The following is a 60,948-nucleotide window of genomic DNA, read 5'->3' as shown; positions in this document are numbered from 1 at the left end:
CTCTTCCGCCGAGGTCGGTCGAATGAAAACTGTCCACCGGACCTTCCGAGGCAGAGTGGCAGCTGAGAGGCAAGTCAGTCAGCGGAAAGGGGAAGAGAAGTGTTCGAAATTAGAAGTGATAAGAAGTTTTAGGACGCTTCTTGATCTAGTGACCACATTGATCTTGTGACTTGCCTTGTCGGCTGCTTACAACCCGTACGAACAGTACGCGGTGCCGGCACCCGCAGCAGGAATTTCCGGTAAGAGTTTAGTTAGAACTTCACTGAGAACGATTCATTTAGAAAGTGTTGGCCGACATCAATGTGGGCTTGAAAATTTATAGGCTCACTAATGAAACGACGACAGCTTTATTTCACGAAATTCCCATTTTATTCCAACTTTCCAGCTCCTCGCAGTACATCCATGGACATGCAGAAAAAGGGCGCGACTGAAGGGAAAACGCTGTGTACAGTTTAATGAGTCAGGAAAATGCAATCAAAATGATCTAGCCAAATGGTTCGCTTTCATCGTCCCTGGCGCCGAAGCGTTTGGCGCTTGTTGAAAGGGTCCTCCTGTGCACCGTAGTAGTTCTCACTGAAAAACAAAAAAAAAAAAAAAAACGGAAAAAACAACAACAGCGGTTATCGCTTAGACATGAAGACCCCGTTATGTTTTATAAGCTGTTTTGTATTAGGCCCACTGTTCGGTAAGAATAATTCTGATGTCATTATGTGGCTAGAGTATTGGTTATATTTCGCTTATCCTTACCGTTGACCGATTTGCAAGTTGGAGGGAGAAAATCAGAACACGCGGCATTGCAGTGTTGGTACATACGTAATTCCAAAGTAATCGTGCTGGGTATAGAAATGAGTTTCATATCTGTATGTGCAGAAAACAGTTGCTTTCCGCAGTAAAACTGCTTGCACGAAGTGCGGTCTCTTTTGTGGATGACCGTTTTAGATAAGTACCTCTGAAGTTGATCAGCGAGAGTGCTGGCTGTAGTGGAGGTCAGTCTGATGCGCCACACAGCTCATAAGATTCCTTCGAGCGTCCAAGTCACCCAGTGCATTCTGTTGTCGCCACTGTCATTTTACTCTTTAACTATAGCTGTACTAAGTGCCTCTGTAATAGTGTTCTAAAACAAGCAGTAAGGAGCCATGCCCTAATTTGAAAATGTTCACAAAAACAGGTAAGTGGCTGAAGCAAAGCTATTCTAATGTCCTATTTAGGACAGAGCAGTGACTGCTGTGAATTATACTACCTGAATCCCCTGCAAAGGTAATATCATCTATTTACCGCTTTAAGGGCGTAGTTTGCTAACGTTGATGTAGTCTCCAATCTTTTAGGCACTGGGAGAACTTCTCTGTTGCCTCTTTCTTTAGAGGAAACAAAAGTCGTGAGGTATACCCAAAGGCGCCGACTACGGGGGAGCTCTGGGGCCCGCGCCACCTCCGGAGTTTTCCGAGGTGGGCAGGGGGGGGGGAAGTGCTGAGCCCCCCTAACCCTAACGTGTCATTGCCAAAGCTTTGTCACCCACATCATTTGAGGTTTCTTTTGACTTGCCTCGGCCTTTTCACTTAAAATGTTATTGTGGCTGATAGCTTATATATACTGCATCATTGTTGGCGCTGACGTGCCTGGATTTTAATTCATACTTTGCTTTATTTCTGCAAATCCTGACAATAGGAGAACAAGCGCATTAGAAGTACCAGCGGCGGCTGTCTCATCCGTATTTTCTCACTTCAAGAATGTTTTACAATTCCACAAAACGCCATGCACATATACAATATACTTAAATATATACACAGGACAAAGTTGATTATATTTTTAAAGTGAAGGAGGTAGCCAATTAACAATTATTTTTAAAGGTATGAATAGCTTATGTCTAGAGAATGAATATGTTGCTGTATGTTCACGTCGCTTCAAAATGCTTTGCGTGATTTTTTGATCCAGAAAAAAAAAAACCTGTAGACTTTAGTGACCCCTTCGGCAGAGTCTTTTGTCAACAGCGTGTGAAATGCACGTCAATGATGTGTGTCTCAGTACCGCTTCTCTTTCCAGTAAGCTAAGCTAACGACTCATTAAAAAACACTTCTAATAATTTACAACATTTATTAGGAATGGAAACATCGTTACTTGCATGCAGAGGTCATAAATACATACAGGGTGTCCCAATTAACCATCATGCACCAAGATTAAAAACGTAAGGCAATGCGTTACTTGAAGAAAACCTAGTGCATATTGTTTCCTGTATAGTGGAGTAGCTGTCTGTAATGTTTTCGGTACTGATATTTAATAAGATAATTGTACTTAATTATCTAACTCGAGACGTACTGTCATCATTATCAAAGTGTCAATGAGACATTTGTAAGCATAGTGAAGGGACACCTAACTGCGGTGTATTCAGCGACGTACTAATTGTGTAGAAATTTTTTCGGACTGATAAATACATCCTGCGAAATATGGCGAATACCACGTGACTGCGCTCCCATCCGCATCATAAAGCAGCGCCAGCGAAAACGAAATGAAGGAAATAAAGAAAAAAGATCACCACCCAAGCACTCCGTACAGATGGTTAACCAGCAAAGCTGAAACGTGCGGCCCCGGTGTTTATCACTGGGTTAATCCCGATGGTTCATTAAATGACGGCTTGGTGGGCTGCCGGATCCTCGGTACGCAGTTGCTGCTTGCGCTCGGATGCACGAGCCTGTTCTTGTGCCCGGGCTGCAGCATCGGTACGCCGTAGACGAGCTCGCTTCCGGTTCTGCTCGCGGCATTGCTGATCGAAAGCTGCCTGTTCCTCAAGAGTACGTATGACGCGTGGCCTACCCTTTTCGGAGCCGGAGAGAAACTGTAGCGCGCCCGCTAGGCTGCGACGGAGAGCAGTGACGTCACTACTGGCGCAGCCAATCGCGCGCCTCTCTTTTTCTTTTTTTTTCTTTCGTGCATTCGCATCGGGTTGCGCCGGAGGAGTTTTCGGTGTACAGGCAATGGACGAATCGGCTAGCCATGTACAGCTTTGCTGTAAAACATCGTGTTCCAGCTAGTGCCTTATCTGCCGCGCTTCTGCCGAAGTAACACATCGCGTTTGGTGTTAGCTGGAAACAAGCTGTGATAGCTGTTGTCTTAGCGCAGATAAAGTGCATGGATGCTTCTTTTTTTTTTTAGCCAGGAAACCTATCACCACAGAAGCGAATAGACAACATCAGTGCAAATGTTTAAATGTGCGTCTTGTTTAGTCCCAGTCGCATGTCTTTCTCTGATGAGCAGAAGCTAAAAATGATCCTTGCCTTGGGAGCTGCAAATGACAACAAGAGGAAGGCTGCAAATACATATCAGTCATGGAAGTGTGGAGGTAGACCAAACGCATCGATTATCATCAGATATTATGAAAACCTGAGACAAACCGGCAGTTTCCAAAAACAGCGGGGGAGGACTCCATCTTTGAGTTCTAACCTACGCACGGATGTTCTAGGATTTATTGCCTCAAACTCTCGTGCTAGCCTGCGGGACGTTGCTGCCCAGGTACCAATTTCCAAGTCATCAATTTGGGAGATTCTAAACGACGGCACTTCACCCGTACCACCTTAACCCGTACCAATGCTAGGAAGATAGGGACCTGTAGAATCGTCTAGACTTCTCGAATTGGGTTCTCACAAAAGCCGATGAGTCACTGAACTTTTTGAGCAACATTATGTGCACAGATGAAGCAAATTTTCATAGAAACGCCCAGATAAATTTGTATAATGCATACTGGGTAAAGCGCAATCGGCACCAGTACCAATGTTCGTTCAGTGTGTGGTTCGGAATTTATGCCGGTGCTATAATCGGTCTCATCTTGACCACACACTGACTGGACAGCGTTACGTGGATGAAAGAAATCCTTGAAGTGGTGGATGAGTTTCTCAGCGAAGTCTCGCATTCACGTCTTCGACGTCTGTGGTGTCGGCAAGATGGTATGGTATCAGCCAGCAGACACCAGCAGCCGAGCCCGAAACTGGCTGGATGTGACTCATGCGCACTAGGTTGGAAGGCACGGGCCTGTAAATTGGCCGGCTAGGTCACCTGACTTCTCTCCACTCGGTTTCTCACTTTGTAATTATGTGAAAGGTCGTGTTTACGTGATCGAGACGGACGTCAGATGAGCTCAAGGCAATGATAACGGATGTCTGCCGTAGAATTCCAGCGTCGGTCATCAAGAAAGGCACAGATGTGATAACGCGGACTCAGTACTGCGTAGCTGCGGAAGGAGACCTATTCGAAAACGTCCTCTAGGCAGCAGCTGGTGTTCAACGGCGCTTAGAATTCATTGATAATAAGGACAAACTGAAAGCTGATGTTTCTTTTTTATTTTTTTCCGTACAGACGTCTCGATTGCCAATCCGGGTCATTTGTAAGTGGTACATTTACTTGAACGCATCGGTTTTGCCTTTTGTCTACACGTGGGTCGCTTCCCGGTCTGTTTATTTCAGTTTTATGTTTTTGCGACGAACCTGTTTTTGCAGCAGGTATACACTCTCATTAAAAATAAAACCGTCACTTCAATTTAGCTGTGGTTCGAAGCAAGTTTCTGGCACGAAATATAGCCATATAGCTGATGCGATGCGCGCAGAGCCGGGATTTTGAAACATTATATGCCCATTACTGCTTTTCGCGTTTCGTGCTTGGTCAGAGTGGCGCTTTGGCCGCGTTATCAAGGGGATTTTGTTATCAATGTGATCGGTCGGCCTTAGGAGACGAATAATAAGTGTGACGTAGAAATGAGAGGAAGAAATAGCTGCGAAGCCGAGAACGCTGTTGTTGGTGCCCCTTCTGTACCATTATCAAGGTGATGCGCTGTCCCTTCGGCTTTGCGACAGGCAAAGCAGTTGCTTTGCCAGTCGCAAAGCTTATTTGGGGGCGTTGCTTTATGATGCGGTTGGCCCATTGCAGTCACGTGACATTTTTCATATTTCGTGAGGTTTGTTTGGCAGTCGGAAAAAATTGCACGCAATTAGTACGACGTTGGAAACACAGCAGTTAGATGTCAGATGCCTTATTGACAGGTTGATCATTCTCAAATTAGATCATTGTAATTGTCGAATTAAATTTTAGGAACGGGAGAATTACTGGTGGCTACTCCCCTGTACTGCAAACAATATGAACTAGGTTTTCTTCGAGTAACGCAACTGCTCTTTCTTTAAGTCTTGGTGCTTGATAGTTGGGACACCCTGTATAATTCACTCAGTAACCGAAATGAGGCCAAGCCGGATTCACTCGAAATCAGAATCAACAGCAGTCATGCGCAGGAGTGCTTATACAAGAACTCACAGAAAAAAAAAAAAGACAGAGAGAGGCTGCAGTTTCGCCGGAAAGGCGAAGTAGCATTAGTGATAGCGAAGTATACGGCAATTACACGAAGGAATATAATATAATAATATTTGGGGTTTTACGTGCCAAAACCACTTTCTGATTATGAGGCACGCCGTAGTGGAGGACTCCGGAAATTTTGACCACCTGGGGTTCTTTAACGTGCACCTAAATCTAAGCACACGGGTGTTTTCGCATTTCGCCCCCATCGAAATGCGGCCGCCGTGGCCGGGATTCGATCCCGCGACCTCGTGCTCAGCAGCCCAACACCATAGCCACTGAGCAACCACGGCGGGTACACGAAGGAAGAGAGACACCATATTCTTGGTGGTGGGAGAGGACTCAGGCTGTGAAATCGAACTGTCTGCTACTATGAGCTAGGTCTCATAAATTCTCATATAAGGCCGTCACTTCAATGAACAATTCTTCGAAGTCACACGAAGTTTCTGCAAGTGCTAGAAATTATATATATATATATATATATATATATATATATATATATATATATATATATATATATATATATATATAATGTGTGGGGTTCGGTAAGCTGGTCGGATCCCGGAAAAATGAAAACTTTCCGCCTATGGGTATACCTGTGAACATATTCCAGTTTTCCCAATAAAATACTGTTAAATGTTTTCTTTTTTTTTCATAAAGACCACTTCTGGACAAACCAAGGTAGGGCGAACGCCAATTACGCTATTCAACAGAATAACGTCCCAAATTTGGGTTATGTGCGAGGTTTGAATAGGAATGCAATGTTTCTGAAATTTCTGAAGGCGTGAAAAAAAAATTAAGTAAGCGCGAAAAAGCTACTTTATAAAGCTGTCAAGAGGTCGGAAACAATATTCTAAAATATTGTATAGCACAGCAATCTAGAAGTAACTAATATTATATAGCACAGCAATCTCAAAGTAACTGTAGGTGATGGCCATGAAAGGAGGTGTTTCCCCTGGTTGACGCAAAACGTTGCCATGTGCAATATTTACCTCAGCTTTTTCACTCGTTCAGATATACTTTGTGCTTTGGAATTCCCATCTGTCAAACCTTAAAGTGCTCTTTCACTCCTTTAGTGAAGAGAGGCTGGTGCGTTGCCTGCGCACTTGCAACTTCTCTCCTTCCTTTTTTTTAAAAGCAGCTTCTGTGGACGACGCGTTCGTTGTTACGTCGTCAATTTTATGTTGCGAGTTGCCCATGGTGATACCGAGGTCCAACGTCACGGTGTATTAAAATGTATTGAACGGTTGCTAAGGACCAGCTATGAGGACAGTCCGTTCTGGCACCTGCTAGCGGTTTGCGTACTACATAAGAGGTACACCCTAACTTGGGCAATTTAACGTCTCAAAATAACTCGAGGGCCATGAGAGACGCCGTAATGTGGGGCACCGGATTAATTTTGACCACCTGAGCGCTCTTGGACGGGCACCCAAACTACGGTAAAAGAACGTGTTTTTTTTTTTTTTTTTCGTTTCCACGCGGCTTCCGCGTTTCGCGGCAGAGAATCCATTGCGCGATCTCGCGTTCAGCCTTGTATCAGGTACGTACCCAGGATTTTTTTTTCGGGGGGGGGGGCACCCCCAGGCAACCTTTCTATGGAAATAAAGGGGGGAGGGGCTTTTACTAGTACAAATGTAAATAATGTCCACCATACGCCATAAAGACGCGTAAACCTGCAAAAGAGAGTTGAAATAAGGTGTACCTCACAGGTACGCCTGTGAGATACATCTCTCCTTTGCTTGGCAAGAAAGCAACCACATCAAACAGATTCGCGCATGAAAGAAGCGCAGGAAGAACACTGCCAAGAACTAGTAAACAAGCGAAAGTGTAAAATAAAGATTTCGAGTAGCGTTTTTTAAATTAGCTCTGGAAGAATTATATATATTATATATATATATTTATATTTGCGGAACAATCACAGTTCTTTTGGATCCCTCGTTTACTGCTCTACCAATTTAAGTGCCAAAACCGACTCGTGTTGTTATTCGGGAAGTTGCGTAACGATGCGTGGTCACCAGTCCCGTACAACCGCGTAGAGCACAGGACACTGCGGTTCTATACGTACTGCGCCCACCGCGGAAGGTTAAAAAAAAAACCCACATAAGCATATATTAAAATGGCTACATCAGACGGCTTCACTGATAACTGTGGAAACGTCATTCAAAACACACGGAATTATTCTCCACTTCCGGCCGCGTTTCCTCTACTTCCTTTTTAAATAAAAAGATGTTGATCCATAAACATTTTCACAAACTACAGTTAAATTTGTTAATTTTCGCTTTTCCTTCCTGTTTGGCTGTTGCCTTGGCTCTTTCCCTTAGTAGATCGCTTAATTTCTAAACTCCTTGCGACTCTTGTTTCCATTTGCCAATTTTGCACGAAAAGTGCTGTACAATTGGGGAAAAGCTACACGAGCTAGCGCGTGACAGTCATATTGCTTCTGGGTTTAACGGTTATTGCAGGGTCTGATGATGGACGCTGTTTCGCATTATTTTATTTGCCACCTTATCTAACCCATATCACGGGTATGTGGTTCCGAAGATATGCCAGCGTCGCGGCGAGCCGTCACTCGAGGAACTAATGAAGTAAAAGGAAAAGTTAAACGCAACTGGCGTTTTTTCCGGCCGCAACTCGTTCCACGAGCATACAGATCAGCTAACTACGAACCGAACCCCTTTCCTGTTCCCTGGATCAGGCTAAACAAAGAAGCTTGAACTAACTAAGCAACAGCGATGTACGTGATCGTTGACTAGATGGTGGCAACTGAACTCCTCTCGAGTTAATCGCGCGGGCATCGAATCGATGAGAAAACTGGCCTTCACACCCCAGGAGTGGCGATAACTACCTCCATCCAAAAGGAGGGAAGAAATTGACAACCATTGTACTCTTGTGAAGATGAAATGGCAGCGAGAGCTGATGACAGTCAAAGCTCTCAAACGAAAAGCAAAGTGCTTCACCTCCGCCGCGGGTCGGCCCCAAGTTAGTGCAGTGCCGGGCCGACCCGCGGCAAAGGTGAAGCAGGCATGAGGCACTCCCCATACGTGGGCCGATCCCGAAGATAGTGCAATTCCGGGCCCATCCGCGTTGGTGGTGAAGCAGGCGTTGAGTGCTCCGCATACGTGGGTCCATCCCGAAGGTAGTGCAATGCCGGGCCGAGCCCCGGCGGAGGTGAAGCAGGCGTTAAGCACTCCCCATACGTGGGCCCGTTCCGAAGATTTCTATGGGCGCGTTACAGGTTTCCGGGCTCATAGGGGTATGTGCCATTGAGCTTGGACCATTTCTGCACTATCACCAGGATCGGCCCACATGATAATGTTTTCTGTTGACGGATGCCGAAAAAACTACGGAAGGTTAGTCACATACAGCTTTTGCTGTAAAAGGCAGCAAAATATTGACTGCGGAATAGATTGATTTGTCGGTGCTTTAGGAATATGTGTGAGGAGTGGTGGCATGGGCGGGGAGGGAGGGTATGTCGCGTAATTGCGAGGGGGGGGGGCGGCCCTCCCCTTTTGGGTACGTGCCTGCCTTGTACGTTACATGGAACAGCTACTGGCGATATTTTTCCTAGCTATGCAATGGTCCCATTTTTGTGCCACTGGTGTAAAAGCTAAAATGAAACTATGGGATGAAGCGCTTAGTTGGCACCTGGAAAAGAAACTACGGCGTACCTATTGAAGACTGCTGCTGCACACATTTGCCTGTCTCGTAAATAACGCGTACCTTCGTGATTCCTGAAAGTAAGGGCTAATTTTGTTCATCGGGCTGGCACAAATGTTCACGAAGATAGTATACAGAACGTCTGACTCACCTTTGGAAGCTAGCTAGCTTTTGCTGAATCGCGGTGAATTAGAGGATTACATACCGAGACTGACCTTTCTGTCGTTTTTCATCCGTAAACGTCGGATCTTTCGTCTAACGATAAGCGATGAATGTCAAACTTGCTGCCAAGGAAAGTTATGAACTTTGACGATATCGCACACCACTTGACATCATAAATATTACAGGTAAAATGATAGTTGACATGCACGTCTATTCTGAAAAAGTGACGCATACCAGCGTAACACGATTTACCTCCACACCGCCTCATTTTATTGGGTAAATTTTTTACTCTGTTTCTTTTTCCGCTTTTTATGCTCAGGAAGGGAAAGAAAGCGAGAGAAAAAAAGCCTTTTCCCCAAGAATTCACTTTTTTCCCCTTGGCCAATGCATCGCTTGACTTGGAATGAAACAAATCGGGAATAAACGTGGCGTAAAAGCCTTCGCGTCATCCATAGACTTTACGCAGAGGAGTTGTAATTGCCAAGAAGGTCATTGCTTCAGCAGATAGACGGCAACCTACCAGCCGGGCACGTTGACGGGGTCGTCACAAGTTTTGGTGGAAGGGTTGAAGACGGTGCCGGCATCGCAGGAGAGGAGACGAGGAAGTCGCTTGCCGTAGTACGTGGCCACGCACACGAAGTGCTTGGCGCAGTCGCGCGGGTGCGCGTACGGAGGGTTCACGAAGTCCTGTAGCTCGTATGCTGTCGGCTCAGGACACTGGAAGCCCAGGTACGCTGCAGGAACATTAATGGCACATGAATTTCGCTCACAGTTCGCAAGCAGCGCTACTCCCTCATTCGCGACTGGAGTGCGACACATTCATGGATCTGATATTCTGTTTCTAGTGGTATAGAGCGACTAGGGGGGGGGGGGGGGAGGAACGTAGTCGCTTTCTAGAGCTACAACTAAGTTTCAGAAAACTTTCAGAAAATTTCACACTAGATCGCTGATGAAGTTCTGAATAGTGAATTACAGGGCCCCTCTATAGTAAGAAGAACGTGAAGCTGGAGATTTAAAGGATCCTCCAGCGTTAACAAAATTGAACGAACACTGAAACTGCAATCTGACTTTCCTGCAGGGTCTCTGTGTAACGCACCAAAGCTAACCAATGAACGCAGACTCGAGCACTAAACCTGCAAGCTGAATGTGACACCAAACAATACACGGGGCACCAAACCACTCAAGTAACTTTCATACAGCATTAAATTCCATAATTATTAAACGCCACAACAGCAGCGCTGGAATGTCAGGAAGTGTAAAGCGTACTTCCAGCGCCACGAAGCCCGCTGTTACACGTAACGGCCAGCTTCTTTATTATTACTTTTTTTTTTCGATACTCTTTTGTGATGGGCCGGATACTTGTACAGACATGTGTTTGTGACTATATATACTAAATCGCCCCTTTGGAACCTATCCAAATCGCTATATAACCACACCCATAGATAACCTTGGGCTCATCAAAAAGATATATGACACTTCAGGCGACTCTCTTAGGAGGTGCATAATCGTAAGAGAAGATTGTCTGCATCACTACTGCGTATGGTAACACTTCTAAATTCTAGTTTCTGCGACGCGTTCACGCGTTCAAGTCGTGTAGCAGGCTTACAGTCGGAAGATCGGGTCGAAGGTTTCGTTGTCTGCCCCCCTCCCCGCCGCCCCTGCAGTAGCAAACTTGAAACTGTGGACGTGCTTACGCTTCATTATCTTAAATAACTTGCCATATGAAACAGAGTTATGTTGCGCAGCTTTTGGATGTGATACAACGCTGTCAGAGCGTAGTAATTATTAATAGAAATAATAGATAAAAGATGAATGAACATAATTGTAACACAGAAGGGAAAGCTCTATCAAGGACTGGAATACAACTTTTCTTCTTTTTTTTTTTTTTTTTGCAAGAGCAGCAAAAGCCGTTTCCAATGCAGTTTGATGCAGAGGCTGCTCATAACATATGCTTTCTTTTTTCCTAACTAAGCCAACTGCGAAAACTGCCAATATGATTGCGGCTAAGGCAGCCTAAAAAAGGCGACAAAAAGGCGGCACAACGGAAAAAAATTCCTGGCGTGGCGATAAGGTCGCCAGGAAATTTAAATAAATTCCGTGACTTCCGTGCTCCGAAAGCTTTTGCAGTCGGCTGCACATGTGCAGCCCTGTTTCTGCGCTGTACATCAGAAGGGCGTGATGGTGGGAATCCTACTGCCAGGAATTTTAATCCGGTGGCTTCGTGATATAGAGGCACACTGATTTGAGGTGGCAACGTCGAACACTTATTAGGCCAGGTGCCGCATTTTGTAAAATATTTTTGCGTTCTCCAAAATGTTTTTGCCCTTCGCCACTGGTTCACACTAAGCCGTGCCCTCGCTACTGCCGGGATCAGCCACTCGGTGGAACGGTTGATAAGAAGTGAATAGAATCGGAGGGAAATAGTCCTTACAACATATGGCACCTGGCACCACAACAGACCCGGTATAACGTAAGGATTCCTTCCGGTCGATTCTATTACTTTCTTATCCACCGTTCACGGCTGGCCGATCCCGTTGATAAAGTGGGTGGAATGGCGCTCGGACCATTGACGAAGCGCGAAAAGCAATAGCATCGGAATACAATCGTTACTTTATCCCGGCCCTCAGTTGTTTAACGGTGACACTTGATTCAGGAGCTGTGTAGTACGGACAGGTTCGATCAAATGGTCTATGGAGGCATCGTAGCCAAGCGTACGGCCCCACGCGGAGCCTCCGCATCGCCTCACCCACCTAACGGCCTGGGAGGTCTAAACCACGCCGCAGAATGAGATCTCGTGCTGCTTGGCGGGATAGTCTCCCCGTGAATGAGAATATCGTCCTGAGACTCCCTTGAGACGCCATTTTATAGGTCAACTCCTTCTCTGGTGAATTGCAGAAAAGTGCGGCTTGCTTGCACCAATTATGTGAAATATTTTTATTTTCTTCTTTTTTGTCAAGGTGGTTGTGTTATCCAACCGTCCTGTCAATCACCTCCCGCATTCGGGCGGCCCCTAATCATGATTACACGCGTCATTGATTTTCGAAGCTATCTTTTTTTTCCCTCAGTAACTTTTAATCGATCGATTGACTGATTGATTAATTCTGGATAGGAAATGTTGCCAACGAGTACAGTATGTCGCCGACTCCTCCACAACGTTAAACTGTTAAATGAACCAACTTTTGATTTGAGTGTCCAGATTTGTTCGCTTTCGCTTCATTTTTAGACCGCCAAGCAGCGTAAACGAAAACTTCTATGTGAATTTTCGTTTTTTTTTTTGTAATAAAACTTTAACTGAGAATCAGTTCTGCGTCATGTGTTTTTTTCCTTGCCTCTTGTCTTCATACCTCGCATTGTTTTAAATATGTCACCACACAAGCTCGGCCAGCTGTTCGTATACTTTTGTGGGATTGTTGCATGCGCGGTATGCTGTACGGACCCCACGATGAACGAATGCTCTTGGTGTAGTAGAGGAAGTCTCGCACAATTAACAGCTTTCCTTTTAGCCTAATTCACCGCCACCAATCCCCGCGGACAAGTTAATCAGCTGTGCGTTGAAAGTGATGCACTTGGATGTAAATGCGACGAGCGCGTCTGTGCATAATTTGAAAGAGAATGCTTAACAGGTCACCTTCGGCGTCGCAGCGCTCCACCAGGTCGGGCCAGTCGCAGATGCCGCGGCGCTCGTTGAAGGCCAGTCCCTCGGGGCAGTCGAAGGGGAAACCGTGACCGTCCACGCAGTTGTAGAACTTGCCGCAGTTGGTCTCGTCCGCGTACATGCCCCAGCGACGGGGGCAGTTGCCCACGCCCTGCGCCGGTTCTGCAACAGCGGCACACGCGCGACTCCAAGCTCAGGGCGAGCCACGCGAGCACAACCATGCATGCACGCCCACCAGAACTCGACCGCCGTGGGCAACCCACATGTGTTCGCTACGCACTGAAAAGGGGGAGTCCTTTCTCCCTTCCTACTTGAAGCAGAATTCCTTCGCAGCTACAAAACAAAGGGAGGACACGCAGCGCGGTCAAGGCCACAGAATTCATTGCCTGCTCGCTGCTTGCTTCCACCCCAAACAATGACCTCATTGATTCAAACACGACCGTACCATCCGTTTCTCCCTCGCGCACCTTGCCCTTTCACCAGCGCGAGCCGGCAAACAAGAAGCGAGCTAAGTAGCATTGCTTTTCTAATAATTTAGTACGCTTTAGACCGGATGCTTCTGGTTTCTTCGTGTAGCCGATGCGTGACCACTATCGTGTCCTTTTGTTTCTTCTTCTCCGTTCACCCTAAACATGCAGGGGGAGATCATATTTTGGCTTGGACAAGCGCTTGGCATCCGTGACCGCTGACACCTCTGTGCTTCGTTACTCGTGGACTGCGTTCACTGTATAGTAATTGCCCCCGAAGACCTTCGCCGCTCAGGGTCTTCCCGCGGATTTTTCGCAAGCGCGGACTGGGTGCCGAGTTCTCTGGCAATTAGCCTGAAGTATCGGCTTGTGGGTCCACGTTCACCAACATGTTTACACGCACGCTTCCCTTTTTTTTTTTGTCTGCTCTTTTCTTCAAAGTACACATTTCCGGCATGTTCCTTTTTTATATAGTAATGTCAGACCACCCCCCAACTAAAGCTACAAGAAATAAAGAGCAGGCAATAATAACACGTGCCGTACTTTCGCCTTTGCAACTGTTGTGTATACTACATCGCAAGATGTCAGCAAAAAGACGACGAAGAAAAATAAATACGTTCGCTGCTTCGCTGGCATGCTGCTTTTCAGACAATGGACATCACTCAACAGAAACTTTCTTGTTCACGTAATTAAAGGGAAAATCTGCTTGCGTACAACGAATTTTGAAGGCAGCCTCGATCCGAAACATTCCTATACGAAAAACCCATGTGGCCATGACCGCCGCATGCAATGATACCATATGAAACATATATATATATATATATATATATATATATATATATATATATATATAAATTCGTATGTTCCCCGCGATGTCTTTTCGGAATAAATGAGGAGATTTATGGGGTTTACGGGGTTTTCTGCGATGCTTTGCAAGGGCTTATTATTACCGCTTGCGCTCGTCATTTTTTTTTTTGCACTATCAGCGATTTTTGTTGTTAGGAAAATTGTGTGAAGGAATTCAATCATTGAAAGGGCTAATGGATTACATCTCTATTATTCGCTGCTGTTTAATACCCGTTAAACCGTTTCTCTGTTTTGTCTTCCGTGCTTTATTGTTTAATTGCCTGGTCAGCTGTCGAATTCACACAGTTAGGAACCAACACAACCAGTTTAGCATCATCTTAGTCCTATGCAATCATATCCCAGTGCGAATCTAAGTGCTGGACGTGTCTGTGATGGAAATAACGCACGGCGCTCAATGCTTTTTCTGTACCAAAGGGCTTTGATATGTTTGTCAAAACTATAGTTCTCGAGCTGGGTAATTAATTACTAGGAAAACCCAGCATTGACTATTCGCAGTGCGCTGTTGCGTTTTGCCGGCGTCACATACAGGCACAAAACACGAACACCTGTACGAATGCTGGCGCAGCGGATAAACTTATGTAACACAAAATTCAGAAAGTCGTTGAAAGCACTTTCAACCAGGGAGCCTGTTAAGAAACGCTATCATGTACGGAGGTCAACCAACAAGTCTCTAGATGCGCATAATATGGTACAGCGGGCGACAAACCAAACGATGGGTCGACGGTGCCCGACACTGTCAGCATTCGGTCGCGTCACAAAATTATTCTCTGTGCGAACAGATCACAGTAACAGCGCGGTGTCGATTGAAATAACAGTACTATTAAATCAAGCTTCCGGACCAACTCGCCTAGCATTCGATATGGGACACAGCTTCTCGAAAAAGCATTCCCCGTCAAGATTGCGTGCGTTTACGCGTCGACGATATGCAACGTACCCAATAGCAAACGTTTATGAAAGGCTGAAAACATACACGAATTACACTGTTATTTCAAGCCTACAGTCATTGCTCGTGAGGCTGAATGGTTTCTTTTACTGCTAAGAGCAGGTCGCTACATTGTGCTCATTTCTGCACTGTGGCATGATTTCGTTGCGCCTTACACATTATATATTTCCTTGATTGAGACTCAAGCTTCTGTCTGATGTGCACAATAGCCATGTTCTTTTCCTTGCCTGCAGAACAATGTTATACCTGTCCATTAGAAGCTGACTAAGTGTCGGCTCTGAAAGCGCTGGAATTGTTGAATCTGCATGTGCTACACTGAATCACCACACGGCCTGCAGGCAGCGAAGGCTGTTGTGAACTGTAGCTAGATAACGAAATACGAAATGAGAACGCGTTATCTACACAGTTCTAGGTACGTAGAATAAATGTGCATCTGGCTTAGAGGGGCCAACGGCCCACTTCGTACTTACTTCACCCAGCACGGAAGCAGCCACATCGTCTGTTCTGACTTGATTTACTTTTGCGCGTTTACTTTTCACATTTGAAAGCATCCGCGCATTCCTTGTTGGGCTTCGGACTTAGTAATTTACAACTTTACAAGAACATACGTTTTCTTAATCTTCGATTACATCGAGACGAGAGACTGAAGTGTCCTCATTTTGGTTGTCAAAGGGCACATGCTCAAAGGTCAAACACCTGTTAAGAATCTTCTCACAACATATATAAGATTACTCGTTTGCCTTCAGTGGTCGCAGTGTGCCATGCCACCGGCGCACCGAGCTGGCTGACCAGGCGTCAATAGTCTGTAATGCTACGTGACCACCTCCTACCATTTCCGTTATGCAGCGAGGAAGCCTGCTTCAAGCTCAAAGTCGCGCTGCAAAGCGTATGCTTTGTATTCGTCGCATTAAATGATTATGTAATTAATCAGCTGATTAGCTGTCGAGTAAGAGAGACAACACAATAATTAGCGGGTTGGTATCTCTCAATTAAATGAAACGAATAATTTTTTTTTTGTCAGTATACTCTCTTAAGCGACAACCACGTTATGTGAACATGTATCCATCATATTATAGTCGTAGTAATCGTCCGCGCACATGCAGTGGGTTCCCGATACTGTTCACAGTCTGTGACGCAGTCCGCGTGCCTTATTAAAAAAGAAAAATAAAGACACAAGAATGCTTTCAAAGCCATCGGACAGGACTTTTCCTTTCTCCTCATTTTTTTCTACCTTTTATCTTTCGCTCAGTACAAGGTAGACTACCCCACACCCATTCTGGTTACGCTTCCCGATTTCCGCATATCTTATGACTGTAGGAAGCGAGGGCAAAGCATGCACAGGTAAAAGCGAGAGAAGATGGGGGGAGAACATGCATAGCCTGTACAACGCTGGGGAACCGCCATGAAGGGGCGGAGACAGTGAATTTCCTCGACAATATCCAGCAAGCTCATTTCGCTCGCTGGCCTGACACCCGGACGAGGGGCCTCGTCTCGGGAATAACGATGTTTTGCGGGCGTCTCATGGGCGAGGATCAATCCAGGGCTTGGCCTAAGGGATACTCGGGTACCTTTGCGGGGACTTACGCATGTATGGCCGGTTCTGGCAGTTGATGTCGAACGGAAGGTCGCAGCGCAGATGCTCGTAGCTGGACTTGTCATTGAAGACCAGCCCGTCGGGACAGAAACCTTGCACCACCGTGCCATTTCTGCACTCGTAGTAGCTGTCGCACTGTGTCTCGTGCGGGAAGTAGCCGTTGGTCGTGCACTGGCACCGGCCTGAAGAGCGGACGGTGCGATCGCACAGCGTTAGTGCGTATCTTGCGGACACAGCAGCACGAAAATAAGAATGGCCTCGCACGTCCTTTTCTGGTGCCGCGCATTGCATCATCGTCGCAATTCAAATGTGTATGCCGATTACCGGACTCATACTGTGCGCCGACCCCTGACTGCCGTGGTCTACACGACAATATAAAAACCGGTCCCAAGTGGCATTCCATTCGGGAAATTCATGTTACCTACCCGCTGCCAGTCAAGTCATATTCAATAGCAGAAAAGCAGCTCTCAAGACAGCGACTCAACACTTCGCCAACATAACTTCCACAACAGACTGTTGCTCATAACTGCATCCCTGCTGCCTCATGTCTTTTCTGGCACAGCATGCTTGCGGGAGTAAGAACGATAACTCAATTCCTTTACTTGTGTGACGCCTGAGAATTTACGGTACAAAAGAAAATAGCGCCGGCGATATTAGTTAACCTTGGCGCCTGTTCAGAACTCCTCGCATCTTCATCAAGTTAGGCTCCTTTACGGTGCTGGAACAAAATATGCCATTCTTTGGGGCAGCTATTGCACTGTGTTTGAACTGGATTGTCGACCTCGAAGCAGGCGTTCATAGTCCGAAAAAAGAACAAACAAATATGCAGAAGTATGAAAAAATACGGAAAATTATGAAGAAGTTAACTTCATAATTTTCTCAATGTTTCTTTTTTTTTTGGGGGGGGGGGGGGGGACGAACCGCCTGCTTTGGGGTCGACAATCCTGTGCAAACATAGTGCAATAGCTGTCCCAACGACTGGCATGTTCTGTTCTAGCACAGTAAAGGAGCTCAACATAATGAAGATGCGAGGAGTTTTGAACAGGCGCCAAGCTTAACCAATATCGCCACCGCTATTGTCTTTTGCACCGTAGATTCTCAGGCGTGACAGAAGTCAAGGAATTGAGTTGTAGTTCTTACTCTGCTCACTTAAAAAAGAAGAAGAAACGTTTAAAGAGGGGTTAATACATGGTGAAGAGAGGACGAACAGCGCAAAATATGGGACGAAGTGCAGGACGACACAGACAGCACTGCGTCTCTTAACTTTTGCGCGCTGTTCGTTCCCTCTTCTTTTGACAGCCTATTGGGTGAGAAAATTTCGAGCCTGATTTCAATACTCCTTGGTGCACCCTTTCAGCACTTATGTGCGTTCTGTAAAAGCGCTTGAAGGTTCTCCCTTCATTTTATCAATCGTGAAAAACCTTCACTTCAACAGGATGCGTCAGAACGTCTTCGCCTCTCCTCTGCATGCCTGTATTTGTTTGTCGAATTGCGATATTTACCTATAACGTACTGAAAAAGGAACGGACTCGTCACACTTCCGTTTAAACGGGCGAGACGCTGCCGTCAGTTTGCGATATGTACCAGATGTCAGACCTCATGGTTGATCGAGCGATTGAAGCTAGAGTGAACCTAGGCTTCGATCCCCCAATATAGCCCCCGAAATTTTTCTTCGTTTTCATGCTTCAATGGGGCGCTAACATGCTCGATACCCAAGCATGTAGCCCCAAGTATCCAAGAAGAGTTGGCCCTTGCACTATATCTCTCCATCACTGATTAAGCTCACACACGAAAAACGAATCCCAAGCTTCTCCTATAGAGTGAACGTGTCTGCTAATTGGCCGAACATCTTGAACGAGGGAATATCGCGAAAGACGAGGATGCAGAAGGCACACAACCACACGTAGCAATGTTAACAACTGAATTTATTGACACGAAGGACGTACAGGCGCTCTCAGAATAATTCGGAACGCAACACACGCGGCCGCTCGCCGACGGAGCGCGCCCGTGGAAAAAGTAGTACCATGGTCTGCGCGTGCGCGGTCTCCCTAGCGAGCAGGGTTGGCTCCCTAGTGCATCTAGTTTGGGTTGCGTTGCTTCAAAACGGTAGCCCTAGGTGCCCCTTAACGTTTTGTCAAGGGGGCTGGGCCGATGGTGTCCGTGACAAGCTGTGTCTGCGCATGCACTCGCGTTGGAGCATAAGCGCTCGTGTCTGCATGGTCGGGTGCTTGGGCGCCTTTGTTTTTCATTTTTCATGTGGGCCGTATTTATCATTTGCTCAAAACATTTATGGTAGGTGACCGTGACTAGCGCTGGCAAAGGGCGGCGTTTGCGTCTGATGCAACCGTGATGATATCGGCGGCTCGATTGATAAAGAGATGCGAACATATTTAAACAATGACAGTTACGCGAATTCCGCCTTATTACAATCGAGGCAACATGCCGAAAAAAGTGCCGATGAATGTGCGGAGAAATATTAAGCTCAGTTCACAAGATATACCTCAACATGAGATATGCCGCCTTACAGGAAAGTCTATAAGTGCGGTCAACCGAATAATCCAAGCATACAGGGATGAAGATGGCCGACTCAAAGATGCAGCACGATCGGGACGACACCGATGCATGTTGCAAGAGTCCGACCTTCTGATTGTTGCTGCAGCCGTTGCCGATCCTTTTTAGAGCACCCGCCAGATCAAGACAGCCCTCAACCTGCAAGCCAGTGAGGAAACAATTAGAAGGGTCATGCGAGAGGCTGGTCTTCGTGGATTTGTCGCGGCACAAAAGCCACACATTACGGAGTGCCAAAAACGCCGGCGCCTTGAGTTTGGCAGGGCATATGAGCGCTGGACGACTGTGAAGAATGGAAGGAAGTCATATTCTCAGATGAATCGACATTTTCATCTAGATGGGATTAAGAGCGCCGGGTATGGAGACCATACAACTGCAGGTATTTTCCTTTTCATTCTGACCTTTTAAGCACAAATTCTTCAGACGCGCAAGAGGTCTTTCATCTGAAAAGACCATTATCCATTGCCTCCTTTTCGTGTAGATATGAGCCTGAGTATGTTTCCGAGATCTACAACAGCGGCCACTCTGCCCTCAACGTTTGGGGAGCAATTAGCAAAGAGGGCCTCGGTCCGATAATCCGGCTGTCCCCATTGTTCACAGTTGAAGTTTACAGCGAAATTCAGGACTTCCACCTATTGCCATACGCTCTTGACGGGCCATTTAAAGATGGCTGCTACTTGTTCCAACAAGACCTGAGCCGGTGCACATGGCCAGAGCTGTGGAAAAACTTCTTAAAAATGTGGTGTTCGCGTTCTTTACTTGCCTCCGAAAGGTGCAGACTTCAATGTTGTGAACGTGTGGGGCACGATGAAGGAAAGTTTATCCAAGCTGAATCTTGGAGGGGCAAGTGCCGACGAGCTCTGGCTCGCCATAACGCGCGAGTGGAAGGGCTTTGGTGAGAGGAGGGACTTCGTAGATGCGCTCTGCGAGTCAATTCCACGCTGCCTACAAGCTGCGCTTCGCGTGGACATCGCGAGATGTTGATAGCAGAACATGACAAGCGCTTTAGACGAAACAAAGTTACGTTTCGATTCTTTTTGTTTTCTGTGGAGAAAATGAACCCAGTGTTCTTCCTGTTATTTATATTTACTATGTTCTCCTTATTATATTTTTTCATTCAGCTCACACAGCCTACCCTTGATTATCATTGTATATCCCCTCTGAGCAAAAGAAAATGAGTATGAAAATGAATATCTACACCAACAAACGCCGACACGCGATCAATACGTAAGAATACTCGCTTCCAATGATCCAGTTTCCGTGATTGATTGGCGCACAATATATGCGAACCACGTAATGTGGTGCGCCAATAAATGACTGGAGTCGTGAAGAGTTCATTAAAGTACCCTTCGAATGGATGGATGGATGGATAAAACTTTACTGGATCTATTTAAATGTGGTTGGGCCCCTAGACGTCCGGGAGCCCCCTGGCGGAGATCTCTAGGCAAGCACGGTCCACCAGCCAGAGCTGGTCATGCGAGCAAGTGGCCCGGAGAGCGGCCTCCCACGAGGAAAAGGAATGAGGTGGCCTCCTGTGCATGAAACTGGCCTTGAGGAACGTGCCGCGTTATTTCATTTTGTAAACTCTTTTATTGCCACTATCGCAGACACAACCTTTAAGAGGGGTCATGTATAAGTGGAAATTGTCCTCGTGTTACGAAGCCATTAGTACCACGGAGCGGGAGATAATTTATTAAGAACTAATACTTCGCAGGACAGGCTAACACGGTTGAAAAAATAGCGCAGCGAGGTCGTTGTAGCCAAGCCGCCTCACTAGCACGTAATCACGCAAAGCATTGCTATTATCTCCCACACGGGATGCAGACCATGGCGGGAATACGCTGCACGGCGTCCACAAGCCTTTATTTATAGATTATGGTGCATGCTGCGCTACAGACATTCATTCGCCCAGCCTCCCCTGCACAATGCTAAAGGGCACCTAGCGCTACCTTTTTGGAGCAAGACAACGCCAATCTAGAAACACTAGGGAGCGAAACTTGCTCGCTAGGGAGACTGCGCATGCGCAGACCTTGCCTGTATTTATCCGCCGGCGCGCTCCGCCGACGAGCAGCTGCGTGTCCGACGTTCCGAATTATTCTGGGGGCACCTGTACATACAAAAACGCTAGAGCGCATCGTCAATGCCATACAAAAACATAAAAGAATGTGAAGCCATGGCATGGCCACCCTTACAGGATGCTGCGTGCGCATGACGGAAGCGGGTCTCATGACAGGTTAGCCGATAAGTACGCAAGTTCTTTGTCAGATAGTATAACAGACGGCGCGCTCACACATTTTTCATTCAACGCTGCAATTCCGTGGGCCCCGATGATTTCACGCGTCATTTGGTTTTGGTTTTTGGCTGAAACGTCACATTTTTTCATTGACGACAGCACCCATACTGCTTGCAGTGAACGCCTAGATGACCACTGATGACTCTAGTTACATTGTAATGGTGCTCACGAAGCCTCTCACTTAAACAACGGCCAGTCTGGCCAACATACGCTTCCCCGCATGCCAAAGGGATGCGGTACACCCCATTCGCGACATATGGAACAAACGGCGTCTGCTGTTTCTTAGTGCAAGTGAAACTATACTTGGTAGAGTTCACTCTGTTACATAATTTGGACAACTTGTTCGGCGCGGTTAAAACTCTAACATTCGCGCACTGGCCTATCCATTTCAGACTGTGTGACAAGAGAGAGAGGGGGGAGGGAGGGGGAGAGGGAGAGAGAGAGATAAGTCGTAAAGGAAAGGTAGAGAGGTTAACCAGGCTGAGCCCGGTAGGCTACCCTGCACTGGGGAAGCGGGAAAGGGGATGACAATGTATGCAAGTAAGGTATCGCGGTGGTTTTGCGAAGCTGCTTTTCTTTTTCGCCACTGCTACTTCCTCGTTTGGCAAACTTTCTATTTTTGATTTCTTTCACGATTTTTTCGCGCGACAGAAGCGAGCGCGTGACGCGGGCACCCGGCGCCAATTAATCTAGCAACCTGAGCTTGGATGCTGTCGTGCTTACAATGTATGCACGACTTCTTGAGCGCGTTGATAAGGCACAAGTTGGCGACCTCCCTTTTATCGAGCTTCCATATATATATCATACCACATCATATCATATCATATCATATCATATCACACCAAATCTTCACATTCTTTCATGTTTTGGTATATCATTGACGATGCGCTCTAGCCCTTCGTCTCAATGAAGGCCGTTGTTAGGAGCGCTACGTGTAGTTCTTGCGTGCTCCTTCTGTGTCCTCGTATTTCGCGCTGTTCCCTAGTTCAAGATAGTTCTCATATCGAACTTTTAAAGGTCAGTTTCTTCCTATTTTCTTTTTTCCTTCCACAGTCTCCTTTTGCGGTTGTTCAAATGGGTAGCTTCGTTCCTAAAATAAAGAACAGGAACTGCAGCTCAACGCTTGGTCTGCGTTCTGTACGCTAAACGAGTCTGCTTACCACAAATCCCGAACAGGTTTTATCCCAGCAGAATCGAGCAGAAACGGATTTCCGTTCAACTGTATACCATCGTTACGCCAGGCTGCAGCAGTTTTGGGACGAAAAGTAATTCACCTCCCACGTTATTTTCGCCTACATGATTCTGATAACAGCCTCCAAAGAGTCACCCGTGTCGCTTGTCTGTATGAAAGGTCAGTGTAACCTATATTTCGTACCTTGTATCAAGGCACGCAGGCATGCGAGGGATGTATGTACGAACCTGGCAGAAATGTTGTGTAGCATGCCAGCCATAAAAAAAGTCAGACTTCATGCAAAAAAATAAATAAAAAATGCATAAATAAAGAAAAGGCCTTTCTGGTATGATTTGTTCCTCACGTGTTGAAAATGTCGTTTGTTTATTTGGCGAGAAATGTAGCGTATACCGCGTGCGCGACCGCTGGCGTTTTTCAAAGACCGGTGCAAACGCTGGAAAGCACAAGGTCGCAGGTTCGATCCATAGTCGCGTTGGCGGCCGTATTCCACCATACGATCGAGCTGCACTAATGGCTATGCAATGAAGGCGAAGGCCAGAGCACCTTCATCCTGAAATCGGATGCAAATCCATCTACAGGGTGTTTTTTTTCCTTCTTTTTCACTGTAGCTAATTGTTAAACATTGCCTGTGGCAGACAGCACAATTCTGACCTTTGATCTATATTACTCGATGAGGTGGTCATTCCTTCTACGAGAACTCGAAATGCTTAAATAAACAATTAACACAATTACGCTAATCAACTTATTAACTATATTACGGCACTTATTTGAATCTGTACGAATTGTAGCTGAGTTCGCAAGGCGTATCCACTTGGAACTGTTTCTCTGGACTGCACCAGTTTCGAGATATGAATTTTCAAATTGTCCGACGAAACGCACTTGCGTTCTAGTCACCTTTTTAAAGAAAAAACCCTGTTTTATGCATTGAAGCACAAAAGTAACTGGAACACCAATGCATTTCGTAGGACACTGAAAATTAATATCTCGAAACTGGTGCAGTCCAGAGAAATAGTTCCAAGTGGATACGCCTTGCAAACTCACCGGCTATAATCCGTAAATTCCAGTATGTGCCGTTAAGTAATAATTAAAAAGTTAATTCGCGTAATTATGGTAACTGTTAAATTAAGTATTTCGATTCCCCGCACAAGTAATGGCCATCTCATCAAGTAATTTAGATCAAGGGTAAGCATTCTTCTATCTGCTACAGGCAAATTTTACACTTTTGATGCAGCTGAAAAAAAAAAAAAACGCCCGATATATACAGCCTCATTTCTGTGGCGTCCGTCCTGAAACGGGTGCTGCGCTCTGTCAAGGTTCACTGAGCAGGCCGCACTTTGAATCGCTTCATGTGAAAAGAAGATGGATAATCGCAATCGAATGTATTGTTAGCGAAGGCAGCCGGCCAATCACGCAGTTTTAGCGAACGAAAGGGTTTGCGAATGTGGCCCCTGGTATGTCGCAAATTTGTTCGTATATAAACAACCTCTGAACAAGGATCTAGTGAAGCGCGCAAGTACGCTTCGGGCAGTAAATCTTATAACAGCTCGGGTACCATAGATGGTGTTTATCGTCGAAACGACTTCGTCCTTGAAGAGACGGGAAAAAAGAAAAGATTTTGGCACACGGATCAAAAGGTCCAATACACGGCTTTCCTGCTTTTGTGCTTATTTACGATCCAGCGCGCGGCTGGCTGGCAATAGCGTCTTCAATACGGTGTTTGTAGTCGTCAGGAGACGGCCAGACGCTAGCCTGTACAAGGTGCCATACGGTTTCACCTATCAGCGGTTAGACTTTCCTAGGTTTTCGTTCCGTCACCGCCGTCACGAGCACTCTTCGAAAATATTGACAAAAGCGGGCCGGGATCCGTATGTACACCACGTTCGCTTCAGTTGCGCGCGCTTACATAGCAGCTCCGAGGCCGCTTGCGCGTGAGCTTATCCTGCGCCGCACATCCGGTTTCTGCTTTCTACTTTAGGAACACTTTTGTACTACGCACATGAACATAGACAGTGTGTTGCAAGTTAAGTTCTCAAAAATATGTTGCATACATACGGAGAGCATTCCAGTATACTATACTACAGCAACTTAAATTTGATACGGATGCCTGCAGGCTAATCTTTAATTTAACAGACATCGCTCTATGGTATCATACTGGCCACTTTTTCGGGGTACACAAACTACCGAAGCTATGCAGGCTGGAATACTTATGAGGAGTTCTCTTTATTGGTGAACGACTTCGTCTGCATTAGTGCAGCTTTATTTCGGGCAACTGGGAAACAATTTTAGACAACAGATTTCATGGCTACAACAGCTAACACAAATATTAGGAATTAGGAATTCGAATCGCAGAGTGTCTCTCATATATGCGCGAAAAGTTTCAAGCAGAAGCGTTTAGCCGTTTGCTTACAGCAACAATTCTAAAACTTTATTCACCGATCGAAGAAGCATGTTAAAGGCCGTTAACGGCAATTTGAACATTTTTTTACAGCGACGCCAACATACCTATAACCTTAAACTTCCCAAGAATGTTCGTTCAAATGCGGCTCATATTTCTACGAAGTTATCTTGATATATTGAGTAGTTTGCAAACGGCAGACGTTTTAGTCCTTGCCAAAGGCATCGAGAAGAAGCCCAATCAGCACAAATTTGTTAACTTCCTGGGGCACCGGCCCAAAGAATCTATCGTTGAAAAATTTCTGCGGCACGTTTCTCCCAATGTACACTTTATTACTACCAATTTACATTATCATTAGTTCTATATAGTACTGAAATCACACAATGTTGAATACACCGTGTAGCTCAAATCGAAAACAAGAGAAATGAAGCAAGTTCCCTCAACGCCACCTCATTGGTCCATACACTTCTATATTTCCCCATCCGCCGTGGTTGCTTGGTGGCTGTGGTGTTGGGCTGCTAAGCACGAAGTCGCGGGATCGAATCCCGGCCATTGCGGCCGCATGTCGATGGGGGCGAAATGCGAAAACACCCGTGTATTTAGATTTAGGTGCACGTTAAAGAACCCCTGGTGGTCCAAATTATTCCGGAGTCACCCACTACGGCGTGCCTCATAATCAAATCGTGGTTGTGGCACGTAAAACCCCACAATTTTTTTTTACCTTTCCCCACCAGTTACCACTAATACGCCCAATATCCCCGTCTATTTTTCACTGCACTATAGCTCTAATGGCTTTATCTATAAATTTTCGACGTTGCGAATCGACATTCTCCTCCGCATCGAGTCGCAATAACAGCTTCGTGTGCAGTTAAACAAAGAATAGGGGTGCAGCAAAGCGTTCGGCATCTTTACACTCGGCCCCTCGCGCCAAGCACTATTTACAGTTTTGAATAATGGTCTCGCTCAGTGCCCAAACGTGTATTTGCTAATTATCCAACCACGTGTGCAACAGGATTATACCTCAGACGGAGCTCGGCAAACATTTAGGGACCTCTGACACAGTATACAGGGGGGCGCCCTGCTTTTACACAGACCGGTCATATACAGAAGCGATCTTGGATGTCTTTTATCTTACGGTCGCCGGATGCGCCGACTGCATACTACAAAGCGTTCGCATGTCAAGTCTTCTGCAGCGGTCGATGTTTTTCGATATCTGCTAAGGCTAGAAGGGGGCCATCTCCGGCGAAAGCTTCTCCACGAACGATTCACGAAATGAAACTCCTTAGCTCGCCGCTGCGCTCAAGCTTTGCCTGGTGCGCTGCCACGCTTGTGGGGGGCCCCGCGGCGCGAAAAGTCTGAGCGTGCAAATTTCTGGTGTGACTCTGCCATGGCACCACATAGGTTAGATCGCTCCACGCCGGCCAAAGTGCTGCTGCGGAAGCTGTTACGTGGTTGCATTTTGGAGCTACTCGGAAATTCCTTGTCGCCGCGGTATAGTATATTAATGCGCTATCGTGTCCATGGCATACATATATGGCTTAACTGCAGGTGGCCAGAAATAAAAAGCTGCCTCCCATGCGAGTGCGTGACCCCCGTAGCGTTTTTATGCGTGACGTAAACATTAGACGCCGCTATACGCATCGAGCCACGTGCCGGCATTACCGCGTATCATTTTTGGCCGGCAGTGCGTATAATTAGGTGCAATTATGCCCGCGTTACGTTAGCGCTCACAATACCATTCACGTCCTGTTTCTGATTTCTCCGTTTATTGATGTACCTGCACAGGTGAGTATTTTTCTTCTCAAGGGTCGTCGCGTCAACGAAGCGACTGCACTAGCACAATTACAAGGTTAAGCATTGTCTTCATTATGCTCTCTCCTATTTAACTTCAATTATCCAGCAGTCAACACTTGTGGAACCTGTATACGCAGTCGGCAGGCAGTTGACGAGACCACGCCAACTCTCGTATTCTCGCTGTTCTGCAAGAAACACGCTCTCTCTCTTCTAATTCTTGCATCGCGCGCTTCTTGCATGACGCGCAAGCGCAAATGACGAGAATGTGCGCACACCCGTGGGAACTGAGAGCGAGAACTAAGGGCCAACTTATCTCACTGTGTTTTAGGCGCCGTACGAAGAGAATCCACCACTGAGTAGGGAGGGGGATAGCCACCTTTTGGCGCGGAGAAACGAAACTTCTCTACGCGACCTCGCCAGGCAGCGGCGACGCGCGGCGTATTGAGAACTTGCCAAGAGAATCGACGCAGAGCTGAGAAACCAAGGCTGCGCACCGCCCAGGAGTAAGTAACGCTCGTCGCTTCAGTGTGGGTGTAGGTGTGCGACTTCTTTCGTTTTCGCCCTCGTCGGTTAGAGCTTGCATTCAAATATGCAACACCAACTCGGCCGAAAAGATCCGCGCACGTCGCCGACGAAGTGGTGCCGGCCACGCGTGGGTTGCATACCGTATACGCGTATTCTACAATAATATACCTCCGCACCTGAGCAGCGTCTGCCTGTCGCTGTGGTGCAGGACAGCAGGGCTGAGAAAAGGCACTGTTATCCTAACCGTATATACGCTTCCGATGCAGACGCTGACGATTTCCCGCTGAAAAACGGCGGCAAAACACGAATGAATATACGGCCACTATCCGGCGGATGGTATGGCCTACTCGGACTTATTGTACACTCCTCGCAAAGCACAACGCTATGGTGACCATCTACCAAGACGCTTATGCTTCAAGAATTCACTACGCGTGATTTTATCCAACCATCCGCCCAGCCAACTCTCGTTTAGTCGTCAGGAGTTTGCTTCTCTAGTTGCCAATACTCGCCTGCATCTCTTTCCGCCAACCAAATCTCGATCTCCCGTTCAGATGGAAGCGCAATTCGTTATTCAATCAACACTCCATGTCATCTTGACAGGCGTCTCATATCCTTTGCAGGATCATTGCCGCAAGATATGTTCTTGGAACACATACAGCGCACACGCGCAAATGTATAACCATCGCGTTCATCAGAAATCGAACGGCTCCGCGCAACAATGAGCATTCCATTTTATGTACGATTTTGGTCGCCTGCACTTTGCTGTGTAAGGGCCCGAGATTCCATAACTGGGCAAATAACTTTTGCCGTTGGAAGTAACATTAGGAACGATTTGTGTGAAAGTATAGAGTTCGCTTCCAGTATCCAAAATCTTGCCCTAGTCGGTTCACAACCCGCCGCGGTGGCTTAGCGGCTATGGTGTTGCGCTGCTAAACACGAGGTCGCGGGATCAAATCCCGTCCTCGGCGGCCGCATTTCGATGGGGGCGGAATGCAAAAACGTCCTTGTCACGTGCATCGGGGGCACTTTAAATATCCCCTGGTGGTCAAAATTAATCCGTAGTCCCCCAGTACGGCGTGCCTCATGATCAAATCGTGTTTTTGAAACGTAAAACCTCAAAATTCAATTCAATTAGTCGGTTCACACGCTGAAAGAATTGATTAACTGGCATGGGTTAAGAGGCTATAGTTCTTTGGACAGCAGCAGTTCGCGGGTGGAATGTGCCTCATCAAACAATTCAAGGTGATACGAAAAGTTGGTATGTCACCTGCTTGGTTCGGGGATGGAACAACATACACTTCTTGTTTCCATTCGGCGCTCGATAATTTTAAAGGATAACGTCACGTACAAGCCATCCCTCCGACGTGATGACACCATTAACGATGCTAATTTCTGCGCTCGTACTATCACTTTATTATGCTTCTCATTCCCCTCGCCTGACCTAACGATAGCAGTTACGCACTGAGACATCATATAACCACCGCTACAGTTGATACTACAACACTGTGTTGAAGTTTCTCTCCACGTATCTTTCTCGTTCTCTTTATTTCTCTTCTCTTTCTCGCTCAGGGTACTTTTCCCCTTAACAGTAATGGACATATCCATGACGCCAGCTACATCCCTATATGTGCCTCCTCTGTTCTTCGTCATATCTCTCCCGCGTCACGTCGTGGCCGCTGCGATGTAATAATTGAATAGCGGGCCCGACGGTTACGTGTACGAGAGACAAGTGCACCGCAATGCATGAAGTCAGCTGTGATCTTGCCTCATTTAATTCTGAACAAGTTTCGGAACAAGTTTTCCCCGTCGCAGTGACACGCGTGGACGGGCGATCGCAAGAAGCGCGCGCAACCTTGACTTCGTCCCGTACACCGTCTTCGGCGCATCGCGTCGATAAAAAGCGGACCAGACCGGTCATGAGGCAGAATAGACGAAATACATGTACTACTACGTGGGCGAGACCACATATGCGCTGCAAAACCTTGGATCCAGTAATGAGGACTGCATTCCGCGACGAAGCAGCCGACGGCATAGAACGTCATTACTCAAGGATCAGCAGTCTCGCCGCGGTGCCGAGTGGATCCCGCTCAGGCGCGCAATATACCGAAGACGGCCGCCTCCGCGCGCATACCTTTTTTCGGTCGCGTATGGAATGATTCGGGGCTCAACTTAGCTGTCGAACGACATCGCGATTTTTTTTTCTTTTTCTTTTTTATTATTCGTACACTGTGGGCACCTGTGCGTCCACGGCACGGCGTCTAATAAGCAACACGCATTTTGGAGTTGGAGTTTACGCGTATGATCCTCATCTTTTTATTTTACGCGTATGATTCTCATCTATTTACAAGTTCATCGCAGTCTACATCGCGACCGCTTGTGTGACTTTGTGACTTTGCTTACAAGCTCACTGTGGTGCGACTTGCCTTTGCCTTTTTGCATTTATATGTTCGTGGAGTGGCCGTCAGCATTATAGGGTGACTGCATCTTTTTATTTTATTTTCATTTCAATAATCATAATCATAAAACCAACGCTACGAGTTACAAGCTTTTGGAAGGCGACCAAGGCAACGAGGAGCAAACTGATGAGGCAGCGCAACGGGGTCTTGGAAGCAGGCAGACCTCGCCCAAAGATGTGTCGTGCCCTGTAATTGTGTACTCCTCCGGCATTTAGGAAATGAAGTGGCGATATTCCGGTGACTATACCTGACGCATGCCCTAGCGAACGCGTGTTGACGTCACGTATTCTTATAGGCACCACATGTGTTGTTTGTTCCGTCATTCCTCCATCACTCGCAGATTACGTGTGCGCGAAGACGACAGCAGAAATTTGTGGCTGGAACACCACGGACAGCGTATATATACGTACACTACCAAGGTGTCTGCGAGCATATACAGTATGCATGTAAGCGCAGGGTTAAATTACGCGGCGCGCGCATCGTAAATGAACTTGGGTACAAAGCCCCCGACCTGCGTGCACGAACGAGGGAAGCGTCGTTTCGACATGAGCTTCCAGGAAATGCGTGTGTGGATGACCCAGATGCCAAGTTGCGTTCTTTTTGTCTCTCTGCGAAGAAAGCGGCGACAAAAGTACGCATAAGACGAGACAAATTCGTTTTGTTGCACATCCGCGGAGAAAGCGCTGGTGTCACCACGCGCACTGCAGCGCCACCTACTTCTTCAGCTCTTGCCAGACGTGCAATGGCAGTGACAGATACACTTAAGACTGAGCGCGAAAACGTGCCTCGAAGAGTTTGTTCTGCTATTCTTTTCTCCTTTTTCCCCGAAGCTCCGCCAGACGGTGAAATACGTGTGGCCACGGTCGCCTTCGCAGAAGGAATGGTTAGAACACTGACGTACATGGCCCGAATATTCGTAATGCTCCCACGGCAGTCTTGAGCTACGTATGTGGGTTGTGTGGAAGTAAATGCCGAACATTGCGGCTGACTGCATTTCATACGCCGTACCTATTTCGTGTCACATATATAAGGCCATAAAAAGCTGCGCCTCAACACAGCCCAAGTGTTTACAGAGAGTTACTGCGTCATGTATAACACGGAATTCGGAATCGCGTTTTCAAGTAATGACTGAGGAGAGAAGATTGCGGAAGTGTAGCTTTTTGCAGCATTACCTATACAGCCGATATTTCACAGCGGCATTCCGTATCCGATATACAACACTTCGTTGTCCCTACAAATAAATGTCAGCTGTTTGTTGTTTCTCAAGCGCGCAAGATGCTTAAAATTATTCGCCTGTATTCACAACGCAGTGAATGAGTGAACTGAAGCGACGAATTGACAGATGTCGAAACAGTCGCTCGTCAGTAGTGATAGCGAAAGCGAGCAGCCAGTGAGGAACAGTTTTCAAGATTGAAAAAAAAAAAAAGCTTTGTGAATTCGGCTTCTTACTGGAGGAAATCTCACACTGTCCGATGGCTGCATGCAGGAAAAAAAACAGTAAATGAAAAAAATAAGAGACAAGAAGACAAGTAAATCGCACCCACACCGCTCAGTTCGATTGTGCAGAGATCGCGTTACTTTCACAAGCATAAGTAAAGGACCGCGGTCTCACCTCGTCCGAATTTAACTTCGGTCAAATATATCTACAGTAAGTGAATTGTAGATATCGGCGCCACTGCAGGAAATTAATTCGTCCTGCTCCGGGGATTTAACCTGAATATAGTGCCTAGCTGGGCCAGCGGACCAGGATGAATTTTCCTTCAACTGTGAAACATTTCTTCTAAGCAACCTGCTTAGGTTTGCGTTGTAGCTCCGTTCTACAGCCTTGTATACGCTAACTTTCCCTTTCATAATCTGTATGTGTTGCTTTTTGACCGTGCTTGATGACTACATCGTTGTGGCACATGGAAAGCAGAATTGACTAATCATTGTGACCATCCCTACTTATAACGATATCAGGGCCGAGCTGGTATGGATATCTGTCATAACGGAAACGCGAACGACGATCAAACGCAGTCACCTTCGCGAGCTATAGAACAATATAGTCTAGTTTGTTTTCCTTTCACAGAATGCATGACAAGCTGCTGCATATATACAAAAAAAAAAAGATAGCGTCCTGAAGATGTGCAAACTTGACGGCCTTTCTTTTTTTTTTCTTTTGCTTGTTCAATATTCCTGCATGCATCGCAAGAACATGTGGTTTAGCTTGGCCTTAAACAGCAACGATCCGTGCATCGACCTCGAGCTGGTTGAGAGCATGGCGTTTCATGCGACTGGGAGCGCCAGATAGACGGCGCCCTCCGAGCTCACGTCAGAGCTCACAAAGGAGTACGCGGTGCGGCCAAGAACTGGCATACTGCGACCGAATCGTGAGACAAGGGCTACTGTGCAACCTCAGATAGGCTGCACTAACAATCCCTAGTCGTCTCATGAAGAAACAGAATGGCCGCGAAGGCTATAGAGCTGTTTCACAGCGTTTGAGCGCATAGGAGGGACAAAAAAAAAAAAAAAAGAAACACATACGGAGGCGTCTGACGTTGGAATAGTGAACGCTCAATCAGTCAGTCACTCTAATATATACTCAGTTATAGCGCAGCAGTTAATTTTACACGTGCTTTTTCAGCATCGCCCCACAATTTCTCGAATGCCCTGCGAACACGAGCGAGCTTGTAATCAAGGATTGCGTGTACCCACTTTAAGGTGTCTGACCACTGAAACAGCGCTCAGCCAACAGCTCCTATGGATAATAGAGCGCTTTGAGTGTGACGTCATCTACGAATGCTGAAGCTTCCATTAAAGTTATGTTTTTTGGGGAAAAATGTTAATCGCTCCCTGCGTCACCCGCATCCTCCCCTCCCTTGAACTGTAATGGCTCTAAGCGGTTCCTGCATGAGGTCGCGGCTCGAAGCACGCAGGCGTTTTATTGTCTAAACAGGTGTCGGTTTATTGCACTGCGATGCTAACAGCGTGTATTTGGCATCTCCCAACGTATACACAGCTTGCGCATCAAAAGAGAGAACGGATGGGCCCGGTGTCAGGGGCCCACATATGTGACGTGCCTTTTATAACATTGAGTATAAACGACCATATTGCCGCCTGTAGTGTTGTGGTGGGGTGAGGAGAAGGCGCTCTGCGCGGCGTGCAAATTTCGAACAGCGGCGCCCCGCCTGTCGGCACACTGAAAACGGGAAGGCTGACTGATACAATTGGAAACTGGAGACCGCAATCCAGTGATAGCGGATGCTTGTATCGCGCTGCGTGCTTCAAAATATGGTCTTTTCTCGCTGTGTGGAAGTCAGTGCTACACTTTGAACGGGATTTAGTTTTATCCTCTTCAACGAAAAAAGTCAATTTTGTTTCTGCAATATCCCCTTCAGTCGCGAGTTATGATGCACCGTCAGTAAAGGTGTTTGGTTGCGTCGTACTTTACATACAAGGTGCTGCAGACTCAACTGGACGAAAATCCAGATTGTATAGGATGATCCTTATACGTGTTCTAATGAGCCTTAAATGAAATTTTAATTTAGTGTTCAATCAGTCACGTCACTTTTTTTTTCTTCACAGAAAGATATGAAACACTGGCTAAAACCACTTCCAAGCGTTCCTTCGTTGCAGGCAAGTAAAAACTGTTTCTACAATATTGCTGACGGAACAGAGCACGTAGAACCTCCCGTCGAACATGGCATAGTGCTTTTAGTAAACTGGTTTTGTATAGCAATACTATGTAGTCTAAAGTGAACTGGCGTCGTATTGGTGAGCAGAGGGTTCAATTCACCCGCAGCTCAGTTTTTTGTTTTCTTGACACTGATGGACAGAGCTGGCAAAAATCAATCGCCTACGCAAATATGTACACCTTGATTGAAGGGGATACATGCGCTCTGCGTGTGCAATAAGGCGTGTAAACCGAGTATGCAGTGGATTATACAATTGCGGTTTCACCTGTAATAAGCATGTTCGTACTCACTGCCTCGCTTCACACATGATAATGCGCTAACACTCAAGCGTCACTAACATATGAGGCGGTTAGGAACAATAAATCGTTCTTCATACAATCGCTCTAGGTGAAAATGAACTTGTTTCTATCTGTCTATGGATAGGGCACGTAATGTATACGATTAACTGCTACTTACCTGTAGACAAATAACTTTCTAATTTTCGCCCAGAGGGACTGTACAAACATCGGTATAATCTGGTAATAGCGTCACGTAAAACTTGCAGTAGGTGTTATTGGGTTAGGTAAACATAATTAGTCTAGTTAAAAAAATAACTCATATAACAGAACGAGAACAATGGGATAAGTTATGTTTGCAATGTCGTGCAGAATATGCGCAAATCACTTTTGGACGAGAGGCCTGATTTGCGACTTGAAATCCGCAAGCAACAGAGATCACTCGATGGAGGCTGCTGTCGAATGCTTCGTACTAAATAAATGGGGTACAGGCTTCGAGTAAATTTTCACGCAAAGCTCGACCTTTATTTTCGTAGTTATGATATTGCCTTTTACGTGCACGATCGCACAATATCGTGCGATCACTCACCTAACGTTATAATTTTTTAAATAAACGATTCAGCAACCGCATAAAAGAGTTTACGGAAACATGTGCGTATATCTTTTACATCGGTTTATCAAATGAGGTTACTAATAGGACCCGAAAAGAAAGAAGGACACAAGGGTCACAGGCCCGCCTGGGTCCCACCTTCTTCTGAGCTCCATAATAATAGATGACACTTTGCTGAACCAGCGTAATGAATCGACTAGAGCGCAATGTCGTGCTTTATTATGACATATATTACTAAGGAGCGAAAAAAACTGTGGCTATTACTGCACGTCCTTTTTTTTTTTTTTTTTTGCAAATGGTCTACCTAGAGCCCTAGACATAAGAGGCGTTTATATCACCTGAAAGAAATGTAAGCGCTCTAAAATGCAGCACACATTGTATTTTTCTTAGAGTGTCTTTCTTTACTTTTTGATAAAATACGCACGACTATAGGCGGTCTTGTGAGCCCGTGGAAGGAGAGCAAGTACTACTGCCAATTAAGTGGCCCAACATAGAAATTACGGACGTCTGCAGAACACATCTAAGAATCTAAGCGAAGGCGCGCGTTCATTCCTTTTTTTTTTCTTTTTTGTACGACACGAGAATGCGCGTTTGCTATGCTATGCTCGCTTTTCACGAGACTATCGTCAGACGGCGACAATTTATCGCGTCATCTTGGCTGTCAGCACCGTGTGCACCCACGGAGAATAAATACTTGGGAACGAAGAAAAAAAACGAAACTGAAAACGAAACATGGACATAGGTTCCCACAGGGTGTACGAAAACGACAACCACTGTTCGGTGCGTGCTCCCTCCTAACCCAAAAACTCTCAAAGTGCCGCGAGCAGCAGTGTAGACAGCCGAGAGCCCCCGCAGCCAAAGCTGGGCACTCCGCATGCCGGCCGAGCTGCAGTGACCAACGCTCAAGATCGGCGCGCCGCGACAGCGGAGACTCACCGAGGCCCAAGAGGACGGCGAAGACGAGCACTGCGTAGAAGAGCATCTCCGGAGTTGCTGCGATCCGGTCGGCTTTCACTCTCGCTATGGAAATGCGGCGGCCGAGCGGCGCTCCTCAAGAACTGTAGGACGGCTCGCTCTCTCCGAATCTGGGTCACGTACGGTGGCGCGTTTGCGTGACCCTCGGGGGTCACGACGGAGACCTTCCTTCCCCCGTCACCTCCACCGCGAATCATGCGCAGCTTTTCCGTCCGCGTGCTGAGAGGGCCTCGCGGCCCAGCATGCCGCCACGGAACTCGCGACTCCCGGCTCGTGTCACGGCGGTCAACAGCCAAAGGGAAAGCGGCGCAGACTTGGTGCGCGCCATCTCGCTCGCGACGATGAACGCGCCTGCCGCCTCTGCGGCCGCTGATCGCCCGCCAATTCGGTAGCGCACGGCCGGGACCTGCGTCCTGGCACGCGCTCGTGTTGACGCGCACCAACGCCGAATATTTGCAGTCGCGCGCTCTCACTTTATGCTCGATGTAGACCGCACGAAATGTGCAAAGCGATCTGACAAGTGCAGAAAGTCGGCGTAAATTGATTTTCTACAAATTTCATCGTACTTCTTTAACTGTCAAGTTATCTGGAAGCGAAATTGGTAATAGCAGTATATGAGAGCACTGTAGCCTTTCGCGAAGACGGGTCGGAACCTTTTGTCACGAGCAGTAACAGAGCGATCCACTCTGAACCACTCGATGCAAGCTGTGCGTCAACTATATATGAGCTCTTCAATTGCTCGTAAACAAAAAGAAAGAAAAAAAATGGGCACAGGCAACACAAATGGCTGAGGTGGCCAAACGGCGGCTGGTATCTGTCCTGTAAACAACGTCGATTTTAGATTTTAGGGCTGTCGTCACACTGTCGAAAACGAGACATTTGCACTATGTCCTTTTTTTACCGACTGTTTTGCACACGTCAGCGTTATGCACTCGCTATGAGAAGTGCATAACTGCGCCTAGCTACAAAGGCGCCAGAAAGTGAGAGTGATCTCTGCATCGTGAGGCTGACAAAGTGAAGGCGAGAAAGGGGGAGGGCCGAAGGCTATAACGTGTTGAGCGTGAGGGCGAGGGTGCTGTGAGGACGACGTTGAGGCTAAAAGAGGAAATTCAACAATGAAGGGGTTTCGCTCAGCTCTGCTGCTGACAAGCTTTCTCGAGGAAAACTCGCAGGGAAATAGCAACGCCAAATCGGTTTACACGTACTGGTAAATTATTGTTGCAAATATTTATTTAGATTCATTTAGCGGAAAAAAGTTTGGTTTTATTGGATGAAATGAGGGCAAATGTTTTGTTTTTGAACCTGAGCGCCGGATCAAAAAGAGCGTGACGTCACGGATTTCAAAGTAATTTATCATATTTTGGCCATTTTGGCCCAGGAAAAGTTTTCAAAGTTTGTAGTTTGAGTATTTGGTTCTCTTAGAATATCTTGTGGCCATTCTTTACCGATAAACAACTAACTAGGCTCGCGACAACAAAATCCATAACATCACGGCGACCTCGTGTGGGAACTTCAAGGCGGCTTCGCCACACGTCTTTCGTTATTGTGTGCGTGCGTGCGCGCGCGCGCGCGCGCGTGTATGTGTGTGTGTCTTCTTTTTTTTTTTTTGCTTATCGATCCTCTTTTTGTGGTAAGTATGGCTGTTTTCCTATTGCAGAAGCATGATTCGATAACACAGCTTAAGTTAATTTTCTTAGCCTCCTTTTAACGCTCAGTTTCATGCGTATACACAGTATCACAAGCCCGCATCCGCAAGATAAAAAAAGAAAACATTCGAATTAAGCTACGCTCGGTAAACATGCCCACTGGGGAGTCAGCTAGGGCTCGTAAGCGTTTCTGGAAGCGAAGGAAGCCATATGATGCGGGTTTTTTTTTTTTTTTTTTGATGAAGTGGCTGCACCCAGGTAGCACACAAAGTCTTGAAAACGTCGTATTAAGGGATTCAACGTCTGAAACGGATTTTTGACCAAAATCGACGCATCAAAGACGTTCCAAACAAGATAGCTTAAAAACGAGGGGTGAATACGTTTTGATAACGTTGGAAGCCAGGCAGCTTAAAAACGAGGGGTGAATACGTTTTGAAAACGACTCAAGGCGCCACCACCACGCCACGGCGCGTCAGCCTCTTTAGCGGCTTCTACAATATTCAACAACCCATCAACGCGATCCAACCTTGCGCAAGGTGGCGATACCGTCGTCAAATCATGTGACCAAGGTGGCCACGTGATTCGTGATGCCGGGCAACCGGGCGAGCCGGGCATAGTCACGTCGTCATGGCGTCGTCGCGTCACCGCACTCGCATTGCGCTGTGATGTGCTTGCGGCTGTTCTGAATGTGCTGCCGCTGCCCTTTGCTATGTAAGTGTTGCAGTGTTTTGCTGTCAAGAAAACGATATTCTGTGATCAGTTTGGGTTGTGCGATATGTTTGTGTGGTTTTAATTTGGAAATCAGTAGTGTTTTCAATTGTTATGTGACCAAGGCGGCCACGTTATTCGTGAAGCCGGGCATAGTTGCGTTATCCCACTCGCATGGCACTATGGTCTGTTTGCGACTGTTCTGAATGTGCTGCCGCTGCCCTTTGTCATGTAAGTGTTGCAGTGCTTTGCTGTCAAGAAAACGACATTCTGTGACTAGTTTGGGTTGTGCGATCTGTTTGAGCCGGGCATAATAGCGTTATCGCACTTGCATTGCGCTGTAGTATGATAGCGGCTGTTCTGAATGTGCTGCCGCTGCCCTTTGTCATGTAAGTGTTGCAGGGTTTTGCCGTCAAGAAAACGACGTTCTGTGATTAGTTTGGGTTGTGCGATCTGTTTGTGTAGTTTAATTTAGAAATCAGTAGTGTATTCAATTGGAGGGCGCGGAGTGGAGGGCACTAATCAGCTCTTCAAGTTCATTGTCATGTTTTGTGAGGCGCCTTTTCACTGACGCTGTAATTAAGGCGTTAAGGGCAGTATAAGGACGAAAGTTAGAGGGACGAAATCGTGCCTGTGTGTCCCTAACGTCGGTATCGGCCGCTATGCGTGATCCTAACAAGAAAGCATTTTGCAGAATGCGAAGAAAGGCGGCAAAATTTCTGTCTATGCACACCTTGCCGATCTCCGCAATAGAGCCGTCATCGCGGTATTTTAGTCTCCTGTTTAGCAAGAGTGTTGCAAACAAGGGAACTGGTTCAAACAGGCTTTTTTAAAATTATTCAGTACTAGTGCGGTATCCCAAAAGGTTAGGTCAAGTGCTCGCCCTATTTTCTTCCGTCGCGCTACAGCGCACTGACAGAATTTTGCGTGCACCATACCATGCTTTTATCGCTTGCGCTTCAGGTTCTCGATTGTGTTTTCGCCCCCTTTACCCACGTGATGGGTATTTCATGGTCTTACAGGGTACCACATGTGTCCATATGTTGTGTCCAATATATGAAACGGCCAAATTCGATTTTATTTGACGCCTCAAATGGTAGTAATGTATTGAGTCCCTTGTAGCTTTGTGCTTGTTATCAATTTTACTATTTGGCGAATGGATACAGCATGTACGCTGCATAACTCGCTTGTGGATACTGCATACGTGAGTCGAGTATGCCCTTGGTAAAATAACTTGTATGCTTTAGGTAGTACGATTGTTTGCAGTTTGGGACATGTGCCGGAATGTACGCTGTGCGCCCTTCGCGCTTTACGGCGGCCTGCCGAGTTCGTGCGGGTGCCATGTGTGCGCATGGAGTTCGCGAAGCGCTCTCGCAGTTTTTTTCATATATATATATACATGTGTTCTGTTCGCGCGCTTCGCACAACAGGGCATGTCGCAGTTCTTTGTCCTTGTGCAACACATTTTCCTAGCGTACGTCTGTGCATTATTTGATACCGGTTTCACACGGGGCTCTTTTAGCCGCTATCCAGTCCGTTACAAATCGAATTTCTCGGTCGTGATTGGCTCCTCTGCGCAAGCTACGAGAGTGAGCCAGTCGCATCGATAATTTTGATCCGGATCGGGCTTGATCGCGATCGAGAGTGCTCGTGTGACACCGGTTTTACACATGGCTCCCACATAGGGAACACTTTAAGTTCAATGCTCCTGAGTGAAGAGCAAGTGCATATATATGCCAGTGATGGTATGTGGGCAAGTCTTTCTGGTGAAGCCAATACTTGTGCATTCAAAACATTTCAATTGCCAGCGTAGTGCATCAATCTGTCTACTTCGACAAAATGGAGCACCAGTGCAGATATCTGAGCATACCTGTCCAGGGCAGCAAGTGTGTCTACATTGAAACCACTACCAGCATGTGCGGCAGTTATATTTCCAGCAGCGGGAGTGCACAATAATCAGTAGGGTGCTCTCAAGCTGTTTATCTATGAAGCTCTGCCTGGACTGTGTGCCAAATATTTTTGGACGTGAAAGTGGGGGTGAATTGGTAAACATCAGTGGAACTGTGCCTGGACTTTGTGGAAAATGTTTTTGGGTGTGAAAGTATGAGTGAACTGGCAACGAATTTGCTCTGGGCTACATGTGTTTTTCTCATTCAGAGTGCTTTTTTTTTACTTTAGGAGACTGGAGATGTGCGCAAAGTGTGACATGTCAGTGTGCTAATTAATGTATTTGCTGGCTTGCAAATTATTCGTTGCAACTTTGTTTTTGCCAGAGAGGTACAACTTTGACTCTTGTAAAGCGCTTTTTAGATAAAACACTTACTATTTATTATGACCATTGCTTCCTTTGTTACACAAATGCAGCTTCCAGTGCATTCCAGTTTATTTCCATGTTTATGTAAGTTTCTAATATGAGGCTTGCATATTCATTTCTCACGTTCTGGAGTGGCAAGATGCAGCATTACTGTCTCATCGTTCGCTGTACTACAGTAGTGTTCACTTGTTACACTGAATCCCCCGTTTAAGTATTGTGTACTAATTTCACTTTATTGCTTTTTAGTTGTATGGTTATTTTTTCTCGCCATTACTTTCTCTGATATATCTTAAAGGCAATATTTCAAATTTTGCATTGTTCCCATTTTTTTTTTATTTCTGTCACAGGATTGTTTTATGATGGTATGCGGTGGTATTTCTTTTTGTGCTCTTTTGAAGCTTCTAGCTGATTGGTAACATTGCTTGGAGGCAGTTACCATCCGATTCATACTCTTGCATTTTTCAGTCTACTTCTTCCATTTGCTCCGATGTCACTTCTGCATAACTCTAGTCCATCTAATAGCACGTGCACTTTACTATGATAAATTAGACACTTTAGTACACTCCAGGTTTTTCTGTTCATTTTTCTATGTGTACTTGGAATTTTGTTTATGTGCTAGTGAATGTTCACTTTCGAGTTCATTACGAATCCTTTCTGCGACTTTTGTCATTATTGATGTACTTTTACTTCTATTTGCATTTCTCACACAGTTTGTTCGAACCTTGCATAAGCATTACATTTTAATAAAGTGTTTTTGCTTTGTCACAATGTTCTCATTTCATGCGCTCTTGGCATGAAGGGCTTGGTCTGGCCACCTGCCAAGACGTGGCCATTTGTTCTTTGCAGGATGTCATTCCCATTGTGGTTGTAAGCATCGTAGCTTACTAAAGGCGGTATTAAGGATTTATTATTCCTAACAGGCTCATTTTCGTGCGACTTGGTAGAGGATGCGCCGGCCATGCGGGGAACAGTGCTTGGCACTGCGATATGGCTCTTACAGTCAACACCGACGCTTCTACTCATCTGGGGCGCGATTGGAGATCGTTGTTCGAAACGCCCGATCAGTTTCACCTCACGCGATTGGCCTAGGCCGTGCCAACGGGTGCGGCTGACGACGTCTGCACGGCATAGGCCAGTCGCGTGAGGCGAAACTAAACGCGTGTTTTGAACAACGATGTCTGATCGCGCCCGTCACCCGCGAAAATTAGCTTCAGATGATCGTAAACCTTTCAAGACCGCTTCTAGACCAGCTTTTTGATAACGTCCTAAAAACGTTTAGCAATTGGTTACGAATATCTTTGGCAAAGGGATTACTTGTGTCTTTCCCAATCCTATTTCTAGACCAGCTTTTCGAATACGTCTTGCAGACCTGTTCTAGATCGTCTCAAGAAAGTAATTAAGCCGGACATTAGCAGAGATATACGACGTTTTCCCGCCGAAGTTCTCTCATTCGTGTCTTCTTTAACCCGTTTTTATCGTCTTGGATAAACGCTACGGAAACGTTACGTATCTCTTTTGTGCTACCTGGGTGGCTTATCCACGCAGTGGGGAGGTAGCTGATGGTGTTAAGATTAACTCTCTAGTCTTTCTTCTTATCGCTGCGAGGGCGAAGAAATAAAAATTCTGAATTAACTCAAGCGGGCTTTCTCTTTCTTTCTTTCTTTCTTTAAGAGGAGAGAGAATGGCGCCTTCACTGCCGCCGGCTATTTTTCGTCGCTGGGCAAAACAAATCTGAAAGCACGAAAAGCACTAAAAAAACACTGAAGGCAGTCAAATATCACGAACATTTGCGATGTTCCAGACACAGGTAAAGGAAGGCACAGAAGAGTGTATAAAAGGGCACTTCTGTAAACGCATCTACACATAGTTACATAACAGGACACATAACTGTACAGTTGAATATAGCATTAAATTTCATTGGCACTTAGCACGATAAGTGAAGCGCTTCTATTTTCTGCAGTCGTTCTCACAGCAGTACCTGTGTGTTTCTTTCAGGCGAGCACTAGGGAAAATCTGAGCAAATAGTTCCGGAGACATCTGTTGTTGCCATAATGCGCTCGGCTATAGTCACTTTAGAGGACTCTCTTCACTGGTGCCACGCAGTCATGTTGAGGTTCCATCTTTAAAATGCTCAACTGCTTGCCAGAACAGCGACTTGGCGTCAAAGGTGATTTATGAGAAGTTATCCACGCTAATGCTGGTTCAGTGACGCTGCTGACGAGCGAGTTTTGAAAATATAGTTCGACGGGCGTGATTCACAAGAGAGCACCGCCGGCTGCTGCAGCAGTGCAACACCCGTGATCAGAAACCGTAAAAGCGGCAAAACGAAGTGAACGGAGCACGGGGTTGTGGTCTAACTGAACCTGCTCGTCACCTAGAGGAAATAAAGAACTGCGTTGAGGTGCGTCACACAAGTGATACGATATATTCGGTTGCGCGCCAGCCCACCATGTTCAGTTATGGTACAGGCGTGCTCTGGATCCTTTCTTTTTTCAAATTTCTCGAAAGAAATAAGACATTCTTCGCTTGATGCTATTGCACCACTGTCGGAAACAGGCGTTCTCTATTCAGACAACCACTCTCCTTTTTTGTTTTTAATTGCATGACGGAACGGGAAAAGTTGGCGCCCTTATGAGGCACCGGCTGCTTCTCCTCGCATGGCAAACAAAATGAAATCAGAAAAGTTTTGCTGCAAAAAACAATGCATACATTCAGACACCATGAGCACATAGTTTTGCTAATAAGTCCAGGAAGCCACAGAAGATGAACATGTACAGTTGCGAAGCGCATACGCAAGTTCAGTTTGGTAGACGAGTGGACGAAACGCAAGCACACGTATATACCAGGTGTTTTATTTTATGCAGGAGACTTTATTTTAAAAGAATTTGATCGCCCCTGCCGCTTTTGCAGATAGGCTGTGTGGCTATAGTCGGACATCACCAACAAGAAACATTTTCAGGGCAATTTCGCTAATTACCGAACATGTGCTAGTTAACTTTCTCATCACTAACTTTAGGGCACATGTTGTAATTGCGCCATTGAAGTCGAGGAGTAGTGAAGTCATGTCTGCTTAGCAGAAATCCTAAGACTAGCATCATTTTCCAGATATACGATCTTAAAATGTGATACGAAATACATTCGCGTTCCAGTTAGGTTTCCCAAAATCGTGCCTCTAAGAGTTCGGGACCATCTTTACTGGAACATTTTTTAGCAGATTTCGGGGACAGATATCTCGAAACTTCGGATTTTTACTATACATACAGGGCTTCACTACTCCTTGGCTTCAATATCGCAACTGCATGTGCCCTAAAGTGAGAAATTAAAAAAAGTTGATTGCCGCATTTTAGGCAATCAGTTAAATTATCCTGAAAATCTTCCCTAGTGCTTGAATGTCCGCCTAGCCATGTAGCCTATATATCTGCAAAAATGGCAGGGGCCTAGACGTGACAGTGTCCTTTAAAATAAAGCGTGCCGTATGAAAAGAAGCACCTAGTATACATGACATGTTACATAAACTTACAACATATGAAAAGCTTAGACTTACATGGCACATGTATAATATGTAGCATTGTGATGTTTGTGTAGAAGACACTAAATTTAATGTAAACCTAAGATATTGATATCTTCAAGGAAAGCTTTTACAGCGACAAACGCTTTTATCTGCAACTGCGCTATTGGCCATTGGCCAAGGTTATTTTTTTTTTCCGTGGGGTGGGGGGAGGGAATGGTCGACGATCTAATAGCATTAAATCCGCCCTTGCAGTTTCGAGTCTTGAGCACTCGAAATAAGGTTATCGGGTATAGGTTGTATCGGGGACGCAGCCGCAATAGGGTATGAAACGTCTTGTTCGTGCTGCTGAGGGTGTATGGGCACCAGGGTAGAGATATGGAACACCTACTACCAATTACAGAAGTGACATTTATTCATTCATTACAAAGCTTGCATGCTTAACCAGCTAGTGGGGGTCCTGCAGTGCCATCTTGCAATCAAGCTCGCTCCCTTGTCGTATTGGGCCCGCCGTGTTCAAAACTGGTTGGCGCGAGATGGCATTCCTTTGTCTTGCTGCCCCGAGTCTGTTCACGCCATTTCTGGACCTTACTTGTCGAACGCGGGGGTGCCATAGCTGAGAAACTGTAGAATTTCTACAACAGATTGCATACTTGTAAGCCTCCTCCTCATGAGCGCAGATTTGAGTGTGATGGGTTACATTTACTATGGCTGAGTGAGCTATCTCAAACGCGACCACTCGCGCTCTTATTGACAAGTGTACTGCCGAGCTGTATGCCTCCGAACGCTGAGCAAGAGGCTATTGGGGGTGAGGATTTCCGGAGTCGTCATCTGTCGGAAGCGCCTCCTTTGCATAGTACGAGGGATCACGCGGCGCGCTCCGGCGCGCTTACGGCGCTCAATAAGAACACCACGCGGCAGACCTCCTAGACATTTCTGTAAGTACTATCAAAACGAGGGAAGTTTTTTTACTGTCGAAATAATAATCTTGGGCAAACTAAAAGCGCAGAATCGTTCACAGACGCTATCTCTTTACCGAATACGTACAATGAACGCCACTGCGCGCGGTCGCCGCGATGGAGTCTCCCGAACCGGCTTCTTGCACGGAAGGTAGGCAAACGCTGAGAGCAAACTATGTGAAATATGTTCTTATAGTGGGTTGTCTGTATAATCAAATGGACCATAACAGAATTAAGCCTCAATGCAGCGATCGCACGGGTTCGCAGTGACCGACTACGCACCTGCATGCATATCCGCGTACAATGTTTCGATTTCGCTGCGTGCGCGTTTTCGCACCGTGCCATGAGCTTTAGGCTGCAGAATATGATAATTTAACAGTACACAAGCAACCATTGTTGCGTGACCACTATCAGAACTGTTAAAAAATAATTTCGTTATAGAAACTTCGACGCCTACGGCCTCTGTAATGTGCCGTCGCGACGATTCAATTTTTTTCCCTTCTATATTCTTGGACGTTTCAATATTATTTCTCAAGTTGCGTCACAATATATGTTTATCGGTCCACTCAACGTCCGATTTCCCGCTACTTCTTTTTCGTAATCTAGTCCATTAATACATAACACAAACATGACCATATGTCATGTCTTTTTTTAATGTGCTTTTTACCACTCCCTTTCCGTTCCAGTGAACTTGCCAGTATCTAGCATCAACAAGTTCATAGACCAAACCGTCAAGATATTAGCCGCGCAGCGGGCGCGGGCGAGCGTCTCAGTGCACGTTTTTCGCTACTCATCGAACATCGCAGTCTCGGCGCCGTAGCAGAAATCTTCCTCGCGTCGGTGCTTGCTGTATACCCGAGATCTAGCCGATGGCTGTCTGCCGGTTCTATGTTTCGCGAGCCAAGCTTCACGCAGCTTCTTGCCCTGCGGCTACGTGTGAATAAGGCTGACACCGGGCTCCGTTGCGTACGTCCGGCACTGCGGCACCGAGCAGTAGCCTACCATGCTGCACGCCTCCAAAGGCAGCCACTACTTATTATAGTGCTTTCAAATGTTGTCAAGCAGACACCCAAGGCGGGAAAGCCTCACCACTTAATCAGAACCGCAGCGCAGGTGGGACTTTAAACTTTCGTTTTCAGCTCGCCTCGGCGCTTCCGAAGCAGCCGACGCGGCCGCTGTGTCCACGTGATCCCTCATGTCACGTCACGCTGACGGTGGCGCCAGATTTTCCAGTGGTGGAGCTCGCCCCCAATATTTCATTTCATTTCATTTATTTCATTTATTGTAACTTCAAGGCCCGAAGGCGTTACAGAAGGGAGTGGAACGAAATACAGAGCATGTGCAGATAACAGGGTATAATAATAAAAAAATTTGAAAGTGCGGATTAACAAAAGTATTCTTCAATAGTAGTTCTAAAAGCAGATGTATCAGTTATGTTAACAATTGAGGCCGGCAGATGATTCCATTCACAGGTAGTTTTAGGAATAAATGAATAAAAAAATAGGTTTGTGCGACAGTGTGGAACGCTCAATTTATGCCGATGGTCAGTACGAGATGATATATATGCAGGTTCGGACAAAAGTTCACTATTTAATTCCGGATTGTAATAATAAATTTTGTGCAGCAGTGATAAGCGTGCTAACTTCCTACGGGATGAGAGGAGAGGGAGGATTAAAGTAGCCTTCATAGATGTTACGCTTGATGTCCGAGAATAGTTAGTAAGAATGAAACGCGCGCTACAATTTTGTATAGATTCTATTGCATTTGTTAAGTAATCCAAGCCAGGGTCCCATACAGAAGAGGCATATTCAAGCTTAGGATGTATTAGTGTTTTGCATAGAAGTAGCTTTAAGTTAGCGGGGGCCATAGAGAAATTGCGACGGAGGTAACCAAGCGTACGGTTAGCATTGTTAGTGATGTGGTTTATGTGTGTTTGCCAGGAAAAATTAGATGTTATGTGGACGCCTAAGTATTTATAGGAACTGACTTCTTCGAGTACATAGTTCTTCAAGTGATAGTTGGATAGGTTAGACGAAGCAGTATTACGGGAAATCCTCATTAGTTTGCACTTTTGGCTGTTAAGTCGCATTTTCCAAGTGTCGCACCAGTTAGTTACCTTGTCTAGATCAGATTGTAGTTTTAGAGTGTCAGAATTTGATGATATTACTCTGTAAACGACACAATCGTCTGCAAATGACCTTATGGAGGACGCTACACAGGAAAATCATTAATATAAATGAGAAAAAGCAAGGGTCCGAGAACAGAACCTTGCGGCACCCCGGAACTGACAGGACAACGCGAAGAGTCAAAATTGTTAGCTGAGACAAATTGTGTTCTATTGGATAAGAAGTGTTCAATCCATGAGATAATATTACGGTCAATGTTAAGTGTATTTAATTTTAGACAAAGTAATTGGTGAGAGACGAGATCAAATGCTTTAGAAAAGTCTAAGAAGATGATGCCAATGTGAAATCCATTATCCAACGCGGCACAGATGTGTATTCTTCGATTGCTTCATGCGCGGCGCGACAACGGCGCCATCTGTGCATGCGACACATGCATGATAGAATGATGCTTCCTTGAACATATAACGGTTTCCAGCAAGTACGGACGCGAGCACAAGTAAATAGAAACGCACAAGACAACGCTGGACCGAGACTTACAAGTTGAAACTGCTATGGCACTATATAACACAAATGCTGGCGGGATCCGTAGAACAGGAAACACGTTGAAAGGAGCCCAAGGTGGAAGAAAAGCAGTTTAGTAGAGTAGTTTGCTGGGCCAGTTGGTGCATGGTGAACATATAACGGTTTCCAGCAAGTACGGAGGCGAGCACAAGTAGAAACGGACAGGACAACGCTGGGAGACTTACAGGTTGAAACTGCTATGGCACTAACACAAATGCCACAAGTGCCATAGCAGTTTCAACTTGTAAGTCTCGGTCCAGCGTTGTCCTGTCCGTTTCTACTTACTTGTGCTCGCGTCCGTACTTGCTGGAAACCGTTATATGTTCACCATTCGCCAACTGGCCCAGCAAACTACTCTACTAAGGCTTCTTTCCTCTACGCAACAATACTAAAGTGAGGCGTGTGGGTAGTACGGTTGCAAAAATATAAGCGATAATAGTATAACGTCAAGAGTTACTTTTTTTCTCACCGCACCCCAGTTCTTCCCTGTGCAAAAAAAAACTAAAATAAAGGTTTTAACTATAATTTTGATTGGACACGTTTTCGTTACATGTGGTTTTACCAAGCGATTTCCTATGCCATGGAGGAAGGAAAGCGTAGGAGAGGGGGCCCCGGCCAGCACGGACGTCTTAAAAATTAAATTATGGGGTTTAACGTGCCAAAACCACTTTCTTATTATGAGGCACGCCGTAGTGGAGGACTCCGGAAATTTCGACCACCTGGGGATCTTTAACGTGCACCTAAATCTAAGTACACGGGTGTTTACGCCCCCATCGAAATGCGGCCGCCGTGGCCGGGATTCGATCCCGCGACCTCGTGCTCAGCAGCCCAACACCATAGCCACTGAGCAACCACGGCGGGTGCACGGACGTCTTGAAGAAAGTGTAGTGGAAGTCACATGTTTTTCGCAAAGGAGCACTGAGACTGGTACCCCAAACGTCTACGTTGTCATAGCAACCGCGCTCCTGAAGCTCTCGCTGCAGCTCTAGGCCTCTGAAAAGTGAGATAAGTTTTTTCGGCCCGTGTCTTTCTCGCAGCACATTATGTTCGCGATACAAGCTGACCTTGGATCGTGACGTGTAAGCTTGACAGTTGTTTTGGGTCTGTGTCTGTGTGTCAACCGGCAACAGAGACACCCAAGCAATCACGGCGCGAGTCTACGCCGTCTTCTTCAACGTGCCACGGAAAAACACCCGGACATCGATCCACTCTGCCCAGATTGTGGCACTGAATTTAGCTCATTGAATCACATGCTCTGGCAGTGCCCTGTGTTACAGGATTTTAATACAGAAGAAGACTGGACGAAGGCCATCACAGACCCGAGGCAGGACGTCCAGCTCCTGGCTGTCCAGAGGGCCCGTGAACGAGCGGAGAGGCATGGCCTCTCTGTTCCGACATGGGGCTAGCCAACGGCTAGGTAGGGACCTGCAGGCCCCCGCTTAGCTCCTCAGGACCCCAATAAAGTCGTTTGCTGCTGCTGCTGCTGCTGCTGCTGCTGCTGCTGCGGCTGCTTCACTACAACTGTTACGGAAGTTTCGTAGGCTTTGTTCTGACGGGCGTCGGCAGCACACACTTACGGTGGCTCGTAGCAATGCAAGTTCGAAGCTCGCGCCTATCTGCTCCGGCGAGCTTGGAGGCGCAAAGAGAGATGGCACACCAACATGGCTGCATTTCCGGCTTCAAAACGTGACGTCAGGGCCTCTCCTATTTTGTTTCTTCCTTCCGTGCCCTATGCTGACCGAAGTGAAAGACGTTTCGCGTCAAAACAGGTTGAGCACACCTTCGTCTGCGTGGCTTCAAAGGCACTGAGCTTCATCTGAAGATAGCTTTTGGCCAGGCTTATCGTAACAACTCCTTTTCCCAGCCTGTCACTTCGGGTAACGACAAGGCTTATATTTTCGTGATGGTTGATCAGCCTCAAGAAATGCTAGTGGTGATTGGAGGAACTTCCGCGACGGCTTGTGGCTCAACAGATGGTAGACAAAGCGTTGTTGTCTGCTACTGCATCCCGAGCGTACTTTCGAAAGCGCTCGCTAGGTGGCCATCAGTGGCGCCTCTATAGGTGGTGCACTACGCGTGTACAACGGCAACAGCATATTCGACAGCCGTTATGTGTATGTTGCATTTTCAACCTTAATAAACATTTGTGCTTGTCAGCGGCACATATCGTTGCTGCTGCGACTATATAGAGGAGAGTGCCTATTCACAGCATTCCTACAGAACAAAGTCTGCGAGTCTTTAATGAACCGCTAGTATATTCAATAATCGAATCATTTTAAGAATTTCGCAACAAATTTCAGTCTGTCTTGACTTCCACTAGATTTCTTTTTTTGAATTCTTAGCTTGGAAGGCCAACAGCGTCACAAGTTTCGATCGTTGGGGCGGCTGAGCTGCGTGATATCGCAATTTTAGTCATGGGATTTTACATCGACGGGACAGGGAAGCGCCTTCATGCCTCGACCCAGAATGACGTTCCCTATACGGCAGTTACGTCGTGCCAGTAAAGACCGTTGTACGACGTTCTAATATGATCGAAGGTGTTTCTTGTTATATTTTGCTCGAAAATGAAAAGCCGCAGCCCCCAATGCCGCTAGCATTCCTCTCTCATTTCAAGAATGTGCCTGAAAAGATATCTCACACCCTACGAACAGAACGTTCTAGTACAAGATTTTTATATAATATGCCGTGCTAAAACGAGACTAGCTTATGATTCTCTACTGTGTGTGTCCGTGTGTGCGGTGTCTCTCTCTCTTTTTTTTTTGTCTTCACATTTCTTGCATTTCTGTGGAGCTGCTCATTCCTACGCATGAAGCAAAATAACGTTACTTACTTAACGCCGAAAATGTGCCCCCCCCCCTACTCCCTCCCCGAATATAATTCCCGGCTACGCCACTTATGCTGTGACAGTTGCGCAGGGTCGAAGTTGGAAACGCGAATACACGTTCGACGGCTTATTTTTACTTGTCTATGTTCAGACTGATGACGACAGCGCAGTGCGTTGTTCGAGGCGGACGAGAAATAATAGAAGACAAGGCCATTCGCGGAACCCGCTCGTAGTGTGCTAGCTCATACTTCCGGACAGTCTTGAAGCGTGGCCTTGGCAGACGTGTTGTTTGAATTTCTCTCTATCTATCTGCTTGATTCGTTACGAGAAAGCAAATGAAAGGGCTTAAAACAAGCCCCTAAGCTACTGCAGGGTGGTTCGACGTGCAGCAGGGCTTTTGATAGAAGAGAGCCGATTTGTTGTTGAGTGGCGTGTATACGAGACCGCGCGGCTCGCAAAAATAGCGCACGATGAAACGCACACAGCGTGTGGCAGCGGCGTCCTCAATCACGCTCTGGCTGCGAACCTCGCGAAGTGTTTCCAATACGGCGACGGCGCAGCGAGTCCTTCTCGTGAAGCAGCTTTCGGTGCTTGAAGAGCAGAAACAAGTATAATATGTGGGTCGACGCATAGCGTGGCGAAGAGGACACGGCGCGGTACACGGCCGCGTATACCGCGCGGAAGCAGACGTGTAACCCTAGCATGGCGGCTCAATGTTCGGTTATATACACTCATGGGGTTTCATACTACAATTACTAGAGGAAAATCTGACGTCGCAATCGTTCAAGCACCATCTTAATCATGGCTACTGCGTGGATTTGTCTACGATTTGGCATGAATCTGTTGAGACGATCAAAAAGCGTGGTCATGGGCGAAAAACACCCGGTCAAGGGGGGAGAAAAAGAAAAAAAAAAGAAAGAAAAACGTCGCCCGCAAGCTTGGCAAATTTCTCGGACGCGCGTCTGGTTAACCTCCCTGTCTTAACTCTCTTTTGTTTCTCTCTCTCTCTCTCTCTTAGTGAATTTCCTGCTCTACGATTAGTTGCATCCACCCAGTTCACGTTGTACAACCTTCTTTTCAGCAAAAGTAGCACCTGACAGCGTTATAAAACCCGTGTAGTACAACAAAAGTCAAATAATTTGTTAAGTGCTGCACTTCGACATAGCCCAGAATCGTTTAATAAATAACGCACTGACAGTCTTAAATCTCTTCATGATTTCAGTATTTGTTGTTATTGCCCACTAACTTCCCTTCAAAGGACGGTGCTTTCACAAACGGGCATAGTCACACATACAAACATAAGCGCTGGCAAGTGATTCGCGATGTTTTCGCTTAAGTACTTACATGCGTTGCTGAATGAGCTTTTGAGGAATAAAGGCCAGTGACCTCGCAAATGCGCGAGGCAGCAGATAGTGGGTCACGTTTCCCGCTATTTTCCTTTCTTTGCAATGATTACCCTTGCAAGCAATCTCACCTGGGGCCCTATAACGTAAAACTATTCCAATATGTTTCTATTCCAATTTCCTGACGTCAAATTTGCGTAACCACCGACGCAAGCACCGGGCGGTCACCGGCAGGGTTGTCTGAACAGACCAATCAAACGCTCTCCTCGTTCATAGGAGGTCACTTTTGTTTGCTTGAAAAACCAATAACATTACTATACACTGAGCGGCTTGTCGTATCTAATTGGCTGACAAGAGGTGAGGAGAACGCTCAAGTGGAGAGGGATTCACTGGGGCAGAGCCAGTGCACTGAAAATCGATAACCGGATGAAGAGGGTGGTGCCGGCGTCTGCGATTGGTCGGCTTTCCGTTACTTAGCTTGTGGTGGCTGCTCGAAAATCGCGGCGGCATGCAACGGAGGCTTAGGAATGACGCTAAAACTGAACCTCAGCAAAGAAGAGTTGGCAGAATGAGGTGGTAAACGTGCCGAAAGTGCTTGAAAACGTTACACGGCCACGCAAGAAGCTTTATTATACGCAAATACACCCATGCTCTCCGGCAGGTGCGAGTAGCCAGCGTCTCAGCAATCGGCGGCAGCCATCTTTTATTCCTTTCGGAACGGGGCAGCCTGCGGCTATTCCGAAAAAAATTCAGTTTTGTTCGGCATATTAATGCATCTGTGCGCTTGTGCATCTAACGCTGTGAGCTTGTGCGCTTTTGTGGCGTCGCGTTACAGGCAGGTGAAGTGGGTGCCGCCCGAAAAAATTTTTACCAATAGCCGAGGGCTACTGGCGAAAAGGGGTCGAATCAGAAATAACTGTTTTTCTTTTTTCTGTCAAATCATGCATAATCAGTGTGTACACATCATATTAGATGGGGAGGTATCGCGGTTTTCGTGACGTCGCGTGACAGACAGGTGAAGTGGTGGGTGGTCGAAAAAAAGTTTTTGACCAATCGCGGAGGGCTGATAGCAGAATTGGAATAGAAAAGTTTGGAATAGTTTTACGTTATAGCGCCCCTGAAAGTGCAACGGTGGCGAAGCATAACCACTGCCCAGCAGCTCTTCGCCTCACAAGTTGGCCAGGGACCATCGACACTCCTAATAAAGGTAGTGACAGATATTCAGTTTAAGAGAAACTGCTCGATTTAGTTATGCGATTAATCGCGAAGCTAGGACCCAATTTCTAGCTGCTCAAATGCATATGAAATACAGAAATGCTGTCATTAGGTAACCAAAGAACCGATTTTAATTAATTGTAATTTTAGTTACAGAAAAATATTAATTTAGAATTTAGACTTCGTTTCTTTGACAGAAAGTTCGCAAAATGTCGAAGAATTATTACGTCGAGTAAACAAGTCCGTAACTCCGCAAATATAAATGAATAAAGAAATGAATAAATGAATGAATGAATAAATAAATAAATAAATAAATAGAAATACGTCTCGCAGTTCTACAGTACTACACAAGACAGAGCCCCTTTAAAACGGAAGAAATCAACACGTTAAATTGTTGAACCGGGAGTTCATGTGTGCAGCTGCCACATCGGTTGCGCGAGTTGTACAAAAGGGCTCCCCATTTTTAAACGGGATGTTCTAAATTAAATTAAAGTATGGGGTTTTACGTTTAAAAACCACGATCTGATCAGGGGCACGCCGCAGTGGGGGACCCCGGAAAGTCTGACCACCTGGCCACCTTTAACGTGCACCCAACGCACGTGCGGTGCACGAGCGATTTTTGCAATTCGGCTCCGTCGAAATGCGGCCGCCGTGGTCGCGGGATGTTCTCGAACTGCGTATGAAACGTAATTTTTTAGTCCACTGTAGCAGGCACAATCCTATATGATCCGTTCCAGTTTGGAAAGTTACACAGGCGTAATTTGTCGAAAAAATTTAGTCATAAATGAAGAAAAACTGCTACCGATAACTTGAATTTGTCGTTTTTATTTTTTTCTTCCTTGTATGCAACTATTCGAATCGGTTGCCTTTTGGAACATTTGTGCGTTTCACACTTACCCGCAGCAGTGGTTTAGTGGCTACGTAGTTATACTGCTGAGCTTGAGGTCCCGGGTTCGATTCCCCGCTTCCTCGTCCCAATGGGGACCGAATGCAAAAGCGCTCTTACACGCATGCTTAGATTTAGACAAACGTTAAAGAACCTTAGGTGGTCGAAATTAGTCCGGATCCTTCCACTATACGCGTCGTCTCCCATGCCCTCAGTGTTTCTTTGGGACGTTGAACGTCACTAAATCGAGTCACTCAAATCAACCACATACATTACTTGTCCAAAATGAATTATATATATAAGCCGTTGCGCAAGAACTTCTTGTGAATACGGGCCCTGGTGTTTTATTCTTATAAACAATATTTTTAAAAAGATTTGTAGCCGGACAGCGCAGTTCTACTGCTTGAACTGGATGACTCAAAGAGGGGGACATTACTTGCGTGACAAATCAAAATAGTAAATAAGCGATTAACGAAAATTCACTAATTCACTTGTTTTAGATCATAACTATGTGTTACTTAGGTTTAGAAACATGGGAACGTACGCTACGTCAAAGCCGGTTTCCCCGAAATCTCAAATTATTTACTCAAGCAACAATAAAAAAAAGGAAAAGAAATAAAATATCAAGAAGCACGATACACGCACGAACACAAGCACGCAATGATTGCCTCATCTACGGGTCTACCAGCACGGAAAGCACACAGAGCACGTACATTGCAGCTTACGAAATCAAGGCGGTGAGTTCTCAAGACAAAACGGATTCTTAAACTAGCAGCGGTGTTGAGGTAAGCATCTTCAAACTTTCGGCAAAATGCGCTGTTGTACCATTTACCTAATACGCCAAGGCGGTTAGTCACACGAATTGAGAAGGCGCATAAAGAAACTCGTGCGAGCCTCAGAATTCCTGCCTTGTGAACTAACCGGCTTGTTCCAACATGTGCCTTAAGTGATTACTTGAAAAGCGAGTCAGACAAACTTGTTTAATAAGTCAATTATATGTTTTGATTTGTCGAGCAAGTAATGTCCGCCTCTTCTAGCAACATATCGATCAAGGAGTTGAACTGCGCTATCTGCCCGAGCGATTCTGAAAGGAATGCTGCTGAAGTTAAAATTATTAAGTTCCAAACACAAGCTTCACATATTAAACTGTTTAATATCAATTAGCCACCATTCCGTCTCCTTCTGTCTGCACCTCCTTGGATCGTCCTTGGATCGACCTCGAATCGTCCTCCTCTTCGTCGGCGGCTTTACCAGAATCACCACAAAAATAAACTATGGGGTTTTACGTGCCACAACTACGATATGATTGTGAGGCACGCCGTAGTGGGGGTCTCGGGAATAATTTTTACCACCTGGGGTTCTTTAACGTGCACCCAATGACGGTATATACGCGGGCGCTTTTGCATTTCGTCCCCATCGACATGTGGCCGCCGCGGCCGGGATTTTGATCTCGCGCCCTTGGGCTTAGCAGCGCAACGCCAAAGCCACAATTTACGCCACCACGGCGGGTCTAAAGTTAAAACTCTCTAATAGAGTGTATGAAAAAGTACAAAGGGGGCTGAATAAACAAAATCTCGGCGTCACCGTTAACAACAGAAACTGCTTCCCCCCTTAGATCCGAGCTATGCATAATGTTACCATAGCAGCAAGGTAATCACATATATAGTGTCATACGAATTGGTCACAAAAATGACAGAAAAAAAGAACAAATTTCGCCAAAGTCATGCAGGGGAACAGCTACAACGCTGCCAACGGTGGCACCGGCGTCTTGCTCAGAGAACAGATTATCAGTTTTTATTTGCTCTTGAACCATTCTTATCTTGAACCTTATGTATTTTCTTATTCTCGAACCATTCTGCAGTATTCAGTAAATAAAAAAATAATATTTTGTACGTTTCCTATAAATATATCACTAATATGCATGTCCTGTATGCGCCAGCTTCAAGAATTGTACCCTCTGATGCGTGCAACGGCCACGCGTAGTAGTGGTAGTGCAGTTAATGCATGCATGCTTATATTTCAAAAACTAAATGCCTATATAGTATTCGGGGCAGTTTTGGTTCGTTGTGCGTTATTACAACGTGAAATATTCCGGTATCTATACTTACTATATTTTCCGGTTCATAATCATCAGCCTGGTTACGCCCACTGCAGGGCAAAGGCCTCTCCCATACTTCTCCAACAACACCCGGTCATGTACTAATTGTGGCCATGTCGTCCCTGCAAAATTCTTAATCTCATCATCATCATCATCAGCCTGGTTACGCCCACTGCAGGGCAAAGGCCTCTCCCATACTTCTCCAACAACCCCGGTCATGTACTAATTGTGGCCATGCCGTCCCTGCAAACTTCTTAATCTCATCCGCCCACCTAACTTTCTGCCGCCCCCTGCTACGCTTCCCTTCCCTTGGAATCCAGTCCGTAACCCTTAATGACCATCGGTTATTTTCCCTCCTCATTACATGTCCTGCCCATGCCCATTTCTTTTTCTTGATTTCAACTAAGATGTCATTAACTCGCGTTTGTTCCCTCACCCAATCTGCTCTTTTCTTATCCCTTAACGTTACACCTATCATTCTTCTTTCCGTAGCTCGTTGCGTCGTCCTCAATTTGAGGAGAACCCTTTTCGTAAGCCTCCAGGTTTCTGCCCCGTACGTGAGTACTGGTAAGACACAGCTATTATACACTTTTCTCTTGAGGGATAATGGCAACCTGCTGTTCAGGATCTGAGAATGCCTGCCAAACGCAAACCAGCCCATTCTTATTCTTCTGATTATTTCAGTCTCATGATCCGGATCCACCGTCACTACTTGCCCTAAGTAGATGTATTCCCTTACCACTTCCAGTGCCTCGCTACCTATTGTAAATTGCTGTTCTCTTCCGAGACTGTTAAACATTACTTTAGTTTTCTGCAGATTAATTTTTAGACCCACCCTTCTGCTTTGCCTCTCCAGGTCAGTGAGCATGCATTGCAATTGGTCCCCTCAGTTACTAAGCAAGGCAATATCATCAGCGAATCTCAAGTTACTAAGGTATTCTCCATTAACCCTTATCCCCAATTCTTCCCACTCCAGGTCTCTGAATACCTCCTGTAAACGCGCTGTGAATAGCATTGGAGAGATCGTATCTCCCTGCCTGACACCTTTCTTTATTGAGATTTTGTTGCTTTCTTTATGGCGGACTACAGTGGCTGTGGAGCCGCTATAGATACCTTTCAGTATTTTTACATACGGCTCGTCTACACCCGGATTCCGTAATGCCTCCATGACTGCTGAGGTTTCGACTGAATCAAACGCTTTCTCGTAATCAATGAAACCTATATATAAGGGTTGGTTATATTCCGCACATTTCTCTATCACCTGATTGATAGTGTGAATATGGTCTATTGTTGAGTAGCCTTTACGGAATCCTGCCTGGTCCTTTGCTTGACAGAAGTCTAAGGTGTTCCCGATTCTATTTGCGATTACCTTAGTAAATAGTTTGTAGGCAACTGACAGTAAGCTGATCGGTCCATAATTTTTCAAGTCATTGGCGTCCCCTGTCTCATGGATTAGGATTATGTTAGCATTCTTCCAAGATTCCGGTACGCTCGAGGTCATGAGGCATTGCGTATACAGGGCGGCCAGTTTCTCTAGAACAATCTGTCCACCATCCTTCAACAAATCTGCTGTTACCTGATCCTCCCTAGTTGCCTTCCCCCTTTGCATATCTCCCAAGGCTTTCTTTACTTCTTCCGGCGTTATCTGTGGGATTTCGAATTCCTCTAGACTATTTTCTCTTCTATTATCATCGTGAGTGCCACTGGTACTGTATAAATCTCTATAGAACTCCTCAGCCACTTGAACTATCTCATCCATATTAGTAATGATATTGCCGGCTTTGTCTCTTAACGCATACATCTGATTCTTGCCAATTCCTAGTTTCTTCTTCACTGCTTTTAGGCTTGCTCCGTTCCTGAGAGCATGTTCAATTCTATCCATATTATACTTCCTTATGTCCGCTGTCTTACGCTTGTTGATTAACTTAGAAAGTTCTGCCAGTTCTATTCTAGCTGTAGGGTCAGAGGCTTTCATACATTGGCGTTTCTTGATCAGATCTTTCGTCTCCTGCGATAGCTTACTAGTATCCTGTCTAACGGAGTTACCACCGACTTCTATTGCACACTCCTTAATGATGCCCACAAGATTCTCGTTCATTGCTTCAACACTAAGGTCCTCTTCCTGAGTTAAAGCCGAATACCTGTTCTGTAGCTTGATCTGGAATTCCTCTATTTTCCCTCTTACCGCTAACTCATTGATCGGCTTCTTATGTACCAGTTTCTTCCGTTCCCTCCTCATGTCTAGGCTAATTCGAGTTCTTACCATCCTGTGGTCACTGCAGCGCACCTTGCTGAGCACGTCCACATCCATCTTGTATGATGCCAGGGTTAGCGCAGAATATGAAGTCTATTTCATTTCTAGTCTCGCCGTTCGGGCTCCTCCACGTCTACTTTCGGCTATCCTGCTTGCGGAAGAAGGTATTCATTATCCGCATATTATTCCGTTCCACAAACTCTACTAATAATTCTCCCCTGCTATTCCTAGTGCCTATGCCATATTCCCGCACTGCCTTGTCTCCAGCCTGCTTCTTGCCTACCTTGGCATTGAAGTCGCCCATCAGTATAGTGTATTTTGTTTTGACTCTACCCATCGCCGATTCCACGTCTTCATAGATGCTTTCGACTTCCTGGTCATCATGACTGGATGTAGGGGCGTAGACTTGTACAACCTTTATTTTGTACCTCTTATTAAGTTTCACAACAAGACCTGCCACCCTCTCGTTAATTCTATAGAATTCCTGTATGTTACCAGCTATATTCTTATTAATCAGGAATCCGACTCCTAGTTCTCGTCTCTCCGCTAAGCCCCGGTAGCACAGGACGTGCCCTCTTTTTAGCACTGTATATGCTTCTTTTTGCCTCCTAACTTCACTGAGCCCTATTATATCCCATTTACTGCCCTTTAATTCCTCCAATAGCACTGCTAGACTCGCCTCACTAGATAATGTTCTAGCATTAAACGTTGCCAGGTTCATGTTCCAATGGCGGCCTGTCCGGAGCCAGGGATTCTTAGCACCCTCTGCTGCGTCGCAGGTCTGACCGCCGCCGTGGTCAGTTGCTTCGCAGCTGCTGGGGACTGAGGGCCGGGGTTTGATTGTTGTGTTCATATAGGAGGTTGTGGCCAAGTACGCACCAGGGTGGCCAATCCTGCTCTGGTGAGGGAGTGCATTACCGGTTCTGGTCACCGGGATCAGGCTACACTCCAGGGCTGTTTATGCAATTTTATTGCATAAACAGGCCTGGTGGAAAATTGTAATCCGGTGGAAAATGTAATCCGGTGGAAAATTGCCGGTACCGGGATTCGAACCACGGACCTCTTGCACGCGAGGCGGGTGTTCTACGTCTACGCCACCGCTGCATCGCCATGTTACAATGTCCTGTTACAATGTCCAAAACCGTGCAAAGCTCTAGAAGCGTTTCGAACCAATCGGGTAGTTAAACCGTCTCTAATTTAACAGGAATGATCTCGAGGCTGTGGGAGAGTATCGCACGTCTCGTATTATAGCAGGGAGCCTAAGTCGAGTTCCCACATGTAAAATGCACAATGTGAATGTCACGCAGGGAAGCATATACCCTTATCAAAGATAACTTTTCTTTCGTCTTTACTTCTGCCTCCTGGCAAATGACCTCAAATATAAACTAACTGAGCTAAATGAGAAGCCATGTATACATACGACCTGCATATTTCTTGACATTTCTTTTTGTTACATGCAACGGGTGTACAGTGAGCAATCTACATATGTTAGTATTTTAATCCGCCACGACATTCTCTACTCAACTTTAAGCGCACTAATTTCGATAAATTTGTTATTTATAAACTCCTATTGGCATTTAGTTACCTGTATATTGGATTAACAATTACCAGTATATTACCTGTAATTACCATTTACCTGCATATTGGCTTGGAGTGACGCCTGACACCGGCAAAATATGCCGAGAGTGAGTGGGTTTATACTAATCCAGGTGCAACCAAATTAGGAAGGCCCATGGACTAAGCTTCAACAAGACACTCCCTCACCAGAACAGGAATTGGCCTCCCTGGTGCAGTATTCGACCACTCCGTCCCCAAATGACTCACTCAATTACCCAATGGCCCTTAGTCCCCAACAGTTGCGAAGCACCTGACCAATGCGGCGGTCAGGCCTGTAACGCAGCAGTGGATGCTAAGAATCTCTGGACCCGGATACGCCGCCAATGGAAACTGACCCTTGCAACGTTTAACACCCGAACCCTCTCGAGTGAAGCTAGCCTGGCAGGACTCTTTGAATAACTATCAGACATTGTTTGGGATATCATTGGCCTTAGTGAGGTTAGAAGAACCGGTGAGACTTATACAGTGTTGACAAATGGCCACGTCCTTCGCTATAGATGACTACCAGATAAGAAGCAGTTCGGAGTAGGATTCCTAATCCATAAGGACATAGCGGGCAACATTGACGAATTCTACAGCATAAATGAGAGGGTAGCAGTAGTCGTAATAAAGCTGAATAGGAGGTATAGAATAAAGGTATAATACAGGCCTACGCTCCAACTTCCAGTAACGATGATGATGAAGTAAATCAGTTTTATGAAGATTTTGAATTAGCGATGAGAAAAGTGGAAACTCAGTATACTATAGTAATGGGCGACTTCAATTGAAAGTGGGGAAAAAGCAGGCTGGTGAACAAGCAATTGGCAACTACGGCGTCGATTCTAGGAACACTATTGGAGGGATGCTTGTAGAATTCGTAGAAAGGAATAAGCTTAGAATAATGAACACCTTTTTCAGAAAGCGTAGCAACAGAAAGTAGAGCTGGAGAAGCCCTAATGGTGAAACAAGAAATGAAATTGATTTCATACTTTCTGCCAATCCCAGCATAGCGCAGGATATAGAAGCGTTAGGTAGAGTAAAGTGCAGTGATCATAGGTTATAGTGAGGGCTAGTGTTAACCTCAATTTGAAGTGAGAAAGAGCAAAATTGATCGAGAAGAAACAGGCCAACCTAGGCGCAGTAAAGGTAAAAGCAGACCAATTCAGGTTGGCACTTGCAAACAAATACGCAGCCTTAGAACAGAGAGATGAAGACGACATAGAGGCAATGAATGAAACAGTAACTAGGCTGACTTCAGAAGCAGCAATTGAAGTGGGAGGTAAGGCACCAAGGCAACCAATAGGTAAGCTCTTCCAAGTAACAAAGGACCTAATAAAGAAACGACAAAGAATGAAAGTGTCCAACTCAAGAGATCAGTTAGAATTCGCGGAACTGCCAAAACTAATCAACAAGTAGAAGGTAAGGGATATTCGAAATTATAACGTGAGAAAGACTGAAGAAGCAGTAAAAAAATGGACGC

General features: G+C 46.1%; 1 protein-coding gene across 1 annotated transcript; it reads right to left on the bottom strand.

Moving 5' to 3' along the window:
* Positions 1-346: 346 nt before the first annotated feature.
* Positions 347-35,694, bottom strand: LOC142557316 (protein obstructor-E-like). The gene is made up of 5 exons (XM_075669058.1): positions 35,392-35,694; positions 16,664-16,855; positions 12,776-12,964; positions 9,668-9,881; positions 347-573 (listed from the first exon to the last, which is right to left on the bottom strand). The coding sequence occupies exons 1-5, from the start codon at positions 35,435-35,437 to the stop codon at positions 504-506; spliced, it is 711 nt and encodes a 236-aa protein (XP_075525173.1). The 5' UTR covers positions 35,438-35,694; the 3' UTR covers positions 347-503.
* Positions 35,695-60,948: the final 25,254 nt, after the last annotated feature.

The sequence above is a fragment of the Dermacentor variabilis genome, chromosome 1 (genome assembly GCF_050947875.1).
Source record: "Dermacentor variabilis isolate Ectoservices chromosome 1, ASM5094787v1, whole genome shotgun sequence".
Taxonomy (NCBI): Eukaryota; Metazoa; Arthropoda; class Arachnida; order Ixodida; family Ixodidae; genus Dermacentor; species Dermacentor variabilis.
This window is presented reverse-complemented; position numbering and strand designations above follow the sequence as displayed.

Bases quoted from the DNA above. Each gene is read 5' to 3' on its own strand.
- LOC142557316 (XM_075669058.1), bottom strand. From the start codon at position 35,437: ATGCTCTTCTACGCAGTGCTCGTCTTCGCCGTCCTCTTGGGCCTCG. The intron at 16,856-35,391 runs GTGAGTCTCCGC...TCCGCTCTTCAG, and splicing joins CGCCGTCCTCTTGGGCCTCG to GCCGGTGCCAGTGCACGACC. The intron at 9,882-12,775 runs GTGACCTGTTAA...ATGTTCCTGCAG, and splicing joins GGAGCGCTGCGACGCCGAAG to CGTACCTGGGCTTCCAGTGT.